This window comes from Mus musculus, chromosome 18 (assembly GCF_000001635.26).
Source record: "Mus musculus strain C57BL/6J chromosome 18, GRCm38.p6 C57BL/6J".
NCBI classification, from domain to species: Eukaryota; Metazoa; Chordata; class Mammalia; order Rodentia; family Muridae; genus Mus; species Mus musculus.
Window position 1 is genome coordinate 56,703,963 of NC_000084.6, and position 54,425 is coordinate 56,758,387.

The 54,425-nt window shown below is 45.6% G+C and overlaps 1 protein-coding gene across 1 annotated transcript; it reads left to right on the forward strand.

The window, feature by feature from the left end:
- Positions 1–3,850: 3,850 nt before the first annotated feature.
- On the forward strand, positions 3,851–49,462 carry Lmnb1 (lamin B1). Its single transcript, NM_010721.2, has 11 exons — positions 3,851–4,512; positions 24,439–24,595; positions 25,325–25,450; positions 27,008–27,178; positions 29,250–29,375; positions 35,859–36,079; positions 36,725–36,950; positions 39,249–39,353; positions 44,015–44,134; positions 45,737–45,847; positions 48,645–49,462. Exons 1-11 carry the CDS (start codon positions 4,151–4,153, stop codon positions 48,684–48,686), a joined length of 1,767 nt encoding a protein of 588 aa, NP_034851.2. The 5' UTR covers positions 3,851–4,150; the 3' UTR covers positions 48,687–49,462.
- The last annotated feature ends 4,963 nt before the right edge of the window (positions 49,463–54,425 follow it).

Genomic DNA, 54,425 nt, shown 5'->3' on the forward strand with positions numbered 1-54,425 from the left:
TTCCTTGACATTTACATTGATGATTGTGTGTGTGTGTGCATATAGGTGCTTGTGTGGAGGTCAGAGGGCAACTTGTGGGAGTCCATTCTCTCCTTCCACCACCTAAGTGTCAGGAAATGAACTCAGGTCATCATCAGTCATGGTGACAAATGCTTATCTGACTGAGTCATAACACTGGCCCATCCTCAACAATGTCATATATATTTTGGTTATTCTAATCCACATCACCCTGTCTAATCACCTTCCACTCACTCTTTTTTTCTGAACGTCTTCCCCCCCCCCACCCCAAAGTCTCCACCTTTTTTATTTTTGAGATGGGGTCTTTCCATGTAGCTCTGGCTGTCTTGGAACTCAGTATGTAGATCAAGCTGGCCTCAGAGAGGTCTGCCTGCTTCTGTCCCTGAGTGTTCCATACCCGACTGCCCTCTTATTTTCATATCTCTTTTCTTTTCCTCTTTTCGTTCCTGTGACCCACTGAGTGTAATCAGAGTTGCTTGCATGAGTATGTGTGAGTCCGGAGCGTTACTTGTGAGGGGCACCTTATCAGAGCCTACGTCATTGATGAAACTGACTCAGTTTTCTCCAGTAACCATTAACTACCCATAGTGCTTCAGGGAGAAGAGTCTCATTTCTGTAGTAGAGGAATTAAGCTAATAAATTTGGCTACTAGTCAGCCATAGCTCAAGATTAAAAAAAAGAGTGACCTACCTAGGGTTGATCAGGAGGATGGAAAGCTCCGGACTCTTTGAGCTGGGCCAGTTCCAATCAGATTAGAAGCAGCCAGATTATCTGCAAACCTTACACTTTGACAGCAATAAAAAATTACTGCCACTTCCAAATCATGCTCAAGGGCAGAGATGCATGGGGAAGGGGCAACCCTTTTAAGCTTAAACAAAACTTTAAGAATCAGATACATAAACATTGATTTAAAAATGCTTTAAAATATGTTTACAGTGATTTAAACTGTTGCATTATTTTGTCATGTGACTCCTGTGGGTAAGAGTGCAAATCACTTAAAAAAAAAAACCTTAACCAGCATGCCAGTAGTAACATGAAACTGTAAATCAGGTAGTGGTGGCGCACTCCTTTAATTCTAGCACTTGGGAGGCAGAGGCAGATTTCTGAGTTCGAGGCCAGCTACCCAGGGAATCTCAGGCTTGAAGAACCAACCCCAAAACAACAAGATGAAACTACAGAGTTAAAGGAAAATAACTCCACCAATCCCATTATCACGTGTGTAGATCGTAACAAGTGGATTTGGAAAACAACTCTGCGTGTTACATGACCTGGCAGAGGCTGGGCTGTGAGGACAACCCTAGTCACAGATGGTCACTGCACTGTGCTTTATACTCTCTAGGCTCTTTTAACACAGAGAAGTCAAAATCAGAATTGTGAGAGAGACTGGATAGTCGCTCAATCGCCTGAAACACGATTTATTCTTATACCTTTGCAACTGGAAAAAAAAGTCCATTTTGCAAAGTAAATATGAAACAACTGACCTCCGTGGAGGATCATGTTCTTAAATTATTTTTGCCTTCACTCACTCAGTAAATCTATGTGGAAGAGCAGCCTTTTAGCACTTCTCAGTTCTGCCTCTGTCCTAGCTCTTCGGCTTGTACACCCCGCATGCTCAGCTATCTGTCAGCTGTCACTCTCCACTCCTGGGACCAAAGTGGCTTTCTGCAAGTTAGTACAGCCCCTCACCCCCAAACCCCGCCCATCCTCATCCTATTCTGGGCCCCTTCTTTCTAGATCTCTTGGGTGTCCTATATTTTCCATCCTAAATCCAAATGATAAACAGGAAGTAGGGCAAGCGCCATGTAAGGTCCCTGTATGTAGTAAGGTGGCTGTCATTACAGCAAGGCTATAGAAGAGGAAAAACAAAGGCATGCATGTTGGAGCTTGGTGGGGTCTATATAAACTAACCAATAATTAGATATGTGCCCTGACATGTTGAGTTTTATAGGAAAAGCAGGAAAGTATATTTGAAACCATGGTTGTACTAGTCAATATGGAAGTATTCTCACCAGACTTAAAAAACGATCTCTAGTTATGGAAAACTCTGGAGGTGAGGGAATTTCAGAAATTATTTTTATTAGGACAGGGAAGAACGGAAAACAGAGGGTGCACACCCGGTAGTTAGCTGTGGGGAAAGTGTAGTTGAAAGCTACTTTCATCCCAGGAGAGGAGAGTGACAGCCGGCACACACACACACACACACACACACAGCCAAAAGTGGGGGAGGGGGCAACTACTTAAATCCAACTAAAAATCCTTTTCATTGACTGGGGTAGTTGATTACAATTAGTGAGATCTACTATCTATTCATGATACTCAATACATTTCATATACTTAATCATTATACATCTTCCCTGGAAACTAGGAATCATTCCATTTTCCCAAGAAGAAATCATGGTATAATGTCCTCAGAAATGACACAGCTGGGCTGGTGAGATGGTCCAGAGTTCAAATCCCAGCAACCACATGGTGGCTCACAACCATCCATAACAAGATCTGACTCCCTTTTCTGGTGTGTCTGAAGACAGCTACAGTGTACTTACATAAAATAATAGATAAATCTTAAAAAAAAAAAAAAAAAAAGAAATGACACAGCTTTCTGGGGGTGGGTGGGGACGCATCAGCAGGTAAAGGGACTTTGACATGCCTGAGTTCCATTCGACGCCAGGACTCCACTGTGGAAAGGGACTCCAAGTAGTCCTCAGGCCACCTTTGATCCCTGAGAGCTCACACACAAAATACAATGTATCAACTGCACATACAAAATCTGAGTTTGAGAAACTCTGTCCCTAGAAAAGCACTCGCTGTCGAGAGAGAGCAGGCAGTGCGCGGCTGGAACCACTCCACGTGTAGGTCTGAGAACTTCAAAAAAACCCAAAACCAAATCAAACCTTTCTTCTACCTTGTAATCCCAGCCCTGCGGAGGCTGAGGCCAGATTTTGCCCCAAATTAACCGGGGTGACGAAGCAAAAACCTTGTCTCAGGATCAAAACATCCATCTAGGGACCAGTTCTGTCGTGGGGTAGGCTGGGGTGGGGGGGGGGGCTTTTTAAAACAAAACAAAGGTCATTTCAATCATCACAAGTCTAGACTTCCATGAATCTTATTTTAACGAACCACGACGAGAGTTTATCTCATTAGGTCAAGTCATTGGTGGGCTGTTTCTGATTTTACAAAAACGCACACCAAGAAAACGGACCAGGGACCGCCCATCCGCGTTCATAGCCAATGATTAATAAAATAAAATAAAATCAATGTTGCTTTTTTTTTCTTAATAAACAATCTGTTGGCTTCCACACAACTAGGTGCCCCCGCGGACCGTTTTCCTTCCTAGAGAAAGACACGGGCACGCACTTGGGATCAGCAAGCTGCGAGCTGGGACCGCAGGCACCCATTTAGGCCAGGCTTCGGGGTGAGGCTCGGGCGACCGCGGACGCCCGTGGCCGCTCCCGTTTACTTTTGAATTTCCCCGAACGGCGGGCACAGGAGGCGGCGCGGACCCGCCCCGGAAGCCTTCGGCTCTTTCCCGCCATTCGCAGGCCCGGCCCTTCCAAGGGGTCCGCACGGGGTTCCACGAGAGGCGGCAGGCGCTGGGTTCCGGGCTAAGGACCGAGCAGCGCTCGGGGCGCCCCTCCCCGCCACGCCCAGCTCGGGGCTCGAGGCCGACGGTTGCCCGAGGGTCAGATTTTGAATTTCCAGGCCGGGCCCGCCCCTCCCCAAGCCGCAGGGGCGCGCCGGCCGCTCGCCATTGGTTCGGCGGCGGTCACGTGGGGGCTCCGCCATGTTGCGGAGCGCGGCCCGTGCCACCTCCGCCCCCCGCGCCTCGCCTCCTGCCCGCCTCTCGCCGCCCTCCTCCTCGGCCCGCCCGCCGCTCTGAGCAGCCCGAGAGGAAACAAAGTGCTGCGGGCGGGAGACTCGCGTCCGCCGCGCACAGCCGTCTGCGTCTCCCGGCTGCCCTGGCCTCTTCCCGCGCGCGTCTGCGAGTGTGCGTGTACACTCACAAAGGGCGTCTGGCGGGCGATCGCGGCCCTCCCGCTTCGCTCTTTGTGCGGTAGCCCCGCCGCCACCGCCAGCCCAGGTCCGCTCGATCCTCACCGGCCTGTGGTTTGTACCTTCGGTCCCGCCGCCCGCCATGGCGACCGCGACCCCCGTGCAGCAGCAGCGGGCGGGCAGCCGCGCCAGCGCCCCCGCCACGCCGCTCAGCCCCACGCGCCTGTCGCGCCTGCAGGAGAAAGAGGAGCTGCGGGAGCTCAACGACCGCCTGGCTGTGTACATCGATAAGGTGCGCAGCCTGGAGACGGAGAACAGCGCGCTGCAGCTGCAGGTGACCGAGCGCGAGGAGGTGCGCGGCCGCGAGCTCACCGGCCTCAAGGCTCTCTACGAGACCGAGCTGGCCGACGCACGCCGCGCTCTGGACGACACGGCCCGCGAGCGCGCCAAGCTCCAGATCGAGCTGGGCAAGTTCAAGGCCGAGCACGACCAGCTGCTGCTCAAGTGAGTACCGGCTCGATTGTCACGCCGAGAGGCTTCGGGACGCCATGGGGCGCTGTGCGCCCGGGAGGGACCGCACAGGCCAGGTGCCTCGGCCTTCCGAAGGGGACTGGGCCCCTATGTCTTGAAAGCAGAGTGGGGAATCTAGCGATTTAGAACTGAACAGGGGTGCCTTGGAAGGTGGTCGAGTTGTAGTGACGGTGGGGTCGTGGCGATCATTTCTAGGTGACTGGATCTGGGACTTGACCTCGGACCCCAGATTTCCCCCATCTGCAGGCCCCGGGTACGGGGAGCTGATGCTCTTGCGCGCGCTCGAGTGCGCGCCCGTGTTTCCGGCTGGTGGGAGACAAAGCATCTGGTGGGTTTGCTCGGCCGGGGCGGCTGGGCTGGGTGGACTCGCCAACGGCCCGAAGAATGAATGAGTTCTAGGCGGGCGGAGGAAGGGGAGGGACCGGCCCAGAGCGTCCACGGCTCCCGGGGGTGGGTCTTGCTTTGGCGCGCTCAGTCTTGGCCCTGTGACATTTTTGCCTGCGATCTGCGCCGGTCTTCCCCGTGCGGGAAGGGCGGGGACTGAGCTGCACGCCTTTGGCCCAGGGCTAGTTGGGTTTCCTCTCTGGGGAGTTTCCTTTACACTAGAATGTCCTCTGGTGGCGTCCCGGTCCTTGGGTGTTCTGTGCACCAGATTCCTTAAACTGGGCTTTCGTAGGCCATGACTGTCGTCCTTTGGGTCCCTGATCGTTCACCCTGCAGGCGGTAGCGCTCTCTTCTTCGATTTAGCCTTCCTATAAAGTAGTCCTTTAACTAGAAACCGTGCTAAGGACCCCGCATACCTGCGGTCTGTGGTACAGTCAGCAGGCCACGGAAGGTCAAAGGGTTTGAGTATGAGATGTGTTGACTTGGGGAGAGCTTGTAATCCTAATGGGAGCTGAGTTTTCAGCCCAGGGTACGCCTTTGCTGTCCTTTTCCTTGATTTTCTGATGGGTAATATGTGTAACTCGGTGTGTGCAACAAGTTCTGGTGTCACGCTTTTAGAGAGTTGCTAAGTTTCAGTTTGGGATTCAGTCTTCGCCACAGCCAGCATATTTTGGGGGTTGGTATCTGATTCAGACTGCCCTGGGTTTCTTTCCGTATATCCGAACCCTATTTCCCTGTCTCCCTTTCTTAGGATTGTGTATACTACCTTGTCAGATATTTAAAGATCGGTAAGAGTGTCTGTTTCCCTTTTGCTTTTGAGACAAGAAGTCACTTTCTTCACCAAGTTGTCTGAACCTCTTGACCTAAAGTTGATACTCCCGCAGCAACCAGGAATCACAGGCTTGCCCACCCATTTTTAAAGTATATGGGTGTTTTGCCCCATATATGTCTGCACCACGTGTATTCCTGGTGCCCACAGCTGCCAGAAGAGGGCGTAGAATCCTCTAGAACTAGAGCTATAGACGTGAGCCACCACGTGGGTGCTGGGAATGGACCCTGGGCGCACTGGGAGAGCATTCCGTGCTGAGGAGCTCTCTCCAGCCCTGTTTGTGTTTTGAGACAGTCTGTCTCACTAGGTAGCACTGGCTAGCTTGGCGCTCTCCGTAGACCATGCTGGTCAGTCCCCAAATCAGAGATCCAACTGCCTCTGCCTCCTAACTGGAATTGAGGCTCGTGCTGGAGCCAAGGCCCAGTTGTCTGTCCTTGCGTGTATAACCTTCCATTTCTGTTTCTGGATTCAGCAACATTTGGGGTCATCTTTTGAAGTGACAGTTCACTGATACTGGCATCTCTGGCATCTCTTCCACTTTTTTTTTTTTTTTTTTTTTGGTTTTTCGAGACTGGGTTTCTCTGTATAGCCCTGGCTGTCCTGGAACTCACTTTGCAGACCAGATTGGCTTCGAACTCAGAAATCTGCCTGCCTCTGCCTCCCGAGTGCACGCCCGGCTCCACTTTTTTTTAAAGACAGGATCTCAACAATGTAGTCCTGGCTGGCCTGGAACTCCCAGATATCTGTCTGCTTTTTTTTTTTTTTTTTTTTTTTTTTTTATATTTATTTATTTATTTATTTATTTATTATATGTAAATACTGTAGCTGTCTTCAGACACTCCAGAAGAGGGAGTCAGATCTCATTACAGATGGTTGTGAGCCACCATGTGGTTGCTGGGATTTGAACTCCGGACCTTCAGAAGAGCAGTCGGGTGCTCTTACCCACTGAGCCATCTCACCAGCCCTCTGTCTGCTTTTTATAGTGCTGGGATTATAGGTGCACCTTACCCTCAGGTGGTGGCAGCCACTGAGGTGCTGGCCTTTAATCTCTGCATTTGGGAGGCAAAAAGGGAGGCAGATTTCTGAGTTCCAAGATAGCCTGGTCTACAGAGTGAGTTCCAGGACAGTCAGGGCTACACAGAGAAACCCTGTTAAAGTCATGCCTCACCTTTTTTTCTCTTACTGCATTTCTTTAAATCTTAGGTGCCTTTGCTTGTAAAACCTGGCCATCATTATGTGTATTTGTAGAAAGAAAACAAAAGGAAAACAAAATTAGGGCCAGCCCTTGTCTTGGACCCATTGGCAATTTCCGAGACATTAAAATGTTACACAGATCAAGCGTCTGGTATGGGCCAGTTACTGCTTCACGGTTGAGGTCACAGATTAAATAAATAAATAAACAAACCAATGTCCTAGTTTTAGGGTGAGGTAGGGGAAACCGTATAGCAAGCAAACAAAAACTGTCTTTTGTGTGGTCTGAGGCACTTTGATGCTAGGGCTCTGATCTTTCTAGAAGCTAAACCATTAATGGTTTTCTACACAGCAGCAATACTGCCACCTGGCTGACAGTAGCTGTAGTCGTAAACGTTATGGATCAATCACCTCTTAGCTTAAATAGGATTAAAAACTGAAAAAGATGACACAGGATTATTGATGAATTGCAGAGCATATGGTATAGTTTGGGTGATAAAACAGTGTAAGGGAATAAAGGTGAGCAGCAGGGGAGGAGCACTGTCAGGTGTGTGGGAAGCATGACACTTGAGGCTCCTGAAGAGACCAACTGCCATCGTGAGCTTATCATCTTCTAGATTTCTGTTGTCGTGTGTACTTGAAGTGTCAGGATCAGGTGGATTCCCTTTTTTTTTGAGACAGGGTTCTCTGTTAACAGTGCTGGTTGGTCTGGAACTTCCATTTGTAGACACAGAACCTCCTGCCTCTGCCTCTGCCTCCCAAGTTCTGGGATTAAAGGCGTGTACCACCACAATTTTCTCAAAATTTCTCAAAACATGCCAGTGTTTATTTGGATCCTGGCATGTCTTTGACATTTATGTTCCTAAATTGTTCATTTTTCTTGCTGATTGAAAAAACAAATTACCTTCATAACTGCAAACCTTCAAAGGTATTTAATCATCAGTCTGTTATAAAAATCTTTCTTACTTTGAACTCTGCTCTTTTTTTTTTTCTTTTTTTAATAGACAAGGTCTCATTCTATCTGCCTGTCCTGATACAGAGCCTGCCCCTGACTCCTGAGGGCTGGAATTAAAGGTGTATGTCACCACATCTGTTTTTAAGGTGTCTTGTATGCTGATTAAATTGGATTGTGTTCCAGTTTTGTCTAGATCATATATTTTCCTTTGGTTTTGTTGAGAACTCTGTTGGATAACATCTTTTCAGTAACTTAAGTGGAAAGGACAGCAGGAAATTGTCTGGGTAGCTGGGAATAACTGTCTCATATTTGATTAATAGTTGGTTGGGCAAGGTTATTTTAACATTTTGTCTTGGTCCAAGAGAGTGCCATTTTGTCCCTCTGTCTTCTAGCATTTATTGCTGTCTGTCTGTCTGTCATTCTCTCTCTTTCTCTCACTCTTCTTTCTTTCTCTCTTTCTCTCCCTCTCTCCTTTTTTAGGTTTTTTGATACAGAGTTTCTCTGTGTAGCCCTGGCTGTCCTGGAACTCACTCTGTAGACCAGGCTGGTCTCGAACTCAGAAATCTGCCTGCCTCTGCCTCCTAAGTGCTGGGACTAAAGGCGTGCGCCACCCCTGCTGGGTGATATACGGTCTCTTTGACAGCTCTTTGTGCTTTCTCTTGCTGTGATATGGCACTGACCAGAAACAACTTGGGGAGAGGAGGATTTATTTCTCCTCCAGGTTTAATTCCATCATGGGGGGAAGCGAGTCAGGAACTCAGGAACTCCGTCAGGAGCGGAGGAACACTGTTGGAGAGTCCCGCTTCCCAGGTAGGTCTGTCTTAGGTTTGTGTCAAGTTGACAGAAGCTAGCCGGCACAGTCTCCTCTGGTCCATCCTAGAAAACTTTTGGAAATTTTGTTGCAGGTTTCTGAAGTTGCTGACTGATGGTGTGAGATACAGTTTCCTGAGCCCCTGCCCTTCAATCTCAGGCCTTTTGATTCTAGGCTTGGTTTTCTAGTGATGTGGTTTTTTTGGGAAATAGGTCACCTTAGCCTTTCCTCACTCCATTTTTTCTCTTGTCTTTCCCCAGACCTTTTTGCACACACCAGATACTATAAAGTTAAGGACAGGCCTTTTTAATTTTTACTGGAAAATTACCTCAAATTCTTTTCAGATTAGATAATGACCTTAATTTGATTGTAATTTATATAGCCTTGGCTGGTCTGGAGTTCACTGTGCAGAACAGGCTGCCTGGCCTTGAATTTACAGAGTCTGCCTCTCAAATGCTTGGATCACAGGTTTGCACCATCACACCCACCCTGTTCATCAGTTTGGGATTTGTGGGTAGGAGTTGTGGATGTGCATTCTCTGGATAGTACGTGAAGGTCAGAGGTCAGATCTGTGGGCTCAGTGTTTCCTACCCACCTTTCCACCAGTTCTGAAGATCCACTGGGGGTTGCCAGGCTTGCCACCAAGCTCCATCTCGACAGCCCAGCAGTCACTTTCCTGTTTGAAATAGGTTGCCACTATGTCATGTCAACTGGCCTCAGACAGAGATCGACTGGCCTGGGCCTCCCAAACACTGGGGTTAAAGGCTTGTGCCACTACGCCGGTGCATACCATCTTTATTAGTGTCCGGTGAGAGGGCTAGTGACTATCCCATCATCTTTTAAATAAGTTACTTTTGAATGATAAAGGAAGTATAATTTGGAAAATGAAAAGGAAGGATTGTTTTATTGTTGGTTTGAGTCCATATGGCCCTTGGACTTGTTTAAAAATCTGTACGTTTTTTACTTTGAGCCAATGTTTATGGAGTAATTACTATTGAGGCAGACTATATTATGGAAACAGTTGTAGTATAGTTTTTTTTTTTTTCCTGTTTTTAATCATCTTTTAGAGCCAGGCAGTGGTGGTTCATGCTATTGATTCTAGAACTTCACAGGCAGAGGCAGGTGAATCTCTGAGTTTGAGACCAGCCTGGTCTACAGAAAGAGTTACAGGACAGCCAGAGCTAAACAGAGAAACCCTGCCTTGAAACCCCACCTTTTTGGCTCCTTAGTGTTCCTTAGACGAGAGAATTTGCTGGTCCTGGTGTTGTGGGCACCTGTAATGCCTACACTTGGGAAGCTGAGACTGGAAGCGTTAATGGTTGAGGTCAGCCTGAGTTACAGAGACTGTCTTAGGGTTTCTATGCTGTAAAGAAACACCATGACCGCCGGGCGTGGTGGCGCACGCCTTTAATCCCAGCACTTGGGAGGCAGAGGCAGGTGGATTTCTGAGTTCGAGGCCAGCATGGTCTAAAAAATGAGTTCCAGGACAGCCAGGGCTACACAGAGAAACCCTGTCTCGAAAAACCAACCAACCAACCAAACAAACAAACAAAAAGACCCCCCAAAAAACATAACAAGAACCAAGAAACACCATGACCACAGCGACTCTTAAAAAGGAAAGCAGTTAGTTGGGGCTGGCTTACAGTTCAAAGGTTTAGTCTACTGTCACCGTGGTGGCACAGGCAGCTGTGGTGCTGAAGGAGCTCAGAGTCAACATCTGGATCAGCAGGCAGCAGGGAGAGAGTGACCCTGGGCCTGGTTGGGCTTCTGAAACTCCAAAGCACACACTTCGTCCAACAAAGCCACCCCTACTTTCTCTAAAGAAAAAGACTTCCCCTCCCAATAGTGCTACTCCCTATGAGCCTATGGGGGCATTTTCATTCAAACCACCATAGAGACCTTATCTCAAAAAGACTCCAAATCATCAAACAAGCAAAAACAAAAACAAAACAAAAAAACCCCCGACACCTCACCAAACCAAACTCAGAAGCATTCATGCTGGACTCTGCTAACTGCTTACATCCTGTTGAAACCTGGGACCTCAGGCAGGCTTCTTTTGAATTCAGCACAACTCGGACAAGTCTTTAACACATGAGCCTTTGGCTGAACCTTTCAAACTGATGGGAAAGTCCAGGAAACAGGCCAGAGGAGCTAGACTGTCGAGCCCCTTCCTCTCAATGCTTGCAAAGGAAGGCAGGAAGTAAGCTACCTGCTGGAATTGTTTGTGCAGGTGCAGCACAGTGCAAGCCGTTTTTCCTCTCTGAAGTCGCTGGTTTGGTGTGTTTGTTGGTTTGTTTAGCTACTACCTCTGATAAGCCTAAGTTAAAGGTTTGCAGCATGCACACATGATCTGAGCCTCAGCTGCTAGCCGGTGACAGAATAGAGGATAGATAACCTCATTGTTTCTAGGATCCAAAGATAGCTACCAATCAGTTTTCTTTTAGTGTACTTGCATGACAAAGGTATTGGGAACTTAAATATTTTTAGGATTGATGAAGCCACCAGCAAGTAAAAGGACTTACTGCTCAAGTCTGGTGACCCAAGTTCAGTTCTGGAAACTGAGTTGGAGAGGTCCAACTCCTGAGACCTGTCTTCTGGCTTCTACACAGACTGGCACATGAGCATCTGTGAGCACACACACATGATAAAGATAGAAATTATACAAAACGGAAAAGAGACAACAAACACTTAGGTAGAAAATAAAAAGTACCTGTCTGTCCCTTAGAAGTAAGAGCTCAGAGATGGTAAGGTGGCTCACACTAATTAGTAATCTTTGTGCTTCAGCTGAGAGGCAGGAGGATCACTTGAGTTCAGAGATGGCCGGCCTGGGTTGCAGAGTGAGAACTTGTCCCAGGAAGACAGAACCCAGCCAGTGATATGGCTCCGCAGGTGAAGGCGCTCAGTTCCTGTCTGGTCCCCAGGGCCCATGGCAGGAGAGGCCGACTCCAGCTGTCCTCTGATTTTACCTCCCTCTTCCTTCTACCTCATAAAACATGCTAAAATGGAGAAAATGTTAAAGTGCTGAGGAATTGTGTTTGTCATTAATAAAAAAGGAGTTTATGATATAGGCAGGTAGTTTTTGTTACACAGTCTTTTATTGCCATTTTAGATTGCAGTAAGTGTGTTCAGTGCCATGAGTTAGCACATTTTACAGATATGATAGGAACCTACCTGTACTGGCCCTGTGGACTGCCGTGATCAAAGAAAAAAAACTTCACTGACAGAAAGCTAGCCAGTTTCTCAGGCCAGAGAGTGCTACAAACATTCAGGAGCCTCTGGCACACCGTATCAGGTTACTAGTAAATAAATGTTGCATAATTTGCTAGCTAAGCATTAGCCACTGGGTAAAGGCAGGGCAGTTTTACACGGATATTTGGTCCTAGCAGCAGCAGCAAAGTTTCTGGAAGCTGACTGTAGCTCTTGGCCTTCTTACGCTATTGTTTATGGTGCCTCCGTCTACACTGGAGTCAGAGTCTAATCGTGTTAGCATTTGTGATTGAGCCTCAGTCCTAGGCTCTCCTCGTCTAACCTGCTTGCTCCATCCTTTAAGCGTGTTCTGTTTGTGTTGTTTTTCGCTTCCTTTGGATCTGTTGGTAGAGTTAGAAGCAGGGGGCTTCTGCAGTGAGACGAGGCATCTGCCCTGATCAGCTCATTCTGTGGATAAAGGCATCTGGAGGAGGGCTTGGGTTTCCTGCCGTGCTGGACAGAAAGCTGGCAGTTAACTTCCCTCTGTTCTGTTCTGGTTGTTCCTGAACTAGAAGCTTTACTGATCCCATCCGTTCTGTGAGCTGTGGTAACCCTGCGCTGGCGGATGAGGGGTGAGGCTCTGGGGTCACTCAGATGAATGAATGGTGGAGATGCTGTGGTGATTGCTCTGTCTAACAGTGCTCTGGCCTTTTACATACTGTCTCATTCCGTCATAGCAGTGCCGATCTAAATGGCTTTTGGATTTCCTGACAGACAGGAAGCAGTCTCACAGAGCAAAATATTTGGACTAGAAATCTTACACAGGACAGATGACTTTCAGGGTGGTAGGGTGCTGTGTTTGGCAGTGGTACCAACTGTGGTTTTCTTGGTGCTGATAGTGTTCAAGGAGGTAATTTTGGATTTTGTCAGGAGGGTGCAGTAATTTAGAGGGTGTTTGAAATACTGAGGGTGTCACTTGCTGGTAAGTAGGTGAAGATGGGGCTGGAGAGGTGGCTCAGTGGTTAAGAGGGCGTTTTTGCTCCTTTAGAGGACTCAGCGCCCCTCTCAGTACCAACGCTGGTGGCGTACAACCAGGCAATGGTAGCTCATGATCCAGGAAACCCAACAGCTAGCCTTCATAGGCACTCTCACTCACACACACAGACGCACACGCAATTAAGAACAAAATACATCTATTAAATACCTTAAAATTAAAAATATTTTCATATGTATGGGTGTTTTGCCTGCATTAATGTATCTGTGCACCACATACCAGAAGAGGATGCCGGCTCTCCAAGACCTAGAGGTATAGACTGTTGGAGCTGCCACGTGGGTCTGGGGATTGACCCGGGGTCCTTTAGAAGAGCAGCCAGTGCTCTTAACCACTGAGCCATTGCTCGATTCCCAAATAAAATAAATATATTGTTTTCTTAAGAAATGGGTGAGAGTAAATTGTAAATTTTTGAATCTTTCGTACAAAGCTGCCTTCCTACTCAATGAGTTAGTAATTTAGAAGAAATCAATACCTCTCTCAACCTTTAATGCCCATGGCTGAACTGTGCTTCCATTTTGTGTTCAGCACTCACCGGAACAGACGCGGTGTTAAGTCTTGGGTTGCAGCAGGTGCTGGGGACAGAGTAGGACACTGTCCCCGATATGTTGCTTACAGTCTGGAATGGGAGCCAGAGAGCTAGTGTTAAAGTGTGGTGATGTCAGGCAGCAAGTGCTGGGGCAGCCGCTCACTGGAGCGCTAAAGGAGTGCACTGTCACCCAAGGCTCCTTAGGAGTCAGGAGAGAACTGGAAAGACCCCCTCGGGACCGGGGAGGCACTGATGTGGAAACTAGGTATTGGCTGGTAAAGGGGAATCTCCCTTCTCAATGGGAACAATTAGTATGCAGCTCCCCTGAGAACCAGAAATCCATGTAACTAGAGTGCGTAACTGGGAAGCTGAGGATTGCATGTTAGTCCTGAGGAGTGACACAGATCTTGCTGTATCATAGACATAAACAGACAAGAACAGCAGTAGGCCATTGGAAGGAATGAAAGCAACCCTAGGCCAGCAGTTTTTAGGAAGGAGAGGAGGTGGGTGTGAGACCCTGTGTGGGCGTGCACGAGGAGCCAGGGCTGACGCAGGGTGGCCGGGAAGGCTCTTTTGAAGGACCCTGCTCTGGGCAGTCATGAGTTAGTGCTGTATGGACTTGGAGGTGGAGATGTCTGTTGGCAGTGTAGAAGGTGGGAAAGACTCCGTGCACGTGATCTCTAATAGTCAGAGAAAAGGAGTTAGTTAGGTTGGAGAAGCCTAGAAAGTGTTGTCTTAGTGCCTGCGAGATGGTTTGTATTGCAGGGAGAGCCTGGTGTTAGTGAGGTGCAGTGGATGGAGTAAAGGACACAGGTCATGGTTTAAGCCACAAGAATGTTGACGGTGAAGGGAGGACGTCTTTACCTTTGCTGTGCTGGCCCTTGAGGCAGAGCTCTGTATACAATGGGACAGCTGGGCAACTGTTGTGTAGGTGTGTGTGTGTGTTTGTGTGTGTGTGTGTGTGTGTATGTATGTGTATGTGTGTACTCATGTCTGCATGAGTAGAGACCAAAGAAAAAGCCTTGAGGTGGCCTGCGCCATCACTCTGTTCCTTATTCCTTTGAGACACTGACTGAACCTGGCTAGGCAGTGGCTAGCAATGCGCAGTGATCCCTCACGCTGTCCGCCCCACCTCCACAGCACTGTGGTTACAGGCGTGTGCGGCAGGTGTGTGCTGCTGTCTGAACTCTGCACACTAAGCACTCTCACCCTCAGCCGTGGGCCATGGCTCCAGCCCTCAGGAGACTTTGCATGTGTGTCTCTGCCTGGTACTTTCAGAAGCCAGAAGAGGGTGTTAGGTTCTTCAGGTTGTAGATAGTTGTGAACTGCTGTGTGTGGTTGCTGGCGCTGATCGTGAGTCCTGGAAGAAGCAGTAAGCATACTTGAAATGAATGGTCTAGAGCAAATTAGGACATGTTGCTGACCTCTGAAAGGCTTTTCTCTCTGTGGACTGACCTATAGTGTGTCTCCTCTGGAGTTTGAGTCTGTCTTCTCAGATACATATTTGCCTTTCTCAGCCCCTTTACTTGCAGCAAGCAGGGCTACTCATTTTGGGTTTTCTTTGGGTTTCTTCACCTTTGGTAGTTTTTGCTCACCTCAGTTCAATGTTGATCAGCTTAGGGACACCTTCCCTGACTGCTGACTCAGACTTTTGTGACAGGACACGTGTGACTGTCCAGGTGTGCATGAGTACAGTTCAGGGCTTGTGATGGGACGACCGCCTTCATTCCTGTCTTTATAGCCTAGAGTAAAGGGCGTTACGGACTGGCTGCCGAACATTCTGCTGTTCCCAGCATCCCTTCTGTCCTTAGATGTTGGCAGGTCCACTTAGATCATTAGACTTAGGTATTTAAAATAGTCCTTGTGCTGTGTTGGAAATGCAACATGTTAGTCCATGTGACTAGTAGATAGAGAAATGATTTTATTATATATTAGTAAGTACATAGTTGGTTCTCTACACCCAAATGAATTCAACTGAAAATACTGAAAATACACAAAAATCGCATTTATACTAAACATGTAAGGACTCCTGTACTAATTTACCAAATATAGCAGGACAGCTGTTTCATGAGATTTGCATTGTCCTAGTGTTACAGCTAATCTAGAGGTGATTTAAAGTATAGAAGAGGATATGTTATATGTGTTATATATAAAACCTATATAAACCTATATAATATACACCCATATGTATCTATAACCTAGTACTTTGTAGAAGGAAGTTACTGGTTTTGGTCATCCGTGTAAAAGGGGTCCTAGAACCAATCCTTTATTAATACCAAGGAGAGAGATGCTCTGTGGTTCAGTTTCGTCTTAGTATTTTCCTAGTTTTAATGTGATTTGTTGGGATTGGCTTGTTTCTTACTGGACAATTTGTGCTCCCTTCAGTGACCTTAGCAGCTCTGACCGTGCCCAGCATGGTGTACTCTTTGAGTGTGTCAGAGGAGGCCCTTCTCATGGGAATAGAGTTCACAAGATTAAGATTCTTCTGGGTATTTTGTATATTATATGCATTTTAATAGCAGGAAAGTTGATTAGTTTTTCTCATGAGAAGCACGTGGCTCAGGTTCACACAGTATTGAAAGTGATCAGTAACCCGGAGTGGAGTGAACTCGTCATGGGGAACTTGAGCCTATTGTGAGATCTGATTGTTTGGTTTTAGGAAAGCAGATGTGTTTATTTTGAGAACCTGGTCTTTGTCTCTAGTTAGCCTTGAACTCGGAGCAGGTCTACAGGGTCAGTGATCATGGGCCTGGAGGTTATTTTATAGGCACTTTCAAGTCTTAAGCTCCATGTTTACTTTATCTGTGAGTCTGGACTATGTGTTGATAATCAAGCCAAGTAGATTCTGAGCTCTGATTCAGAGTAAGTCCCCAGAACGTTTGCTGTGTGAGTGAGTGAATATGCCTGTGTGTGGAGGGCAGCTGCCTCCATGCAGCTGTTGAGAGCCACCTTATGGTGGATTAGAACAGGACCAGAGGCTGCTAGGACAGACTGGCTCCATTCTCTAGGCAGAATGCCCCTGATCCCGGCGGTTTCACGCTGCCTTGCTACCTTCTAAAACCAGCATTCAGCAGGCAGAGGGGACTTCTGAGTTCAAGGCCAGTCAGGGCTACAGAGAGAAACCCTGCAAAACAACAATGAAAAGTACTTGTTTGTGATGATTAGGAATAATGGTTTTTGGGGTTTTTTTTTTGTTTGTTTGTTTTGTTTTGTTTTGTTTTTCAAGACAGGGTTTCTCTGTGTAGCCCTGGCTGTCCTGGAACTCACTTTGTAGACCAGTCTGGCCTCGAACTCAGAAATCCGCCTGCCTCTGCCTCTGCCTCCCGAGTGCAGGGGTCAAAGGCATGCGCCACCACGCCCAGCTAAGAATAATGGTTTTATAGAGAATGATTTGTATTGTGGCTACCAAATGAAAGTTAAATGTTTACCTTTTATCCCGCAGAATTGATCTGAGTGCCAATGGTCCTATAATGATCTTATTTCTCACTAGCAAACTTAGCAATTTTATTGAACACAAAATTTTTGACTTTGTCCACGTTAATTCAGTACAGTATTATAATAATCTTAGGCAGATTTCATGTACATTTAGTTTTTAGATATTTACATGGGGCTGGAGAGATGGCTCAGCAGTTAAGAACACACTGCCTGCTCTTCCAAAGGTTCTGAGTTCAATTCCCAGCACCCACACTCTCACAGCCGTCTACAATGGGGTCTGATGCCCTCATCTGGCATGCAGGTATACATGCAGATAGAGCACTCATACATTAAATAAAGAAAAGTAAATCTTAAAAAAGTTAACATTACACTTTTTTTCAGAGGTTGTTCTGCCGACCCAGACATCTATAATGCAGTTCTCTCACTGCTTACCCGTTTGTAGTTGTTTTCGAGATGGGGTTTCATGTGCAGCTGTGGCAGTACCTGGACTTGCTTCCTGCAGTCGGCTGACCCGTGGCAGTCTGCTGAGTCTGCTTGAGCCCATCCCGACTTTAAGATAAGGTTACTAGTTTAAGCTGGTCTTGAGCTTGCCACCCTCCTGCCTCATTCTCTTGGACATATAATTAATGTTATATGTGTGTGTGTGTGTTTGTTTGCATGCATGTAGAAGCCAGAGGTTTCAGCATCCTAACTCAGAACTTGTCCCTGATTGAGACTGGGTCTCACTGGGATCTGAAGCTTGCTAAGTAGGCTAGGCTAGCTGACTAGTGAGCCCCACAGATCTTGTCCCCAGTACAAGTTAGAAGTAACTCATTAGCTCCTTAATATAATTTTTATACATTATCCTTTTGGATGTGAAAAATCAAATAACTAACACAAAAGTACTTAGGAAAGTAAAAATTAAGACACTTGTGTAAAAGGATCCGAACCCAAGCATTTTTCTAGATCTTCGTTTACACACACACACACACACACACACACACACACACACGAGATTCTCTACCCTCGGTGGTCTAAGTGTGGGCTTATAGGTGAGGGCCACTCATCCCTGTGCTTATTATGATTTAAGTATTTGTTCCTAGATTTTGGCCTGTTGATTTTGTTTCATACAAAATCTTAGTTCTCCTTTTAATTGGCCTGTCTAATTTTTTTCAATTGTTTATTGTTATGGTTGGGTATGGCTAAGCTTACTTGTGATCCCAGCATTTAAGAGATGGAGGCAGAAGAATGAGTTCAATGCCAGATATATGGTGTGTGTGTGTGTGTGTGTGTGTGTATGTGTATCTCCATATATATGGTTAAAAGCTTGACTGTACTCAAAGTATAAAGTGTCAAGCAATCAATATATAAGGCTGGGTGATGGTGGCGCGTGCTTTAATCCCAGCACTTAGGAGGCAGAGGCAGAGGCAGGTGAATCTCTTAAATTCGAGGGCGGCATGGTCTACAGAGCGAGTTCCAGGACAGCCATGGCTACACAGAGAAACCTGTCTTTGAAAAAAGCAAAAACAAAAACCAAAACATAAATACATACATATGTGCATGCATACAGTCAAGAAACCATAGAGGAACATGTTTCCTGACATGATAGGCTTACACAATAGTTCATTTTCAGATGGCTATTGTCAGATACTAAGTATTCAATGATTTTTCCGAAGATCTTCATTGAAATTTTCTTTTGTGGATGGTCTCACCTATTAGTTCTGGCCAGCCTGGAATTCATTTGCTATCTTAGACTTGACTGGCTTCTGTCTCCCAAATGCTAGGATTAAAGATGTGTGCCACCATGCCCAGCTCCACTGAACATTTATTTCGAGTAAGGGCGTGGAGCCAGTGGTGATACACCCTGTTTCATAAACCCTGTTTCAGAGCCCAGCACATCTGGCGCTAAAGCCAGGGTGTAAATGGTGATCTGAAACCAAGTCAAGGCTAAACTGCTCATCGCACGCCCTGAGCGCACCCACACGTACAGAGGTCACTGCATTGCTGTAGAGGTAGCAGTCTGTAGAGTAGCAATTGGCTCCTCCCTGTATAGTGGCCTTATGGTAGCATGCATCCATGTTTTCTGTGATAACACTGTGGCCCGAGAAGGAGGAGTGGAGCCATGTGTGAACACAGAAAAGGGAAGCACATGGAGTTTGGAAAGTACTGAGTGACCACTTGTACTTAGTGTTTTTACTCTTTCAGGCCCTGGGGAGTGGGTGTGTCCCTGGCAGTGGTAGTTGTGTTAGGAAAGGACAACTACACCCTGTCACAGAGTCTGCTATAGAATGTGAATGGACAATTGCCAGCTGATTATTTCTTTAACAGGTTAGATGTATTTAATTGCTTAATGTTTCTGGTAACACTCAAGCTTTCTTTTTTTTTTTTTTTTTAAGATTTATTTATTTATTATATATAAGTTACGCTGTAGCTGTCTTCAGACACTCCAGGAGATGGAGTCAGATATTGTTACAGATGGTTGTGAGCCACCATGTGGTTGCTGGGAATTGAACTCAGGACCTTTGGAAGAGCAGTCGGTGCTCTTAACCGCTGAGCCATTACTCCAGCCCCAACACTCAAGCTTTCTTGAAAGGAAAGCTAACTTTGGGGGTGGAAGTTCTTTATCAGGATAGAATGCCAACTACATTTTATAAAAGCTATTTTATTAGCTCTTGGATGCAGTTGGGGTTTTGGTTCTTGTGTGAAGTATCTGAAAAAAATGTTTTATGACTTGTTTTCAGTAGTGTGCATATTTGTAGCATTAGATTCATGTTCTGAATTTAATTGAAAACATTATGATCTATCTAGAATTAGAAGTTGAGTTAGGCTGATCAATAGCACCGTAAAGGTCTCCAGCCAAGGAAGTCAGAGAGATATGCACTGTAGCACCTTGAGGGCTGCTTTCAGTAACGCTCCTGTCTAAGTTGGTCTCTTCTTTGACAGTATCAGATGTCATACTGCTTAAGTGATACAATGTGTTTCAGAACTCCAGCCTGCAGTTTCTGTACTTTGACCACATGCTGATAATACTTGGACTGTCCATGTTATGTTTCATGAATGAGAAATAAGAAAACAATTAGAAACCTACGACAAGATCATGTTCAGATTGTTAACTCACAGACTGAATGGCCTCCTATGCCCTTGGCACTGGCCACTAGTCTGACATAAAACTCACTGGCTGACGCTTATCTGGAGATGTGTGTAATCTTAAGAATGTTTCATGATTCATCGACATTGGCAGGATGAGAGGGTGGAGATTTGGGAAAGTGAATTTCAGAGGTGATAAAAGTATTACAGCCTTTTTCTGCAGGATGAAAGGCCTGGGTGAGGCTTTGGGGAGGGTGTTAGTCAGTACTGTAATTGCACTCTGGGCTCTGTATGACAGGCATGCACTCTTATGAATACTCTACAGCCTCAGGCTCATTAGACATTTAGCAAGACCATTGCTGTCTTCAGGTTTGCTGTATAAAAAATTCAGGAATAATAAAAGAGGCCTTGTCCTTCTTTGGGTCTTCAGTCTTTTGAGGGAGCTAAGCAGCCCAAATAGAGGGATCTGTGTCTTCAGTGTAACACCAGTGTGCTTCATGTATAGAGGTGGCCATGGCTTTCCTCCTTTTATCAGAGGCTGGCTGGAAGCACCCACATTTCTGTTATTGTTGGGACTGAAGGAGGAGAGGAGAAAGATGCATGAATACAGAACATTTGCTTGGAGTTGGGAGGTACTTGGGATATAAGGACAGCTGTAGGGAATGTGTGCCAGCAGCTTCCCTGCAGGCCTGTCCACAAATGCATTTCATTCTTTTCCTAAAGCACCAGACAGCTGCATTCATGAGCAAAACCTAGACCCTTGGTAATACTCAGTTATGTTGGGGATTGGTTCTAATGCTTTGATTCAACCGGCAATCTGCGAGTCCAAACGCAGGTCCTTGTCCCCAATTGTTTTTTGGTCAATCAATAAAGATGCCAGCGAGCTGGGCGGTGGTGGCGCACACCTTTAATCCCAGCATTGGGAGGCAGAGGCAGGTGGATTTTTTTGAGTTCGAGGCCAGCCTGGTCTACAGAGTGAGTTCCAGCAGGACAGTCAGGGCTACACACAGAGAAACCCTGTCTCGAAAAACCAAGGGGGAAAAAAAGATACGAGCGGCCAATTGTTGGGCAAAGGGAGACGGGGGGGGGGGGACCCTTAGAGTTCCTGGGGCTATGATGCAGGAGGGAGTTGGAGACAGAGGGCCCCCATGACTTGGGGGAGAGAGATGGATGGACATGGGAGCTGCAGGAGATAGAGCCAGTGAGCCATGGGAGAGTTTGGGTAAATGGCCACTGTCCACTCCCCTGATTTGGCCTAGGGTAGCAGGGGAAGGTTTAGGAGTTCCCAGCCTTTGAACCAGCCAAGGCATTTTAAAAATAAGCTAATGTGTGCGTGTGCGCTACTGTTGTGAATGGGAATAGTTTTTCAAATGACATACGGAGACTAGACCTGTCCCTTGAGTCTGTCATGGGAACTCTTTGCCCTCTTGGGTACCTGCTTAGAAATTCTGTCTGCATAGTCACGTGTCTGTGTATTGGTGTGCAGTTTTCCCCCTAGAATGAAGCCTATGAAATGACTACTACTAATTTCTTTGGAGAGTTTAACTTCTTCGTCTTTTTATCGTTATAATTTTCTAATGTACAAATTACAAAATCTGTCAATTGAGTTTCTCTGAAAAGAGCTATTATAGGTCATATTATATATATATATATATATATATATATATATATATATATATATATATATATTCGTTTTTTTGAGACAGAGTTTCTCTGTATAGCCCTGGCTGTCCTGGAACTCACTCTGTAGACCAGGCTGGCCTCAAACTCAGAAATCTGCCTGCCTCTGTCTCCCAAGTGCTGGGATTAAAGGCGTGCACAACCACTGCCCAGCTTCTTTTATATACTTTTAAAGAGAAGAAAGGGCCACATGTTTAAAATAAGAGTTACTTTTTTCCCTAGGGAGCAGACATATAAAGTTAACTTTCTATGTGAATGTAAGCATGCTTCTAGCTGGGCGGTGTGGTGCACACCCAATCCCAGGACTCAAGAGGTAGGTGAAGACAGCCCGGTCTACAGAGTGAGTTCTAGGACAACCAGGGCTACACAGAGAAACCCTGTCTCCAACCCCCATTCCCCTTCTACCAAAAAAGGAGAACATGTTTCTAGTTTCTGATTGCCTGCCTAGTTTGCAGTCCTGTGAATCCTGTAAGCCCTTGTTAGAGCACATCCCGGCAGTGTGGGAAGGATGTCAGTGCTTTAAGAACTTGACCTTAAGAGACAGACACCGTCAGCATCTCCTTCATTTTTCTATTTTATGTCTTACTTGGTTTTGGTTTTGGTGAAATGACTAGTCATATAAACTGCTGCACAGTAGCATTTGGCTTTTCCTGATTTCTGTATTCCACAAAGTATTGTGTCTCACCTTGGTATGACAAGGAGTTCTGAGCTCTGCGTGTATGACTCATTGCATCGGTGAATGGGATACATAGTGATATTATGTAGAAAGAACATGGTCATTTATAGCCTGCTGTGTGTAGGCTCATGGCTCCCACAGAGTCACCATGTTGTGCTTTGTAATTTATACACTAGACAGTGCTGTAGTAGTTTCTGTAATTTGTGCCTTTTGTAAATATTATGTAAACTATAAAATGTGAATACTTTTTTTTTTTTTTTAGATTTGCTTTCTATGAGTGAGTGTTTTGCTTACATGCATGTCAGTTTGCCACATGTCTGGTGCCCCCAGAGGTCAGGAGAGGGATCTACTGGAACTGGCGTAAACAGAGTTAGGGAATTAGTTTGTGGGCACATGGAGATGCTGGGAATAGAATCTGGGTGTTTTGCAAGCAACAAATGCTCCCCTCCTGAGCCATCTCCAACTTCTAATTTTTTTTTTTTAATTTTAATTTAAGGGCTGGAAACATCTTAGTTGGTAGAGTGCTTGCCTTGCATGTATGAAACCTTAGGCTCTGTTCCCAGAACACAGTAAGATTGGGTGTTCCTATGTGTCTGTAATCCTAGCATTTGGAGATGTAGGCAGGTAGCTCTTACTTCAAGGTTGTCCTTGGCAAGGCTGATATGGACTACATGAAACTTTTCTCAGAAGGAGTAGTTTGATTCTAGGTGTGTGTGACATGCATTTAGCGTTGACCATTTCCTGGAAGGATGAAACCGTGCCTCGCTCACAAGCTTCTTCATGAGGTTTCTGTAGAGAAAGAGTCTGTTTGGCTGTGAGTGACCAGGAGGGAATTCTGTTTTAAAGGAAAGGTGTGTGTCTGTGTGTGTTTGTGCGTGTGCGGGCTTGCCTGCCTGCCTTCTTGCATGTCTGTCTTGTGTGCCTGAGTGTCTGAGAATGCGTGTACACGTGTACACGTGAGTTTGTGTGTATATCTGTCTGAGATGTGTGAGTAGGGTTCAGAGGAGGGCGTCAGATCTCTTGGAGCTGGAGCCACGTGTGTCTGGGATTCTGTTCTAGACCTCATGGTTGAGTAGGAAGCGAACAGAACCATTTCTCCAGCCCAAACAAGGTTTTTGCTTTAAGTCAAATTTTAAACTGTGCCGGTGTCCCTTCTGGACTAGTTTTCAGCTAAAGGCTGCCATCTTGTGGCCCTAAAAATACAGGGCTCAGGACAAAAGATTCTGTTGAGACTATGACTGCCATTCCACAGAGAGTGAGGGGTCTTCTCTTGGAATTATTAAATTACCATTGAGTCAATTTCCCTAACCTTAGCAATACTCAAGTTTAAATTAAGAGCAAGTATTTAGAATCTTGATATTGTGAAGGCTTTCCTGTGAAGTTAATGATAAAGATTTATTTAAATTACACTCATTATGTCTTTTAAAATGTAATTGCCCAAAATAATTATTCTGAGTTTGGTGGAACACATACCCTTTACTCTCCCTAGTCCTCAGAGGCATTCTAGGATCTGAGTTTGACACCAGCCAGATTCACATAGAGTTGCAGGTTGGTAAGGGTGACCTGGAGCGACCCTCCACTCCTTTAAACGGATCAACTCTGTCCAGCAGTGAGTATTGCTTTCGAGCATAGAGCCCCCACTTAGCTCGGGGAGTTTCAGATCACCTCTTATGTTAGAATAGCTACTTACAAGCTTCTTGGCACCGGCTACCTGTTACAAAAGCAGAGATCTTATGTGAATGAGAGTTATGCTGACATCTATGTCTGCATCCTGCGTTTGTATCTAGGGCTTATGGGGGCTGGACGAAGGTGTCTGATTTCATGGGACTGAAGTTAACAGATGACCCACCTGAACGTGGGTCCTCGGTAAGAGCAGCCAGTACTTTTAACCCTGAGCAGTCTCTCTAGTCCCCAGCGACTGGGTCTTTGTCCCACAGTCATTAGTTAGCATGTGATGTGGGGAATGTCATCTACCCAGACTCTTGACCTGACGCTCCTGGGTGATCCATCCCCAGGCAGCCGCTGCTGAAGTTGCTGTGGTTTCTCCCTTAAGCCGGCAGGAGGTCCTCAAGGCAAGGTTGTGATTGTGTTCTTCTAATGTTACAGTTATGCCAAGAAGGAATCTGATCTCAGTGGAGCCCAGATCAAGCTTCGAGAGTATGAGGCGGCACTAAACTCTAAGGATGCGGCGCTGGCTACTGCCCTAGGGGACAAAAAGAGTTTAGAGGGAGACTTGGAGGATCTGAAAGATCAGATTGCCCAGGTAAGATTTTGCCCTGATCTGTGTTTGGCTGGTTAGTTGTAAGTCGTGAATTGTGGATTGATTTTTTTTTTCCTTTTTAATTTTTTTTTAGATTTATTTATCATTATACATAAGTACACTGTAGCTGACTCTGAAGAGTATCATTACAGATGGTTGTGAGCCACCATGTAGTTGCTGGGATTTGAACTCAGGACCTTCAGAAGAGCAGTCAGTGCTCTTACTCACTGAGCCATCTCACCAGCCCCTCCCCCCCTTTTAAAATAAACTAACTAACTAACTAACTAACTAGTTAATTTTGTCGCCCTATTTGTGTTCTTCAGTGGCTTCCCCAGAAGGCAGTCTAGGTAGCGCCTTACAGAGCATGGCAGCTCCTCCTCAGCTTCTGGTCTGGGCTTCGTAGATCTCACTGCTTTCCTGGGCGCTCTCCCCCTTTGCTTTCAAAGCCTGTTTCATTCTTGCACCAGACACAAAGTGGGAAGAGAGGTCACCCACACTGGAAACATGACCGTGCTTAGCTATAAATCCTTAGTTTGGATTTTGAGACTTGAAGGATTGACTTCTTCATTGGCTACATTGATAGGTGATTTGATGTGACCCCCTGGGGTAGAACCAGCAAACGGCCCCAAAGTTAAAATGATATAATCTTGTTAATAAATACAAAGAACTCTAATGTCTTAAATTATTACTAAAGAATTGCTATATCATCTTCATCATTCTTTTTCCTTATAGCTAGAAGCATCCTTATCTGCCGCCAAAAAGCAGTTAGCAGATGAAACTTTACTTAAAGTGGATTTGGAGAATCGCTGTCAGAGCCTTACTGAGGACTTGGAGTTTCGTAAAAATATGTATGAAGAGGTAATAGCATAAAGATTTTGTTTTGTTTTTCTTTTTTTTTCTTTCCCCCAAGACAGGATTTCTCTGCATAGTCCTGGCCATCATGGAGCTCCCTCTGTTGCCTAGGCTGGTCTCAACCTCAGAGATTTGCCTGCCCGGCTTCCCGAGTGCTGAGACTAAAGGTGTGCACCACCCCTGCCTGGAAATGTTTCCTTGGAAAGGGAACAGAGACTGGGCGTGGGGACTTGAATACTAGCGTAGGAAATTTAGGATTTCAGGGTCATCCTTGCCATGTAGTTAGCTTGAGAATAGCCTGGGCTACTTTAGACATTATCTCAAAAAACCATGGGCTGCTAAGGTGCCTTATCAGGCATTTACTGTTGAGCCAAACAGTCCGCATCTGATCCCTAAGCCCACGTTGTGGGAGGAAAATCTACCCCTGCAGATTGTCCTCTGACCTCTGTAACAAAGCCGCACACAGGAAAGACAAAAACAAACAAGTATTTTTTTTGCCATAAGGAAAGGTAGCTAAATACAGAGATGGTAGGATTTAGGGATAGGAGATGCCTTGCAGATAACTGTCCAAGATATGTTTCCCTTTTAATGGTTGAGACAGCAATGAAGAAATGCAGGTAAGATACAGTTAGTACATGGCATTACTAGGTGATAACAGTAGCAATATGCACCTGTGAGTGAGGTCAGCACTGTTGAAAGACACACAAGCACTTTGAGCTATAGTGTCCCCTTGTGGCTTCCTTAATTAGTCACTCAAGAAAATATCTTCATAGGAAGAGCTAAAAGAGACAATTTTTATTAGTGGGCTTATGTATCTAGCCACAAATTGTCTGTCCAAGGCTACTTGGTGTGTGTGTATGTATGTGTGTGTGTGCACACGCACTTGGTTTTTTTTTGAGACAGGGTTTCTCTGTGTAATAGGCCTGGCTATGCTTAAACTCACTGTTTATCAGGCTGCCCTTGAACTCAGAGATCCACCTGCCTCTGCTTCCCAAGTGCTGGGACTAAAGACATGCATCACCACTGCCTGGCAGGACATTTCTTAAAACAGTGAAGGGTCACAACTGTCACTTGTGTTCATTAGTCAAGAGACATTGCTATGGACAAGACCCTGCCTGCATACATCGTTACTGATAGTGTAACATCCGATTCTAAGAGAGTCCCGTAAATTTTACTGTATCTAAGAAAATGTCTTTTTTAGAGGTGTCCGTAGGGATTGCCAGTAAAGCAATTTAGAAACACAAACTGTTTGGTGTAGTGTATTGTCTAGGGTACCTACAGCTGCGTGGCTCTTTAAAAAATCATCAGGCCATTCATTCCTTGCCATCAGAGAGATGAAATAGCTGTGCCCATGAGAAGAGCTGGAGAGTTCCTGGTACTTGGGGTACCGCCATCATGTCGTTAGTCACACTCCAGACCTTCTGCTTGAAAACTAAAAGGTAACAGTGTAACGGTGGACCTGTTTTGAGTCAGGACAGGCACAGAGGTTGGTCTATCAAGTATGAGATGACCTAGTGCGGCCCTTGTAAGCAGTTGGGTTTTATGTTCTTTTTCTCCCTGCAGGAGATCAATGAGACAAGGAGGAAGCATGAGACCCGCTTGGTGGAAGTGGACTCTGGGCGTCAGATTGAGTATGAGTACAAGCTGGCTCAAGCCCTGCATGAGATGCGGGAGCAGCACGACGCGCAGGTGAGGCTGTACAAGGAAGAGCTGGAGCAGACCTACCACGCCAAGGTGAGCTTGCCGGGATGTGTGCGCGCGCAGTCAGCACCTCACTCACACTCAGAGCTGAGGGAGGACGTGTTCCTTTTCTAGGTTTTTCTTCTAAGATTTATTTATTGATTTTATGGGTGTTTTGTCTGCATGCATGTACAATTGTACAACAGGAGAGGGCATTGGATTCCATGAAACTATAGTTATAAATGCTTGCGACAATAGACTGTGGGTGCTGGAAGAGCAGCCGGTGCTTTTAACTGCTAAGCCAGCTCTCCAGCCCCAGTAATCATTTTTAAAAACCAGAACCAGAGGCTAGAGAGATGATGGTGTAGTAAAGAGCACTGGCTGCTCTTCTAGCTGGGACTATGAATTTAATTCCCAGCACCCAGATGGCATCTCACACCCATCTGTAATTGTAGTTGTGTGGGATCTAGTGCCTTTCCCCTGCATTCAGTGTGGTGTACAAAGATATGTGTAAGCAAAATACCCATATATGTAAAATCACAGATGAAAGAAATTAAAAAAAGAACTTTAGGAAGTCTAAAAAATGATTTTCTTCTTTAGGAATAAGATAAAATGAGTATATTCTTTTTTTTTAATTTTATTTATTTATTTTATGTATATGAGTACACTGTATCTGTATAGACAGTTATGAGCCATCCTGTGGTTGTTAGGTATTGAATTTAGGACCAAGACTCGCTCCGGTCAACGGTGCTTGCTCTGGTCGGCCTGCTAGCTAAGTCCCTCCTTGCTCCAGCCCATAGATTTACTTATTATTATAAATATGTACACTGTAGCTGTCTTCAGACTACTGGTGGTTGTGAGCCACCATGTGGTTGCTGGGATTTGAACTCCAGCCCTTCTGAAGAACATAGATCAGTGCTCTTACCCACTGAGCCATCTCACCAGCCCGAGTATATTCTTAATGTAGCTTCATATAGACCGGATGCTCCTGGGATGGAGATGGAAACGAGGTTATTCCAGTGTCGTTAGACATAAGGTTTATGCCTGTGTCAGTGGTCTCCCATGTCATATCTTGAGTAGTTAAGCCCAAAGTGTCTCAGTACTTTCCTCTCCCAGGTACGTCTGGCCCCTTTCCACATACTTCTATTTTTGACTTCCACATTGCTTTGTCTGTAAATTGTCACTCCCTGTGGGTGGTTTTTGCTTTGTTTTATAGCGGGGCCAATTGGAAAATCTGACAGTGTTCTCTTCAGAGGTGGGGAATCATCCCACTTACAGGAACAGATCACGTGATACATCTTGGTTTTGTTTGTAAAAGATTTTTTTCTCACATGTTAAATGTTATATGAATGAATAAATTATTAGTTGGCAACAGTGTTAGAAAATTGATGAAGTTATTTAAAATAGTTTCCATTGTTTGGACTCCACTGTTCATGTAGGGTGTTAGTCATGTAATGAGGTGGTTATGGGCATCGCATACAAGAGGCCTTACAGAGAGGTCCTGTAGCTGCCTAGCACTTGCTGAGTGCCTCCACTAAATTATGTCCGGGAAGAACTATAAAAGAACTCTCTCGCCTCTGTTTCTGTCTCTCTTGCTCTATCTGTCTTCCACTCCTCAGTCTCTCTCTCTCTCTCTCTCTCTCTCTCTCTCTCTCTCTCTCTCTCTCACACACACACACACACACACACATCCCATTTGGAGATGTGGGTATTGTTTTATGAGACCTGCCTTTGCTTCTGAAAGGAAGAGTCTCTGGTTACAGAGTTGGTTTGGAATATAGAATGCTTCCTTCGCACACGTCACTACAGTCAAGTTTCTATTGTACGGCATCTTTGTTAGTGCTCCCCTAGACAGTAAATGCTTAGTGGATGGAATACTGAAAAAATAACCTTGAGTTGATGACCTAGCTATCTAGAAATTGTTTAAATTGATAGTTTTAGGAGTGAGTCTGAAGAGATAGGTGTGTATGGTGATGTACGTCAGCAAAGCAAGCGTGCTTTCCTGTTTCATCAGCTGGTTACCAGAAGGGCTTGGGTTTGAAGGTCTTGGTGAATTACGCTTCCTCATTTCTTAGTTCCAGCTTCCTAGGTAAGGCTGACAGTGGCTTCCTGTCCTTACTTACAGCTTGAGAATGCCAGACTCTCCTCAGAGATGAACACTTCCACTGTCAACAGTGCCCGGGAAGAGCTGATGGAGAGCCGGATGAGGATCGAGAGCCTCTCCTCACAGCTCTCTAACCTGCAGAAAGAGGTAAGCAGCGTCTTCCTTTGAGCAGGACTGAGGTGTAGCTGGAAGGCTGGCCACCTGCGCCATCGCTGCCTCCCTGGTGCTACTTCTCTTTTGTCCCAGATGAGACATATTTTCTCCTGGATTTTCTTTTATATAGTGCTTTCTGGATTCTTTTATATAGTGCTTTCTGGATTCTTTTATATAGTGCTTTCTGGATTCTTTTATATAGTGCTTTCTGGATTCTTTTATATAGTGCTTTCTGGATTCTTTTATATAGTGCTTTCTGGATTTTTTTTTATATAGTGCTTTCTGGATTCTTTTATATAGTGCTTTCTGGATTCTTTTATATAGTGCTTTCTGGATTTTTTTTTTTTATATAGTGCTTTCTGGATTTTCTTTTATATAGTGCTTTCTGGATTTTTTTTTTTTTTTTTTTTTTGTGGTTGTTGTTGTTGTCCATTGCTTAAATATTGTGAGGCTTTGTGGAGGTGCACACCAGTAATCCCAGCATCAGAGAGGCAGAGATAAGATTGCTGCAAGTTCAAGGTTGGCCAGGGCTACATAGTAAGATGCTGCCTCCGACTCTCCCCTCCTCCCCAAAACACCCTTTGTACGTCAGCAAACCAACCATGCTTTTCCTGTTTCATAACAGTAAGTGACAGAAGTGAGGGCTGAGGGAGATCCCGTCAGCTCTGACGTAGTGCTCACTCTGTCACAGGATGCAGAGCTGGGCTGTCTGTCTGTCTGCCTGCCTGTCTGTTTGCCTGCCTGCCTGCCTGTCTGCCTGTCTCATCTCTGCAGTACAGCTCCCACTCATTTGGTCACACTTGGAAACCAAAAACATACTCAAATTGTAACTGGTGACTGGTGAGGTGCCTTCTTTCTAAGTCCCTGTGGTTGAAATACTTAACGGGTTATGAATGTCTATATTCATTAATAGTCATGGCCCCATTGTCTTCCTGGTATACCCCAGCGACAAGTGACTGCGTCACTCCTTGTGCTGACCAGCTGGCTGCAGTGTTGCCATGCTCCAGAAGAAGTGAAGTAGGCCTGGATGTGGCTTCAAGTCAGTTTTATTCTGGATAAAGTGACGCATGCGTGGAACAAAGCCTGCATTTAGCATTGCCCCTGTCTGTACTGTACTGTACTGTACTGTACTGTGGGAAGTAGCTTCAGCCTTTATTTTCCTGAGGGAAGAAAATCCTGTTCAAATTTTATTATGCCATTTTATTAGGCAGGTTTTTCTTTCTGTTTTTTTTTTTTGTTGTTGTTGTTGTTATTGTTGTTATTTTTAGCAAAATCTTTAGGTATAAAATCACTAGTTACTGAGTTTAGAAATTAAAGCAGAAAACAAGTCACATAGAACAATGATAAATCAGTTAATAGAGAGTTTACATTGTTGCCTTGGGTGCTTATTAACTTGTGTCATAAAACTTTAAATTATTTTAGAATTAGTTTGTTCTGCTAGTATTTTGAAGTTTCATGTAACAATGGACTACCCACTCTATTAAACCACAGACCAGGGTGAGTTTAATTACTTTCCCAGAGGCTTCAGGGTAGCAAATTCCTTCCCAGAATTCCCTTTATGTCTAACTCTCATTGAAAATCATCTTGGAGAAATTTGTTCTCTGTTGCACCACCTGACTTAGTCTTCTTGGGCTGCTATAGCAAAATGTTACAAATGACTTCCCCCAAGCTTGAGATGATCTGTCTCCTTCCTTCCGAGCCCTCCTCCCCCACCTCAGGCCCCCATGATTGCTCAGTAAGTACTTCACTGACTGAGTAGCTCCGCAGCCCAGTTCAGGAGCTTGGAATGGCTAAGTCCAGGAGAGAGAGAATGGTGAGTTCCCATCTCACACCTCTAGATGGCGCTCTCCGTGTCGTGTGGTAGGAGGGCAAATACAGTGCACTCCCCAGGGCCTGTTTTATGAAAGTGCCAATTGTAGTTCGGAGGCCTCAGCTCTCCCTTGCACTCTTTTAGCACTGCCAAGTTACAGGAGTGAGATTTTCAACATGCGAAACTGGGGGACATTAACTGGTACGTTCCTACAAATGGGCCTCCCTGCTCCTGCGATAAATTGATGTCGACCACTCTCCCCGTAAGACAGTGCTCACTTCTCCGTCTTGTTTGTGTGCCTGTTGCTTCTCTTGAGGCTGATCTTTGTTTTACAGCTGAGGAGGCCGAGACTTACATAGCAGTGGGTTCGGGGACTCTTGAGTTCAGTCTTTAGTTTTGTGCTATTATTCTCCGTTTTCTACAAGCGCTTCCAGGTTAGTGGGTTTTAAACTGTTGCCTTGGGCTTTCTAGGAGCCTCCTGCCTTAGTGAACAGACAGGCGCCTGCTTCAGCTGGAGTGGGCTTTAGTTTCTCATTGCTGACAGGCTTTACCTGAAGAAGAGATGAGCACACTCCCATACTTGCTGGGGAACCTGGGCAGGCTTACGGCTTTCCCAACCCTCCTGCCTCACACACAATCCTGCAATTTCAGGTGTGTGCCCCTGTGTCCAGTCTAACAAAAAAGGCTTTGAGTGTTTTCAGTCTTGAAGAAAAAAAAAAAAGATGTGTTTAAGTTTTCCCTGTTGTACGTCTGAGGGTTGTTGGGTCACTGGAGTTTCATCATGTTGGTGTGGGGCCATAAGAGTTTCCTTCTGCCAGTGTGACCTATGCTCCTGGCGGTCTTACAGAAAGATTGAAGCAACCTTTCTAGAAATATTTTTAGAAGAGAAGTACAGAGATGATGTTTGGGCACTAGGAATTTCTTAACAGTACTTGGTATTTGTTTGGTCCAAGTCTGCCTGCCTTGCAAGAGTCTGCAGCTGCTTCTAGCACCCAGACTCTGGGAACTGTTGCTACATCTGTATCATAACGAGTCAGGATCATTGTGTTATGAATTATAAATAAAACCTGGAGCTTGGAGCCGGGCAGTGGTGGCGCACACCTTTAATCCCAGCACTTGGGAGGCAGAGGCAAGCGGATTTCTGAGTTCGAGGCCAGCTTGGTCTACAGAGTGAGTGCCAGGACAGCCGGGGCTACACAGAGAAACCCTGTCTCCAATAACCAAAAAGAAAAAAGAAAAAGAAAAACAAAACAAACCTGGGTCTGGTGTGATGGCTCAGTGGGTGTTAGAACACTTAGTTCTCTCGTAGAGGATCTGGGTTCAGTTCCCAGTGCCCACAGGATGATTGGGAAACCGTCTATAACCCCAGTTCCAGGGGATCTGGCACTCTTCTTTCTAACCTTTGTGGGCATCAGGCACTCGTGTCACTTAGTATACATGTGTGCAGGCAAAACTCTCAGATCCATAAAAATAATAAAAGTCAAAAAAAAAAAAAATAAAGAGCTCATACAACGTCAGGCATAGAGTTGGAGTGCCAAGGCAGGATCGTGGAGGTAGCATAGCTCCATCCTGCCTTTGTGTAGTGGGTACTGCCTCAGGCTAGCTGTGGCTGTCCAGGAATGAGTAGCTTTGGTTGTCAGGTTGGAGCAAGTACATCTACCCACTGAGGCATCTCTCCAGCCCAACGCTAACGTTACTCCTTTTTTCGTGCCTCATTCTATCCTCTACCCTCACATGGAAAATAAATTGAAGACAAGGTGTTTTAGAAAGGGAATAAAAACAAGCAGAGCCCTTCTGGGGAGTGGATACTCATAGCGCAGTCCTGTGTGTGCAGTGTAGGTTATCTGAGGATGTAGTAGAGTTTTTCCACTTTATTCTGTCTGCACCAGCTGGCTTGTGGAAGGTCAGAGGACTGCTTTCTCTCCTTTCACCATGTGGGTCCCATGGATGGAATGAACGATGGTTGTCAGGCTTGGTGGCAAGTGGCTTTTACTGGGTGAGCTATTTCACTGGCCCCATACTGGTTTGATTTTAGATTGATAGTAAAATAGGAACAAGACAGTTCTCCTCTGCCTTACCTGGTTTGTCTGTTGGTAGTAGCATCTTCTTGAATTACCATGGGAGGGACCTTGGTCAAACCCAGAAACTGGCAGTAGCATACTGCTGTTAAGGGACTGTGGTCCATTTGGGATGCACCAGGCCATGAGCTACTCTTCAGCCTGTCTGTCTGCTTTTCACATGATTGGACAGCTTGTGAGTTTCAAGTGCCTGTTCTGTCACATCCTATCAGGGACCACGTGCCAATAACTGGGAATGGTTGAGTGTAGTAGCATTGGCCGGGTTTATTTAACTGTTAATAGAGTTGTGGCTTTTCATTTCCTGTTGTCTGGCTCACCCAGACAAGAATGACTAAGCCCCATGTCCTGGAGAGGCGGATCTATACTCACTGAGTGGACTCTGTTATAAAGGGTTTTTCTCCTCACCCCCTCTTACGTCAGTGGATTGTGAGCAGTTTTTAAATTCAGTGGATTGGCTCACGTGGTTCTCCTGGGGCAGTGCTGTGAGTTTGAACGCTATGTGCTTTCCTTTTCAGTACTTTATTACTTTTAAATTGTGTGTGTGTGTGTGTGTGTGTGTGTGTGTGTTTATATGTATCTTCATGTGCTGTATGCATGTGTGTACAGATTCCTTTGGGAGCCAGAAAAGGGCATTAGATTCTCTCAGGCTGGAGTTCCAAGTGGTTGTGAGGCACTCATCGTATGTGCTGGGAACAAAACTTGGGACCATAAGAGCTCTTATCCGTCGAGCCACCTCTCCAGCCTGGCCACTTTTTTGGGGTGTGGGGTAGGGGTTGTTTTTGTTTTCTTGTGTTGCTGGGGATTGAAGCCAGGGCCTTGGTCACTCTATGCAAGCTCTCTACCACTGAGCCAACCCCAGCATCACCTTACTACCTGGTTATGTAAGGTTTACCACGTATTTCCTCTGCTGCGATAGAGTTATGATAGAGTCATACGTTTCTCTAAGAAGTTCTGGTTCTTTTTACTGGAGAGTAGAATGTGAATGTAAGATCTGGACACTGTACTGCTGTCTCGGCTTCTGGACCTTCTCCTAAAATAGGTTGTGTGCACACACACTCATTCTCAGACCAGATTGCACACATGAACGTGCAACATAGCCACAATCTAAATGGTTTTCTTTTTTTTTTAAATATTTATTTATTTATTTATTTATTTATTTATTTATTTAATGTAAGTACACTGTAGCTGTCTTCATACACACCAGAAGAGGGCATCAGATCTCATTACGGATGGTTGTGAGCCACCATGTGGTTGCTGGGATTTGAACTTCGGACCTTTGGAAGAGCAGTCGGGTGCTCTTACCCATTGAGCCATCTCACCAGCCCCATCTAAATGGTTTTCTATCTAGTGATATATGTATTTATAGAATCTATATTCATCAAGTAGAATTGCTCTATAAAGGCGTTTTCTCCCCTTTAACCAGGAATTTATGCATTTCTCTCAAATCTGATATTATAGGGTTTTGTTTTGGTTTTGGTTTTGTCTTTTCTCATGTATTTGTAAGCTCTCACACCAGGCAGCTTGGTTTTATCATCAAGTGTTTTGCAGAGCCCCATTCTATGTTTAAAAGTTGAGCCTGTATTTGTTAAATGAAGCTCAGTAGTACAGCATTTATTGCAATGTCTTCCTTCCAGATTAAGTTTTTCCACAGCAGGTCCCTTCTCTGCCACTGGTGCAGGTGTGTGGGATCCTGGGGGCCTTGGCTTCCATTATTCTTTTTTATCTGGTTGTACTTGTCATTTTCTGAGGCCTCTGAAATGAAGAATAAGTGAAAAGCTTTAACCCCGTAAGCTACAAGATTTTGAAGTTGAACTTGGTGATGTAGGATGTGTGACTTTTCATTGTGTATTCCAAATCCAGCGTCTATATTTCTGGTAATATTTTATACATCTCTCTGTGTAGCACATGTGCTTTGTGTGTTAACCCAACAGGAGATGATGGGGCCTTCCGATTGAGACTGGTGCATTCAACATGGCAGCCAGAAACCCTTTTCTTCTGGTTTTAGAAACTGCCCTCGCAGTTTTTCAGAGTGTTTTTACACATACTTTTCTGCTCTTCTTGAGAAGGAATATGCTGGCGTTCTGTAGTTAATTGCCACTGTTGAAGTGAGACCCTTGTAGGAAAGGCAGACGAGGTTTCCAGAGCTGTAAACATTTATGTGGCTAATACTGACAACTTACCTGTATGTTTTTAAGCTTTAATTTTATTTCTTTGTAGTCTTCTGTTACCCAAAACTTTTATTGGGGGTGGTGGTGGGGGGAGACTGCTTCTGTGTGTACCAGCTCTGGCTGTCCTGGAACTCACTTTGTAGACTAGGCTGGCTTTACAGAGTTCCGTCTGCCTCTGCCTCCCTGCTGGGATTAAAGGTGTGCACCATCGCACCCGGCCTACCCAAAACTTTAAGAGATGTTTAATCCTTCAAGGATTTGGGACTGTAATCGATTGCTCACAGTCGTGATCTTTTGGGTTAAGAGCTAGAGCTCCTTTAGGGCTGTATCTACTTTCTGCTTCAGAGGTGGTTTGAAGTAGCTGCCTTGTGCTCATGGTGACATGGTCCTAGAAAGTCAATGTGCTCCTTTGACCCTGAAGTCTAGAGCGTGTTTGGAAAGGATCCAGGAATTGGAGGACATGCTTGCTAAGGAGAGAGACAACTCGCGCCGCATGCTGTCTGACAGAGAGAGAGAGATGGCGGAGATCAGGGACCAGATGCAGCAGCAGCTGAGTGATTATGAGCAGCTGCTGGACGTGAAGCTGGCCCTGGACATGGAGATCAGCGCCTACAGGAAGCTCCTGGAAGGCGAAGAAGAGCGGTAAGGGGCTCAGGCGGCTCCAGGCCGGACAGCTGGTTTGTGTTTTCCTGTTATCCCTCCCCCATCTTTCTGGTATATCTATAAAAATATCTCCATTATTTTAGGACTGCTCTAAGTTAAACTTTTCCTTGTGTCTCAGGTATTTGCATCAGAGTAAGATTCTGGTTCACTCAGGTAAAGAACAGCCCAACTAGGACCTGTCGATCCTGTACAAGGAGCTTAAGCATTTGCAAGCGTCCTGAGTAGCCCCGTGCATTCTCCAGCATGGAGAAGTATTCTGTCAGTACATATCTCCAAATGTATTAGATGGAAGGAAATTACATATTAAATGCTCCCTTTTAAGGAAAACAAAACATTTAAAAAGGAGGAAGGCGACCTTGACACTTTGCTGTCATTGGTTTTAACATCAGACAGTAAGTAGACATAGATCTTGACTTCTCATTACTTTGAGTATCAGGCTGGCCCATTCATACTTAGTAGTACAGTGCGAGCATCCCTGAGTGGCTAGATGCTGCTGTGGTAAGACCCTTACTGGCAGAGTGTGACATGGTGAGGGACCTCTTGCTTCACAACTGCCTGTGTGGACAAGGCCTAGGTGAGTCGGGATACGTGTACCTCAGCCACACCGTCTTCTTTCCCACGTAGGTTAAAGCTCTCTCCAAGCCCTTCTTCCCGGGTGACCGTGTCCAGAGCGTCCTCCAGTCGCAGTGTGCGCACCACCAGAGGAAAGCGGAAGAGAGTTGATGTGGAGGAGTCGGAGGCGAGCAGCAGTGTTAGCATTTCCCACTCTGCCTCAGCCACGGGGAACGTGTGCATTGAAGAGATAGATGTTGATGGGAAGTTTATTCGCTTGAAGAACACTTCTGAGCAGGTAAATGAGCCGGCCCATCTCAGGCCTGGCTTTGCACTGCCTGGCTGCAGTGGGTAGTAACAGCTATCCGTCTTCTGGATGCTGAAGCCTTCAATGGCTTGAGATTTTCTTTGTTCTTTCTTAGGTTTGTTTATAGTGGTGATAGGGATGGTGTCCCTGTGCCATGGCTGGGTGGCAGCCAGAGGAATCAATATCTTTCCTTCTACCATGTTGAGTTCAGGAATTGAGCACTGGTGGAAGCACCACCTAACGGTGCCATGGAGCCATCCTACCAGCCTGAGATTTCTTTTGTCAATCTTGCTTTATAAAACTCTGGACCCCTTCACCCCAGACTTGACCAGGCTATTTCATGATGGCTTTCTCTCTTATTATTATTATTATTTTTTTTTTTCTAAAAAAGATTCATTTATTTTTTGTATGTGAGTACATCATTGCTGTCTTCAGACACACCAGAAGAGGGTATCAGATCCCATTACAGATGGCTGTGAGCCACCATGTGGTTGATGGGAATTGAACTCAGGTCCTCTGGAAGAGAGGTCAGGACTCTTAACCTCTGAGCCATCTCTCCAGCCCCCGTGATGCCTTCTCAAAAATGAATTAATAAGTTTTCCTTAGCTGGTGAAGGTGAAGTTGCAGCTATCAATAAAAGCTTTCTGGAAAAGTATGGATGCAGGCTCAGGTCTGCTGAACTCTCTGAGTTTATGACTGACAGATGCTCATGATCTGCTTTAGATTTATATAGAACTTTGACAACATGATCTCCATCGTTTATTTTAAGAGTTTATGTGAATAGGAAGTATCCACCGCAGGGATTTCTGAGGTTTAGAACTTGGACTTTAGAGAGCTCTGGGGTTCTTTCTGATGGGACTCCAAGGATGTAGGGTGGTGCTGGAGATAACAGAGAATGGGGGCGCAGTGGGGAGAATGTAAATTTAAGTGTAAAAATGAAATGTTCAGGGCCTGATAACAACTGATCACTCCCTGTTGCTGTTTTTAATTAATCTTTACTCATGTCGACCCTGCTACCCACCCCAGTGTTCTGGGTTCCCAAATGAAAGACAGAAAGGCAGACAGACACACACACATACACACACACCACCACCACCACCACCACCACCACCACCTCTATGTTTTAATATGCCTCAAGAGCTTAATAGCTGGGTCACTCCAAAACCTCCACATGGCTAACACGCTCCCCTCCGATCTTATGGCTTACTAAAATAATCCATATTCCATCTCTGCTGCCCTAGACCCAGTTTGCCCGCCTGCCCACTCCGCCCCCGGGCTGCTCTTCCCAGCTCTTACCTGTTGGCTGTCTGTCCTGCACTTTTTAGGTGTGGCAGCTACTCCTCTCCTGTCATGGTAGCTAACTCCGTCCTCTAGGTCTCTTGCCCAGGAATCCTAAAAGTCCTGCCTCTGTCTGCTTGCCCAGCCATTGACACCCCCCCCCCCCACGCACACGCACAGGCACACAAGCACACACACACAAAACTTCATTTACCAATCAAAACCAACTGGGGGCAGGGGCCCTTGTGTCTTATATGTGGACTTGTGGATTCTCTTACAATTTTGGAGACCAGATTAACATAATACAAGCAACATTAGGCTAAATCCACAGCGCCCTTTCTCACCGGGCTATTAGAACTACTGTGTGTATATGCATTTAAATAAGTCCGATAGCACAGGCAGTTCCAGGGGGTCTGGGCTCTGGGGGCCAGCTGGCCACAGCTTGGAAACAGAGAAGCTCTTGCCTCGTCCTGATGTTTCCAGATTCCGGAGGCACCGGAATGTGGCTGGTGTGTGCCTCGTGGGAAGCCTTCCTACTCCCGCTGTCTCCATGGCTCCTCGCTGGGCAGGCTGGGCAGGGGCAGGTAGTGGGCAGCCAGGACTGGTGTATTGATTGCTTCTTTGGCTCAGCTTTACTCCCTCAGGAACAGCTTATTCCGGGCAAAGCTGGCATATGCAAGAGACAAAAAAAAAATCTTGTCTTTGCTAGTCCTAAGTGTCTGATTTAAAAACAGAAAGCTGTCAGATCATAGGAGTTTTGTTTGTGGTTTCGAGGGCTGGCTTGTGTTGTAAATTCTTAAGGGCCTATCTAATTGAGCAGTGACCGTGATCCTTGCTTGTAATTTTCATCTCTCCTCAGTTTTGTCCCCTTTAAAATTCAGACCCTTCCTGGTGGGTGCGGTGTTGATGACATTGCTTTTTGCAAAGAGCCTGTCTGGGGTCATGGATTTGATTATTTCATAGTTCTCTGTATGTGTGAAGTAACCTTGTTATGTTGTGTTTTGTGACTAGGATCAACCAATGGGAGGCTGGGAGATGATCAGAAAAATTGGAGACACATCAGTCAGTTACAAATATACCTCAAGATATGTGCTGAAGGCTGGCCAGACTGTCACAGTAAGTGAGCTCAATCATCTAATTTTCTTTTCTTTTCTTTTTTTTTTTTAAAAGATTTATTTATTTATTATATGTAAGTACACTGTAGCTGTTTTCAGACACTCCAGAAGAGGGAGGCAGATTTTGTTACAGATGGTTGTGAGCCACCATATGGTTGCTGGGATTTGAACTCCAGACCTTTGGAAGAGCCGTCGGGTGCTCTTACCCACTGAGCCATCTCACCAGCCCTAATTTTATTTTCTTAATCACAGATAAGGTAGTTGTACCAAAAACCAAAACAACAGTTTGACCGAAAGAGAAGCATTTTAGAAATGGTCTTTAAAATGCCTTTGTATTAGTAGGGTATGTGTGCTGTGAAATATTTAAAAATTCTGCCTTAGAGCAGTGAAAAGAATTGATATTTGGATGATTTTGTCTGTTTAGTTGGGTATAATAAAATAGTTGCTTCCTGACTGATCCTCCTCGTGCAAGGATTCTGCATGGCATCAAGATCTGTAGGAAGCCAACACCAGCATCCGCCTAAAACAACAGCTGCCTAAACTGCCTTGGATAAGCTTTCATGTTTTGCTATCTTGCCGCTCCATTTTACCCTTAGCTGTTTTCAGGGTTGGAGTTGGAGGCTTGCCTTTCTAACAAAGGTCATTCAGTAGTAGTCAGTAGTAGTCAGATGTAGTTGGTTGTACATGCCTTGCACCTCTAACCACTTGGGAAGCTGAGGCAGAGCATTGCAAGTTCAAAGCCAACCTAGCTTGCATTAGCAATACTTTGTCATCTTGGGCTGGGAGATGGACCAGTTAAGAGCACTTGCTGCAGCTCCAGCCCGTGAAATCCCAACATACAAGGGGAAGGCCCTGGCTAAGCAGCCATTGCATTAGCATTTGATAGCTATGGGAAAAGAAGACTCAGTTTCCTCTAATGATGTGACTCCTGATAGTCTGATCTCACTGCAGGGGTGGGCTTCAGTCCCACAATAGGCAGGGCAGCACAAACCAGACTTGATGGGGAAAGAAGAAAAAAGTCATCTCAAAGTTAGATGGGAATGGCTGGGAGGATGGTGAGGGCGGAAAGGGGAGGAGCTAGGATAAGGCGTGCGTGTGCTCAGAGTACATTATATGAAAATCTCAAAGAATTAATACAGATAATTGGAAGAAAACAAAAAAGCCAGGCTTTAATTTAACAGCACCTGCCTTTAACCCCAGGGCTTGGGAGGCAAAGGCAGGTAGAGTTCTGAGTTTATGGCTGGCCTTGTCTACAGAGCAAGTTCCAAGATAGCCAGGACTATACACAGAAAAGCCTGGGTTTGAAAAACCAAACAAAGTACCCATTGGCTACTCTTGCAGAGGACCAGTTTAAGTTCCAACACCCACTGTGGGTGGTTCAAAATCACTCTGAATTCAACTCCACGGGACCTGACACCCTCTTCTGGACTCTAAAGGCACCCACCTACAGAAATGTACAAAGAAGTCCTCTTTTGGAATATGACCCTGGTATTGTCCAGACTAACCTGCTTTTGGCCTAACTTCGTGAATTTATCAGTGTCAAGAGATGGCTAACTTGCATTCTTAGCTCTTACTCTGACTAAGCTCTGTACTGACTTGCTCTAAAAGACCACATTTTAAACAGTTATGTATTGAGTTTAGAGAAGTATGCATCATAGAGCAAACAAACGCTTCCTTTGTTTTCACTTAGCATGCTAATGTGTTAACTTTGGATTTCAAAGAAGGCATCTTCTTCCTTGAAGGATGTACAAAGGATGACTGCTCCTTTGTCTTTCTGGGTTCTGTGAACAGAAGCAAGTGCAGCTGGGTGTGGTGAATGCATACCTGTCTCCTTGTACTAGGGAAGTAGAGATCTGGAGTCTAAGGTCATTCATAGCCCAACAGTTTGAGGCCAGCTTGGACAACTTGAGACACTATATCCAGAAAACAAAAGGTGCCCACCTATATATCGCCCCCTTGTGGTTTGTTTTGTTTTTTTCAGATGAGGTCTCTGTAACCTTGACTACCTTCCTAGAATAGACCAGGCTGGCCTGGAGCTCATAGAGATCCGTTTGCCTCTGCCTCCTGAATGCTGGGATTAAAGGCTGTCACTTCAGACTTCTTCCCTCCTCGGGTCCCCCTGTACAGCCCAGGCTGACTTTGAAGTGATCACAACCCTGTCTTAGTCTCCCACATGTTTATAATTTTGATCAGTACAAACCTTAATGTTGAAGATCAAAGGCTCAAAATTCAGGTTAGAACTTCTCTAAAGTATAGAGAGCTTTGACATCTCTTTGAAAACAGTAGGTGTTAATTTTGTAATAATGAGTGAAAATGAGAACAAATATCCTAACTGCTCTATTCTTTAGTAATTATAGTGAGAGAAGATTGCTTAGTTCTATTATAAGTCTAGGGAAACTGCATAGTGTATTTAAGTTTGGTATTTTACTTCAGAAGGCTTAGATTAGAATCTTTGTCTCATGATGTGGAGCCGTTATGCCAGTCATCCGCTTTTCCTCTGGGTGTAGGGCCCAGAGACTAAAGCGACTGCTCCTGGAGGTGTTTTTACAGAAGAACGCATCCCAGGAGATAGCGCAGTACATTTTTTCTTTAGTAGATTGTATTGCGTGTGATCAGATTTTTGGGACATGGTAGTGAGGGAGATTTCCCAATGACATTGTTCAAGGCGAATTGCAAGGATCGGTCTAAAGATTCAACAGAGATGAAAGTACTATGTATGCCTTTAAAAAGGAATTCTTACAGTTTAAAAATTTACAAAGCTGTAGAATTAATTATGGGGTTGCAGTTAGTTTGTTGTATTGAGACTATCCTATCAAAGCAGAGCTTTTAGTCTCAGCCCAGGAAGCAGAGGGAGGAGGGTCTGAGTTCGAGGCCAGCGTCATCTACAGAGTTCTAGGTCAGCCAGGGCTACACAGGGGAGCCCTGTCTCAAGAAACAAACCAAACCAAACCAAAATGTAGAATATCATTCCAATACAAAAATTATTAGGTAGTTAACTTGCTCCTAAGCCTTTGCAATCTGGGGTGCGCCGCACATCTGTTACTTGATTAGCCCCCTTTCAGGACTTGAGCAGCCTCGCTCTGATGTGTTAGTCTCACACTAACCCAACCATGCGATTTCACATAAATAGTGAGAAGTATTGCCAGGACTTAGGACTGAACGTGCTGCTCTGTGGCTGAAAGCTGCCCAGGACCTGTTCCGTTTTTTTTTTTTTTTTTTTTTTTTTTTCAGTTTTCTCCTGGTAAATCCCCCTGCCCCTTTCTGTCTGTAATGCTCATGGAAGATCTGGCCTTCCTGTCCAGAACTAGAGAAGTAACTCAGTTTCTCTGAGTCAGCCCCTTGTGGGCTTTAGGTACTCTAAGACCAAGCCCACCTGCTGCAGGAGAGGAAGCTCACAGCCTGATATTTTCCGAAGACAGGAAAGCGACTTAAAGGGAGGAGGGATTGTTGGTCCCAGAGATTCACAGACGTCCTCCATAAGCCTGGGCTTGTCCTTGGTATTTTTGGTATCAACCAAAATACTCTATAACCAGTTACAGATTTACAACCAGTTGTGCTTAACCCTGCACCGTTTGTTCTTTATTCACCGCCTTGTTGGTTTCTCTGTTTCTTGCTCTGTAGGATTAGGGTTGATTGTATCTGCCTCTGAGGGACAGACCTCAAAAGCATAATGATTTGTCTAGGATTTAAACCTAGGATTTTGTTCCCCCCTCCCCCTCTAAGGATGAATTCTGTGTGTCTGTGTCCTCTGTAAGGTTGTGTGTATCACATGCGTGCACATGCCCAGAGAGTCTGACTCTAGATCCCCTGAAACTAATGTCAGGTGTGGTCAGGAAGCAACCTGATAGAGGTTCTGAGCATCGAACCTGGGCTCTCCGCAAGGGCTGCACACTTCACCGCCGAGCTCATTCCCTCAGCCCTCTGTACCTGGGTTTTCTATTCTACCTGTTTCCCTCTGCCAAAAATACATAAAAAATGGCAGAATTTCCATGCTGATGAGGGGAATGTATTTTTTCCTTTGGCTTATTTCAATAGCAATCATATTTTACCTGCAGCATTTCCTGCATTCTTTGTGGAGCATAATCTGAGATGGGCTGGGGCACTGTGACACTATGTCTGCCTGGGGATGAGACACTGTCTCTGAATATTTCAGATAGACTGTAAGTTGTTAGAAGGTTAATTTCTGTTGTTGAAATTGGAGTCGTGTGTGCGTGCGTGCGTGCGTGCGTGCGTGTGTTCGCTGAAGGGTGGCCCATGAAGCCCATAGAACAATTGATAATGCTACTATTTTGTAGCGAGCCCACTCCTTTGTATTGGCTGTCAGTTTACCAGCAGTCCTGCCCATTGTAGGTACCATTGTTGCTTTATTTTTGTGAATGAAGAAAATAAGGAAATTTGTTCTAGGTTAGCTGCTTTGAGGAATAGCTGGGCCAGAGTGTGGCAGCTTTATTTTAGGTGCGCATGTGTCCATATACCTGTCCTATGAGGAAGTTGGATGCTTACAGTCTCTGAGTGGTAGTGACCACACACAGCTAGCTCTCAGCAAAGCAGCTGGACAGAGTCGTCAGGCTACTGGAGGTGAGAATTAGGTCTCATCACGTTGCTGGACTTGAACGTGAGCACTGGCTTCTGGCTGGCTGATGGTGTCCTTTCCTTTTTCAGGTGTGGGCTGCAAATGCTGGCGTCACAGCCAGCCCTCCAACTGACCTCATCTGGAAGAACCAGAACTCTTGGGGTACTGGTGAAGATGTGAAGGTTATATTGAAGAATTCTCAGGGAGAGGTACGACCGCATTTCACCGGAAGGTTCACTGAGTGATTTCTTATCAGAAATCCCATTGAAATGTGAAGTAACTGAGACTTTAGTCAGACTAAGGCTGCCAAGTAATAGACACCGAGAAAACGGACACACCACACATTTGAAAAATTGTGTCTCATAGGGTATTGATTTATTCACACAGGGTCCAATTTCCCTGGGCAGGTTCTGTCTCCACTGTGCATTGGCTTTGGGACCCTGAATAATTTCACCTCTGACTGTTCATATCATATGAGTTTTATCAAACAGAATCTGCTGCTGTGTATTTACCTGGTAAATGCTTATACTGTTAACCTAGTAAATTTTTGTCAAACTTCCTAAGTGTAAGATTGTGGCACGTATCTTTTTGGCATGTTCAACCATGTTAGTTGTAGAATTCTTGTCAAAGAACAATGGCTACATTTGATGTTTGATGTAAGGAGTCAGGTTCTATATTATGATGCTGTTTGGCTGTAGTAGCACAGACTTTAATCCCAGCAGTTGGGAAGCAGGAGGCTCTCTGAGTTTGAGGCCAGCCCGGCCTACAGAGTGAGTTCCAAGACAGCTAGGGTTACACAGAGAAAGACCTCTTGACAGTGACAGGACAGCTCATCATAATGCTGTTGTTTTGGTTAGAATAGTGATGCACATGTTCTGAGTGTCTGAGAAGACTGGCTTTGCAGAGCCTGGCTCAGGCTATAGCCTCCTTAGGCCTGTTTCACTAACTCAAGCCACATACAGCCATCTCAGCACCTAGTTTGGTTTACAGAATGTGTGCTTGAATGTGTTTCATATTGATGGATATGCATTGAAGAAGCCATGCAACACTGTCTTTGGGGTTTCTTAGTCTTTTTGTTTTAAACCAGGGGCTTTGTTAAATTTCAGATGGTTCTTACTGAAGCAATTCCACTGTGGAGTTCTGTGTTGAATGACCTTTGAACTAGACAGTATTCATACTAGCTGCAGGTTAGCTCATGCTTAAACTTGGCAGCTTTTGGCCACCTCAGCATTCTCTGCAGGAAAGTTACCAGTGCTTGGACGCTTTAGTAGAAAATGGAAATAGTATTTCGTGCTGCACTTAAAAGAATGACCAGAGCTCTGTTTCTGTATGGTGCATTCTAGCTCAGTGGTCTGATACTAGGAGTTGGTGCCAATCTGTCCAGGTTCCACTTCCTGATGGAGTGAAAGGTGCTGTCTTGGCCTTCCAACTCCCCAGGTGGTCCTGCTGCCCCTATGGTCGTTCCTGCGGTTAGAGCAGCTGGCTCCACCTTTGTTTTATTCAGCATTTATTTAGCACCTTTTCTTTGCCAGCAGCCAAGATGTTTAAGCAGAATTCACGTTGAGTTTTATAAAGAATTTAGTATGCCAAATCACTTGCACAGAATTTTCCAGAAGAGACTAGGATAAAAAGCATTAGAAACTTCTCAGCAGGTATTTCAAATTGGATACCAGTAGCTCCCCTGCAGGAAAAATCGAAGGTCTACTAACTGCTGCTAATTATGCAGAATTCACTAGCTAAAGCTGCCGATGAAATGGCTTTAAAAAGCCTCCCTTAGCCTTCTGGTTTGAAGTCTACTGTGTTGCTTTTAGGAGGTTGCTCAGAGAAGCACAGTCTTCAAGACCACCATACCCGAGGAGGAGGAGGAGGAGGAGGAGGAGCCCATCGGAGTGGCTGTGGAGGAGGAGCGTTTCCACCAGCAGGTACGGTTTTCATGTTAGTAGTAGAACTGCCCAAAAGCCTGTTTGGGTTTCCTTCCTGTATTCAAACCCAGCCAGTGGCCATCCCCCTGCTGCAGTGCACACTCCCCTCACCGGTGGTGCACAAAGCAACAGACTTGGATGCAGCAGAGAATGGTAGCCCTTTACCGTTTCTTTCTTTGTCAACGTTTAGCCTTTGTCTTCTGTTTTCTGGTTAGGTAATATGTTGTGTTGAATATGTATATAACTTACAAAAGCATAGATTAGATCAAATGCCGAACGAAGCCTTATTGGACTCTGAAAAGTTTATGTTGCTAAACGAGAACAGCATTCACATAGCAGAAAACAAGACCCAGAGCCACATTGAGTTTCAGTGTGGAGCCACATTCATTGCTGTCATGAAGCTGCCATTCACAAAGTAGTTGCAAGAGTTTAGCTGATAACTGGGCTTCGCAGAACCCCAAACTCCAGCTAAACCCCAAGTTCTGTTTTAACTAATTAATTTTGGGAAGAATGTTAATATAACTAATGAGCCTTCAGTTTATATTCTGCTATGTAACAGTGTAGAAACTGTTGAGTGATCATTAGTTTGCCTCTTCCTGTCTCCATGTCTCCGTGTTTGTAATTTAGGTTGGCCTTGTGTCTTAGTCACTGGTGCTGGGAAGAGATTCCATGGCCAGGGCAACTCTTAGGGAAGCAGGCACGGTGCTGGAGCAGTAGCTGAGAGCTATGTCCTGGTCCTAGGCAGAGACATCTCAAAACCCACTCCCAGTGACACAGTTCTCCAACAAGGACACACCTCAGTCCTTCTAATCTTTATAAATGGTGCCACTCACTGGTGACTAAGTCTTCAAGTACATGAGTCTGAGGCACATTCTTAGTCAGAGCACACCTTGCCCTTAGCACACTTCATGTGTGCAACCCCATTTGTGTATTCACCTGAGGTGGGATTTTATTTCATCTGGGTGCCTTGTTATTTTGCTGGCATAGTTTACCAAGTATGTTATGGTCCTACCCTCAATGGAAACTCGAAATGACTGGGAGATGACATTTGAGACAAGTGACCTGATGAGTCCTGCTGCTCAGACACTGGGGAAGGCTGTAGCGGCCTTTGGTGTCACTATAAACAGCTATGGGAAAGGCACTTGGACAGTGTGGTGGAGGATATTTGGGCGTTAGAGAAAGAGCAGATGTTAGTGTTTGAACTGCCAGTGGAATACACTGAAGCTGGGCTTAAAAACAGTTTTTAGTCCTGATGATTCTTTGGTTTGATTGAGATTGATTAGGGCTGAGAGTACTCTTCCAGTGTGGGTCAGCCAAGCTTCTTTACAGAATAGCATCTTCTGAAAGAGGGCCTAGAACCCCTTCTACTGCTGTCTCTAAAAGGAACGAAGACCAAAGTGTGGACACTTTGCCCCTTCTTAGAATTGGGAACAAAACACCCATGGAAGGAGTTACAGAGACAAAGTTTGGAGCTGAAAGGATGGACCATCTAGAGACTGCCATATCCAGGGATCCATCCCATAATCAGCCTCCAACCGCTGACACCATTGCATACACTAGCAAGATTTTGCTGAAAGGACCCAGATATAGCTCTCTCTTGTGAGACTATGCCGGGGCCTAGGAAACACAGAAGTGGATGCTCACAGTCAGCTATTGGATGGATCATAGGGCCCCCAATGGAGGAGCTAGAGAAAGTACCCAAGGAGCTAAAGGGATCTGCAACCCTATAGGTGGAACAACAATATGAACTAAGCAGTACCCCGGAGCTCTTGTCTCTAGCTGCATATGTATCAAAAGATGGCCTAGTCGGCCATCACTGCAGAGAGGCCCATTGGTCATGCAAACTTTATATGCCCCAGTACAGGGGACCGCCAGGGCCAAGAAGTGGGAGTAGGTGGGAGGGTATGGGGGACTTTTGGGATAGCATTGGAAATGTAAATGAGGAAAGTACCTAATAAAAAATATTTAAAAAGAAAAAAAAAAAGTGGGCCTGAGAGGCACTGAGGAGAAGGCAAGCCGGCTCCTTGGTGGAAGGAGGGATGGAGAGTTATGGGATGTTTGTCAGTTTTAGGCAAGTCCCCTGCCGTTGTCACGATGGAGAGCCACCAAGCACAGTGCAGGTGATCCAGTGCCCTCGGGACTGATAAGTTTGAGTTTTTGTCTAGTTAGCAGTGGGTCACAAGTCACACAAGGAGTGAGTTTTGGTAGGCAAGTGACACTGAGCAATGTCCCAGCTCTTTAAAGGATTAAACCTTTTTGTCTTGTGTGTCTGAGTGTTTTTCCTGCATTTGAGTACACCTAACCATGCAGTATCTGTGGAGGCCAGAAGGGGGCATGGGATCCCTGGACCTACATTACAGAGTCAAACCCAGGGTCTCCTAGAGAGCAGCTGCTGCTCTTAACCACAGAGCCATCTAATTTACCTCTCCAGCCCCCGCTGCAGCTCTTTACATTAAAAAAAAAACCACAGTTTGTAGAATTTTTCTTATTAAGATTAGATCTTGCTATGTCTGTGACCTCAGCTGGCCTGAGTTTCTATTTTAAGTGAGAAAATCTTAACTGTTTACAGGCCTAGGTCAGCTTTTATTTGTTTTGTGGGAAAAACTGGTGTAGTCAGAGTGGAAGCTCAGTTGTGGGGTTTGTTGAAGTGAGCCCTTAGAGAATGCTGGAAAGCATGAGGTGTGAGCTGGCTCATTTTAAGTAGGGAGTGCAGCGCTTTAGTGACTGGGGGAAATGGCTGGCCTTTAGAACACTGTAATATTGCTGGTACTGACTTTCCTTCTGTTTCCCCTCTCAGGGAGCCCCAAGAGCATCCAATAAAAGCTGTGCCATTATGTGAACTTGTCAAGACATGGTCGATCTTCCTCAAGCTAGAAGCATGGAGTCCTGTATACAGTGCAGAGCCTTCTCAGAAGCACATGATATTTTTGTATTTCCTTTATGTGAATTTTTAAGCTGCGAATCTGATGGCCTTAATTTCCTTTTTGACACTGAAAGTTTTGTAAAAGAAATCCTATCCATACACGTTGTAAGATGTGAATTATTGACACTGAGCTAACTGTACTGTTTGGAAAGGGGCCCTCAAGTTTTTGGCATTTTTCTTTCCTTTTTGTATGTGTGTATGTAATTTTTTTTTTTTAAGTTCTTTTAAGGGGGGACAAGGAGGGTAAGAAAACCACTGCGTGTCCGGGCATAATTGAAGCTTGCTCTCCCTAGATGGGTGGTCTGCTCTCGGTCCTTCTCTGCTCTCTATAAAATGGTGCTGTGCGGGAGGGAGGGGGGAAGTTTTTCAATATATGAACTTTTGTATGGAATTTTTTTGTAATAAGTGATCAAGGTTACAAATTTTTTTTTTAAATAGAAAAGAGAAGAAAAACGTTGTAAGAAGGCAATATTAATCTAGTCACCATGTACGCACTCTGGATGGAGGTTCTACAGAGCTGTTGATTGGTCAACTACTTCTCTTACATTGTTGACTCATGAGGGGAGCGGGCAGGCGGGGTGAGGGTGGGGGAAGGCTTTCTCTTCAAATTCGCTAGTTGAGTTTTTAAGATAGTGTAACATGCTTACATTTCTTATCCGACATTAACAAATAAAACGCTGTTTTCCTATTAATCTACTGTTCTTTTTAACCCTTTAAACCAGCAGGTCTCAGCCTGTGGGTTGTGACCCCTTGGGGGAGGTGACTGGCCCTTTTAAAGGGGCCACCTAAGACCACCAGAAAACACAGATATTTGCAGTATGACTCATGACAGTAGCAAAGTTATAAACTTTGAACTAGCAATGAAAATGACTCTATGGTTGGTGTCACCACAGCATGAGGAACTGTGTTAAAGGGAAGGGTGAGAACCGCTGCTTTAGGCAGATGCTGACAGAGTAGAACTGTTTTCGTTTACTTTGGCTCACGTGAACTGCACTTCTCAGTGATGCTTTACAATTGAGGAAGAGAGATGAATGCTCAGACTCCTCGGTGCTCTGTTGGCAGGTAACTCTGTTCAGCATATCAATAGTGGCTTTCTCCAGGAAAACAGCAGATGAAGAAACAAAGTGGATTGCCTTTATATTGAAGGAGAAAGCGAAGAGATTTTGGAGTCTGTTTCTTACTCCTGTTTAAAATAAAAAAGGGAAAGAAATTCATTAGGAATCCCCCATAGGTGAGGAACTGAATGGGCGTGGTCAGGAAAGCGCTGGGGCAGGCAGGCATCTGCCGCCAGTGGGTGGTGGTCTGATCTTGGTGGTCTGAGCGCCAGGGCTTCGTTGGTTGTGGATTTGAGGGGTTTCTCTCCTGTGATTGCTTTAGTAGAGACCATTCATCTTGTAGGAGCAGAACATCGCAAGCCTTCCAAAGAATACACAGAAGACATTTCAGAAGCTAACCCAAAGCCAGTGTTTGCTCTCCTCTTAAAATATTCCTGCAGTAAGCTGTGCAAAGACTTCCAGCTTTCACTTGAAAATAACTCACAAAGCCCCAAATTACTGCGCTGCACAGATTTACAGCGTGCACTGGTGCTGTCGCAGACACAAGATAAATACCAGGTCAGAGATCCTGTCTGCCGAAGCAGATGAAATGATAACTTCTCACCACAGATTTATCTTCCGAATGGCAATAGGGAAGACAGCTGTATGTGCCTGTGAAACATTTGCCCAAGAGGGGGTTCTTGTCATCAAATTTAACCCGAGGCTCCTCCTCACCACCAGATTAATTATGCTATAAAACCCAACACTTTAGGCGCTAAGGGGGAGAAATGGCAGCTGTAATAGAGTAGAATATTGTGTGATCTGGCGAAATTTATAGTAAAAATCCAGGATTCAATTAACCAGAGCTTCTGGCCACTTTCAGGGATCCGCTGCTGTAAGCCTGTCCTGAGGACTTGAAGCCCTGAGGACTCCCCTGCCTGTAGCTCCGTCAATGGAGGCTGGGCAGAGGACACACGCGGACACACTTTAAACTTACCCAACAAGTGAGACTTCGCTTCCTCCCCTGCTTCACCTACTGTCTGTTTTGTCCTTCATTCATGCTTTGCTTCCTTCCATTCCTCTGACGTGGGTCTCATCTCATCTAAGACAGTTCTGCGTGTTCCTGTTGGAGACCACGTCACCTTTGTTCACTCACTGTTCCTCCAGCCGAGGAACCTCTCCTTCCTGCTCGGTTGACTTCTCCGGGCTGTGTGAGTGTGTGGTGAGTGCTTCATGCCCACTTCCCTGATCCTGCACTGTCCGCCTTGGAGTTTCTGATTTCATTGGCTTTGCCTCTGAAGTCGCCTGTGCTCCTCGCCTCTTGGGGAGGGAGGAGTGGGGGGAGGAAGGGAGAGCGTTAAGCAGGAGGATAGCCTTGGGCATTCTTCCTCTGGAGCTGCCAACCTTGTCTTGAGATGGGTGCTCTCCCTGGGTCCTGACCTAGCCCCAAAACCCCAAGGATCCTCCTGCCCCCCACCCCCACCCCCCCCAAGCACTGGGGTTGTGAGTATGCATTGTCCTGTCCAGTTCTGGATGTAGGTTCTGGAGATCGGACTCAGGTCAGTGTGTTAGCCATAGCCTTTAAAAAAAATTTTTTTTTTTTTAAAGAACATTTCTTGTATTATACATTCTATTCTTTCAATCTTTGATGTAACAGTTTCAGTCATTCTGTTACATTGAGTTTTGGGGTACCTATTTTTAAGTTATGGGTACATTTGTTGACTTCCTAATAGCAGGTGGTTTGCTTCTTGGGAGCTTAGGGTTGTAACCATGTCCTCCGCAGTAGTGGCTGTTTTGTTAGAAATCCTAGAGTTTTCATGGTATCAGACCTGCACCATCCCTACGGAACAAGCCTTAGCTGCTTCTATCTAATCAGTCTTCGAGTGGGAGAGAGGGCTTGTCTGTGACATTTTAATGTAATTGTCATATACACCCCTGTGCATATTTTCGAGGTGTGATTATCCTGTCTTGTAAGCCCATTGACTTCTGCACCATCCTCACGTTGGAGAAGTTTATTTGAACATCTCAGCTGTGCGTTTTACAATGAGAAAGGATCTTCTTCCGCACCCCTCATGCGGTGGCTTGTGCTTCAGAAGGCTCTGTGTGCAGGGGAGTCTGAAGCAAGGGTTTGATATTTTCAGGCAATCCCTAAAATTTTGACACTGGCGCTGGCCCTGTCCTGCCGCCTGAGGCAGTGGTATCAATAGAGGCTTGATTTAGAATTCTGTTTCTTTTGTTTGGCTGCCTTCTGAAAGCATGATGAGGCAAATTGAATGGGAAGGAAACTTCTTAGGGAAAGTAGAAATATTTAGAGAAGCTGTAGTTCACGTTGTTGGAGGATCGGAGTTCCACTTTATTAAGTGTGTGGAAGGGACAGCAAATTCACGGGGTGTGGTTCTGGGACTAGAAGCTGGGCTGGTTTGGAGGGTCAGGATAAGGCCAGACAACAGTAGGAAGAGAGGACAGGGCGCATTACCAGTTTGTCCTGGAGACCGCTCCGGCCCAGGGTGTGAAATCGCCCCACTTCCTCCTGCTCACTCCCACAGTGATGCTTTCTCTTTCGCTTTCAGCCGCTCAGTAAATCCCGTCCTTGGCTGACATTTCTCCAGAGACAAAGTGCACCTCTCCATTTCAGGAGACAGCCTGCCCAGTACCTTAATGACTTTATAACAATAAAACACAGATTCACCCAGATTTATATGCGAGGGCTTCCTCCACCCGTCTGGCTGCTCCGTCTCCCTGCCAGCCACCCTGTAGTATTCTGCTGGCTTTTCAGACCTACTTTAGTGAGTCCTCAGGTTGGATCTTAAAGAGGCCTCCTCATTTGTATGCTATTTTAAACAAATTGGTGTTGGTTTCTTTGCTTTCAAAGGGAGATGGCTCCGTGGCTAAAGGGGCTTACCTAAGGTGCTACTGGCAAGTTCCCACCCACGTGGCAGAAAGGAAAACTTAACTCGCCAAAGTTGCCCTGTGACCTGTATATACTTGTCCTGGTGTGTGAGGCCCAAACAAGTGGTCACACTAAGCACTCAACGTTGGAGCTAAAACGCACAGTTTAACTGGCTGAGCTCCTGTGACCTCCCTGGTCCCCTGCCATCTGCATGAGTCTGCCTTTGGGGAGACCTCACTGCAGTGACCGGACAGAAGGTACCCAAAAGGTCTGGGTTAGTTGTTTGGTTTTGTGTTTTGGGATTTCAGGTTTCACTATGTAACCCAGGCCTCTGGGAATTTATTTCCTGCCTCTCTTTCCTGATGTGGTGGGGTCGAACCATGCACTCCATCTGCCCCATCTGCGCCGCGCCCCCCCCCCCCCAGCTTAACTGGTGTGATTGGTGTGATTTGGTCTGAGAAATATACATGCTTGTCCACTCAGCTCCCATGTAGTCCTGTGACCCATGTCTGGTTACATTGTGTAGTGTATACATGACCTCACTGTATTGGCTTTCTAGCTTAGTGGCTGGCAATGATCGCCAGATAATTGTTTGTTATCCAGTTCCCAAACTGAATGCCAGCTCTGATTTTCCCTCCATCTGAGCCAGGAGGGAGCCTCCTGGCTCATACTCCCTGTAGCAGCACCAGGTTTTTTGATTTAGATCCTGCCATCCCCCATACCCCTCCTCCCCTGCCCCCCACCTTCTAGTTTCCCATTCCCTTGTTCTAGAAGCTGGGGCCAAAAACTTCCTGTGAGCCATTTTTCCAGCTTTTGTCCTGAGGCGGGAGAAAAATTAGAAGATTTGCCCTTGGGGTTTCGGTGGAATGATAGTCAGATACCCACACTCCAGAGCACTCATTTTTCATCATAAAAGGAACAGTGGCCTGGGCTCCACCCTGAGAAGCTGCCATGGAGCCCACAGGAAAGGTGCCAAGGGCCCTAGAATGACCTTACCCCAGAGGCCGGCCTGAGAGAACCCTGAGGCAGGGCTTGGGCTTGGGTTTGTCTTGTAGCTACAGGTGCCCTTGGGTAGGATCCTGAAGCCATGGGGTTGGGTTGGGAGACAGAAAAGCAACCTGGGATGCTTTTCAGAGGAAAGAATGGGGGAGGGGCACATCCAGATGTTAACAGTCATTGTCTTACTACATCCACCTGGCACAGACACTGTGCCGTCCCGGACCTCGTTAACTAGTGGTATTTCTGTTTTGCAGGTAGAATACTGAATGGGCCCAAAAGGTGTCATTATCCCCTCAGCATTTGCAGCAGTTTTACCCATTTAGAGTTAGCTTACTGATGAAACCTGTACCCCTCAGCAAGTAGGAGTTGGAGTGTTGCCCATTGTCTAAGGGCCCCCCCCCCGCCCCACCCATTTTATACAATAAATGCGGCACACAGTGCCATTGAGGGGCGATTTAAAGGAAGCCCGGGCAGATGGGCTGACCTGCAGGAAAGGGCTTCTGCTCCCAGCCTGAGCTCCTGCTCAGGTCTATCTTTCTCTGATTTATTTTATGTGTAAGAGTGTTTAGCTTGTATGCATGTATGTAGACCATGTGTGCTAGGGTGCCTGTGAAGGTTATAAGAGCTGAAACTGGAGTTATAAACGGTTGCGAACCTTTATGTGGGTGCTAGGTACTGAACTTGGATGCTCTTAGCCTCTGGACAATCTCTTGAGACCCTCCGCCTTGCCTT

Excerpts from the sequence above, each read along its gene's own strand:
- Lmnb1 (NM_010721.2), top strand. The coding sequence starts at position 4,151 with ATGGCGACCGCGACCCCCGTGCAGCAGCAGCGGGCGGGCAGCCGCGCC. Across the intron at positions 24,596-25,324 it reads TGAAAGATCAGATTGCCCAG|CTAGAAGCATCCTTATCTGC; the intron begins GTAAGATTTTGC and ends TTTTCCTTATAG. Across the intron at positions 45,848-48,644 it reads AGGAGCGTTTCCACCAGCAG|GGAGCCCCAAGAGCATCCAA; the intron begins GTACGGTTTTCA and ends TTCCCCTCTCAG.